At 34.7% G+C, this 60,787-nt stretch overlaps 1 protein-coding gene and 1 pseudogene across 1 annotated transcript; both read left to right on the top strand.

Annotated features, from left to right (window-relative positions):
• Positions 1–19,167: 19,167 nt before the first annotated feature.
• Positions 19,168–19,738, top strand: LOC149033525 (uncharacterized). The gene is given in 2 exon segments (XM_089177119.1): positions 19,168–19,593; positions 19,595–19,738. Coding segments are annotated over 2 exon segments (570 nt in total).
• A 918-nt stretch (positions 19,739–20,656) lies between these two features.
• LOC107073657 (acyl-CoA Delta-9 desaturase-like) lies at positions 20,657–45,588 on the top strand (annotated as a pseudogene).
• Positions 45,589–60,787: the final 15,199 nt, after the last annotated feature.

Genomic DNA, 60,787 nt, shown 5'->3' with positions numbered 1-60,787 from the left:
ATTTTTTTTCTTTTTTTTTTTTTCGTCAGGAAATGCATTTACGCACGAACAGGCTAGACTTCTTTTCTAGCCTGAACAGTTTGGGACTCTTTGTTTGTAATACTCACTAAAACCTGACGTCCACCTATTCTTGGGTGGAATTATCTCTGATTGATGTTGGAGCAGAGAGACTCCTGTTTAGAGAGGAATCCAGACTACGCCTATCCGATCCCGCGCCGCTATCCCACTGCTGATGATGTTATTGAGTGGAAGGTCTAATAACACGAGAGTCCTCCGATTAACACTCGAGTGGAGATGATCTTGTGTTCTTATCATTTTCCACTCTAACAGTTCTTTTAAGGACTGTTGCGACCATATTTCCTTCCAAGAAAGGGTAACTGATCCGAAGTTGACAGTTTTCGCTCCGGTAAGATTGCTTATTTCCTGATGAAGGTCTCTGCACTTCCTTTTCTTGTCCTTATGGGCACGCTCGAGGTAGTATTGTTCGCTGATTATCTGCTAGTCGATAACATATGCTACCTCTTCCTTCCATGCTACCAAGTCAGGCTTCCTGAGGCCCTGGGTTAAGTTGAAGTGTGGCTCCTTATATACTTGGTATCCTGTATTGACGAGCCTCTTGGCAACATAGTTGGAGACGGCATCGTTTCTTTTAATACGCCCCGCATGTGTCCTGTGACAGATCTGTTGAATATGATTCATAGTCTCGATAGCACTGCATCCTGCTCTGCAGTAACGATCCTTGGTCGGTCTGCCTCTTGCGCACCTTGATCTTGTTGGTAAAGCATTAATTCGGAGCTTGCATAGATTTAGGTAGTCCTTACCACTCAGAAAATGTGTCCCCTGTGTGACCCATTGATGTTGTTGTGGGACTTTCGAGGAGTGGAGAAGCGAAGCCCCATCTATGCTTTGGTGTAGAAGTTTGGCCCATCTTTCCCTGATGGCAAGGACAGAGTCCAAGCAGACGCCGTGATCATTCAGACGCTGCCTACATTTATCTATTTCCTGTAAGACTAGGATGCTAATATTAGTTGATATATCAGCTAAGGATTCGAGCCTCCGTTCAATTCGCCTCCGGGAATGGTCCATCGCAAGGATGGGATGCTTAATCCACCATCCTTAGCATCTGCATGAATGTAGGCAGACGGGCAGTCCGCTGGTAGCGCCAGCCATTTTCTTACAGATCGTCTGACATTGGCGTCGATCTTCCTTAAGTATCCAATGTCAGTTCTTCCAGGAGTTAGCGTTTGTAGGATACTTGGAATTATAATGGTTCGCAGAGCAAACAGCCTTTGCTGTGGCTTTAACGAAGCCTTGGAGATAATATCCAGATATTTATTTATTCTCGGGAGGGCCTGCCCGGTCGTTCTACCTTCAGGTGTAAATGTTACACCGAGATATTTCCATTCTGTCGTTCTGGAAAGGGCAGGCATCTCATAGCCACCACATTTAAATTTTATCTCTGCGTTAACTACGCATTTTTTTGCCCTTGGAATAGTTGTAAGAGCTATAGTACTGCTTTTTGCAGGGTTAATCTTTAGCCCCATAGCACTTAGCTCAACGTACGCTATGTCAATCAAGGATTGTAGCCCACCCTGGGGCGACGCTAGGAAGACCATGTCATCCGCGATTGCCGCAGCATTTATTCTAAAGTCGCCAATCATAGCCCCGATTTCATTGGGCAATTTTAGGAGCAACCTGTCGATGATCATGTTAAATAAAATAGGAGACAGCGGATCTCCCTGCTTAACCCCAATGGATGGGCGGATACATTCTGATTCCCAGCCATCGCAGACGAGATTGGTCGTACTATATTTATATAGGTTTTCGACGTAGCTAACTAATTGGTTCGGAAACCCATAATGGATCATTGTATCCCTAATGGCCTGATGTGTGACCGAGTCAAAGGCCTTTGACAAGTCTATTGACGCCATGTACAGGCTTTTGTAATTTTGCAGATGGTACCGCAAAGCAAGGTCCACAAGATATATATTCCTTGAACCTCCGTCAATGGGCCTGAATGCTCTCTGCTGTTCATCGAGTTTTATTGCTCGTTCTATTCTCTTAGAGAGCACCTTATGCAGACACCTTATCAATACCGACGATATCGTTATGGGTCGGTAGTCTCCTGGGCCAGTAGCATCAGTCTTTTTAGGGATTAAGACCGTCCTTGATTTAAGCAGGCACTCTGGCGGATGGTAACAGAGTAATATTAGATTAAGGATCACAACAAGGTCTTTGTCCGGCAAAGATTTAATTGCCTCGCTCGTGATGCAATCTGGGCCAGGGGCCGTCCTGCGTGGTGGATAGCAGGTTCTCACCTCATCTTCCATGATTGGATCCCACAGATGGTGTTGTACTGTGGCTGATCCATATCCAGGTGCTGCATCATTTTCCTGGGTCATGATTCTGGTCCAGTAGGGAACCATAATCTCCTTAGGAGGAGCATTACTAGCGGCTTTCCTATCGCCAATAATAAATTTAATGCATCTTGATGAATTTTTCCTCCACATTTTCTGGATTCTCTTATATATAATTCTCCTTTTTTTCCGATTACTCAAACCTTCGATGTTAATGATATGAGGTTTCTTCCTAGATAATGGCTTATCATAGGAGAAATAGTTTAGAATGAAACTAGCCAACATATATCTAAGCTCACTACCTGAGAGATTACGGATTTTCCTGCAAATGTCTAGCAGAATTTCATTCACTTGGTTGTCGGTTGTGAATATTTCAAGGAACTCCACAATCTCCTAGCCTGTCTCTGGGGTAGCCTCCGGAGTCGAGTCCGACCCGTCCCCAGAAGGTGCGCGTGTGTCACCTGGAAGGGACGGCTGGTGTTGTTCTTCCATGTCAGATAGGCCCTTCTCATGTTCATGTCCCATAGCCTGCAGCTGTTGGAGATACTCCTGCACCTGTTTTTTATAATCCAGGTTTCGCCTTTGACCCTTGATTGATTCAAGGGTCCGTTCAGAGAATTGGAGCAGTGCTGAGTTTATGAACCTAGTGCCCTGAAGCATTAGCTCAGCCTCTTTCCTAGCCATAATTGCCAACTCCTCAGGCGTCCATCGTAGCTTCTTGTTTGCATTTTCGGCAATCTGCCGAGAGTCGTACCAATCTTTATGAATTTTCTGCTGATGTGATCAAAGTTCTATTTTAGTGCCAAACTGTCGACCACAGTCCGGATATTTGCAGCTGTGTAAGGCAGCAACAAGAGCCCGACGAGCACAGCCCTGTTCCTCTGTTCCTGGGTTAGTGGATCCAGAGGGTCCACTATTATTAACATTTCTTTTCCTTGTCGTACCAGTAGAGTTTTTAGCCTAGCAAGGAGGTAACCTGAAAGGCTATTAGCGCAGAGGTGGTTTTGGCTTCCCGAATCAAAGCACAGTTTCAATTCGGTACTGGTGGCGGGACCCACGCAAAGGGAACCAATTGCTAACTATGATCTCGTAAGGGACTAGTCTCGGATACTAGTACCAGCGACCTGGCCCGACACCTCAAGCGACTGCCCTTAAGAGAGTCATAGTTACTCCCGCCGTTTATCCGCGTTTGCTTGAATTTCTTGAGGCTCTTTACCTTGGAGACATGCTGCGGACATGAGTATGAACCGGCGCGACATCTCTACGTGGCCCTCTCCTGGATTTTCAAGGTCCGAGGGGAAGGTCCGGACACCGCCGCAACTGCGGTGCTCTTCGCGTTCCAAACCCTATCTCCCTGCTATAGGTTTCCAGGAAACTCGAATGCTTATAAAGAAAAGACAACTCTTCCCGGATCTCCCGACGGCGTCTCCAGGTCATTTTGGGTTTACCCCGACTGTTGAGGAAATGAGTAGGTTAAATGAGAAGAACGCCGAGCATTTGCTGTGAGTGGTCAGATTTATTTAAAAACGTAAGCGTACACCGCATGTCGGTTGAGATTCAAATGAGAAGCCTTTGAGCGAATTACGTTCCGAGTTTTACAGAGAAAATATTATAATGAGCAGACTAGAGCCGGCGTGATTATATTAATCAGATAAGAGCTGAACGATGAAGATTATATTAATCCCACCGAACTTGTACTTTTATGAGAAGACGTATAGCAGAATTGAGTAGACACGTGTAGTTCAAACGAGATAGAGAGTACTAAAAGATGACATTTTATAATATAGTGAGAAGACACGTGTTGTATATGTGATGGGAAAGAGATGACTAACAGAGAAGCCGTCGTCACGATGATTCTTCAACCGCCGTGATGGGTTATGGCGAGTCCGCACAGAGCGACAACTGTCGCGAGTTTTCGTTGGGCAGATTAAGGGGACCTTCTACTCTGAGCACCTAAAAAAAGGCTATTTTCGCGAATTTTTTCCAAGAAAACTATAAAAGATATCGATATAAAAGGTTTTTTGGGTTTGTTAAATTGAGTCTTAAACTATATAAATGAATTTTTATTTTTTCATTTTAATTAATTTTTTATTGCAAAAACAGTAGTATAAAAAAACACCCTAAAACTTTAGTGCTTTAGTAGCTCCATCAGAACTTGAGAATGGCTTACCTGAAAAATAAAAGTAAAATGGTTTTATATTTTGTATGACTTCAGCTACAAAGCGACAGTAATATATAAAAATTTTATCAATAAATAAAAAAATGGTGGACAAATTACAAAAAAAAACGTAAATTTGACCTTTTTTTTTTCATTGTTTTTGACTAAAAATAAATAGTAAAAATTAAAATATAAGAAAAAACTCTCTGTCACATTGTTACAGCTCATGTGTAGAATATGTGGATTAAATTTTATAAGAATCGGTTTACTGGTTCGTGAGATACGATGGAGCTAGTATTTCAAAACATAGTTTCGAGATAAACGCGTTTAAAGTTTTTTTTTACTCAAAATCGTTAAAAATTCTTACCTAAACTTAATCTGCGATGCCTGGACCGTACAATAGACCTTCTTCTTGTTCATATTCTTCAATTTCTTCCAGTCTTGCCTTCTTCCACTTTGATCTAGCATTTTTTGAGCACTCAGAGCTTCGACGGTTCGCAGATTCGATACGTCGGTCGTCGCGTCTTTTAGCAAAGTCGATCGCTCCTGGCCCAATTTTCATGCCCATCGTTTCCTTCATCTTCATCACTGTTCGGAATCCTTCGTTGAAGATACATGCCGAAACTTTGCACGCAATTTCAACAACTTTTTTGCCGTTAAACATGTGTTTAGGTGCCATGTGCCTTAGATTTGAGGTACTTTCACCAGTCGATGGAACACTTAGAATGCTTCGGCTTGGCATCAGTCGAAATTTTGTGGTAGTATCCTGCCCAAATCTCGTTACGCAAATCCTATGAAGAATTCAAATTTCTTCTGACTGCTAAACCGTAGATCTGTTAGAGTTCTTTCATCAATCTGATTGCAAATTTTTAGTTTTTACTTCAGGAGCTTTTTTCACAACAGTCGTTTTTCTCTTCACTACTTTTTTTGCTACGGTTCTTATTTTTTTTGGCGGTTAGGCGTTTTTCTTTTAAATTTTCTTCTTTTGTATGAGAGCTTTTCTTGCCTTATTAACGCGCTTAAAAATACGTTTTGCCACATGCAAAATACACTTCAACTTTTTAACAATGAAATCTTTACCGTACGAATGATAATAAAGCAGCATTTTAAAAGTCTTGGAGTCTCTGTAGCCGATATAAGAACCGTGCGCGCCGAACGCTCAGGAGAGCGGTCCGAGATAGTAACGTTCAGACAGCAAAAAAATGTAGTTAGAGACATCGGATCTTTTTGAAATTTTAACACAATATTTCTACATATATATACATTCGAAAAATGTAAAAAAAAAAAATTAAATTTTTTAAAAATTGCAGAGTAGAAGGTCCCCTTAAATCCCAAACAATATGTAATTAATGATTTTGTAAATTAATAATATTTGAAAACTTTATACTATTAATTACAATTAATAAGCAAATATATTTTACATAATTATAGATTTTTTTGAAGTTTAACATTGTTCATCATTACTGTCTGAATCACCTTGATTGAGAGTGGCCATAATAAAAAGAGATCATTGTTATAGTTTTACCTAGGCCTATGTCATCAGCTGAATATTTTTAAATAAAAATGTATTAGTATAGAATACAAAATGTAAATTAAAAGTTATAATTATAATCAACAATAATGTATGATTAATACCTAATAGACCAAAGGGTGGTTGTTTTTCTCTCTCCCCATAAGCCATGCAAATGCATACGGTTGATATGGCATTAGTTAAACTTTTAAACCAGATGTATCTTCCGCTCTTGTATCTTCTGAAGGTTGATATACAAAAGATTTATGTAAATCTTCTAACTTATCCGCTGTTAAGTTGAATTCATTATCTAATGTTTTTTGTGGTTTTTTCCCAATTTCTTTAATATGTCTGTTGTTTTTGCAGATCCTATGTAATTAGATTTTGATGTTTTAATAAACTGATGAAAAACTACTTTTTCTTTTTCTCTTTCTTCTTATTTTTTATTAGACATAATTTATTATTTTCCTTGTTTAATAGGTTCTAATAAAGATTCTCTTTCTAAATTTGCTTTATTTTTTCCATATTTTTTATTTGTAGTATAATATGTTCTTGCCCTTTTTTTCTTTATCTGATAATAAATCTCGATTTTCAAAATTGGCGTGTAACTAAAAGTAAAACATTTTTTAAATTAGTATAAAATATTACAAATGCATAAAATATATTTTCTTACCTTTTAATCATGTGTTTTGTTTTGTACTTTACAAGTAAAGAGAGCTGAGTCTTCAGCTTCTAGTGGATTTATATTACAAACTCCAATTTCCTGTTTCGAAAATGACATTGCTAATGCGTTTTCTCCTTCGCTACTCCTTCTATTTGGTAAATATGTACTCTAAAATTTAATTTAACAATTTATATTATTATATCTTTCTTTACTTTTATTTTTCTATAGGTGTTTGTATTTAATCTATGAAAATCTAAAGTTGTTATTAATATAATAATATTGCATAAAGAGTTGTATAATATCTAAATTTGAATATCTGAATCACTATCGGAATGAGTTAAATCCACAATAGATAGATTCTTGTCTTCTGAATTACTACTCATTTTTTCTTTTATATTAACCAACTTTTGTTCTGAATGCTTTTATTCATTAGTATCAATTATGTCAGCATTTGTAGAAGAACTCGGCTTGAAATTATCTGGTAAATTAAATCAAATTATTAGATTCTTTAAAGCTTCAATTTGTAATCATTAATAGATATTTGTATACTGTATGTTTTGTTATTGGTAGTACAAACGAATAAGGGATGATTCTATCTATAAAACTAAATTAATTACATAGAATAAAATTTTGTTCAAATAATACTTCGTTTAAAAAAAAAAATAAATTTAAAAATTTGTCGAGCTTGAGTTCATATTCTATAAATATTGTACATAAAATATACCATGTGAAGTAGCTTCGTATTTGGAAGTAGATAAATACTCATCAGTTGAACAAGATAAAAGGTGTTTCTTAAGGCTTTTTCCTTTTCCCTTGACATTAGTGGGCGTAGAATGTAGGCCTATAGATTTCCTTTGAACATGAAAATAGATTATAACTATAAAAAATATTGTACTAATTACTATATTAATTAACACTAGAGCTATTAATAGTTGTTATATATCTATTTCTACCAAAAACCGGTCATTTGGACCGGTACAATTTAGTTCACAAAATATAAAGGTTCAAAGAAAAGTTTTAAAGAAAATGAAATATATTTTATTTTAATATTGCATTTACGTAATGCATACATCTCTGTACATAAAAGGTAGTAAAGACATTTTTTTCAATGTACATTTACCACAAACATGTTTCTTATAGACAGCACATATATTCATAGTTTTATTTTCATTACAAAAACCTATTTGGCAAGTTTTTCGTATATTAGAACTCTCGAGACTCTTCAAGATGCCATTCAAGTTTTCCAGTTCAGATGGATCTTTTTACTCTGCGCTAAGTTCTTCTGCTAATTAAAAAAAAAATACTTTTTCTTGATATATTTTCAGCAGTTGTTTCTTTGTATAAAACCAAGGCATTTATTGCTGCTAAATCGAAAATGCTAAAAAATACTTGAAGAAGCCACCTTCGAGACAGTGACTTCACATTATACTTTTTTGCCATCTGATCCGTCATGTTTACCCCGAATTTACGTACGTCTCGGCATTATTAGGATATTGTTACAAAACTAGATAAACAATTGTAGACTAATTATGCACGCCTGCCCGCTGTACCCTTATATAATATATAGGACAATAATTCGTTATATTTGCCCTCTCTATTCTGCTATCACGGTATAACCGTCTCTCTTTTTAAAACCTTCCATTTATTCTGATTTCTTTATGTATTTATCTCGGTATAACCGTCTTTCTTTTCGAACCTTCTAGTTATTATTATGTATTTGTTATCACATCTAAATTAAAGAAAATATATTTTGTGACAGTTGTAGTGGCGGATTGACGTAGGTTCTAAGTAATTTTTAAATTAGAAACATTAAAAATGACGACCGGTCGAAAAGACCGGGTCATTAGGTCATAGTATATCAAATATAAGTATATCAGAAAAAAAGGAAGTAAAAAATAAAAATAATTTAGAATATTATTAAATACATGAATTTAGAAAAAGTCATAACATAACTATAAAATATTAAATAAAATTTATAGACAAATCTTGTAAACAAATTATACAACTGGCCATTTTGACCGGTCGGTGGTTCTAGTGTTAAAGACATGTAATATAATATAAGGGACAATTAATAAAACACAAAAGACATAATCATAATTTTTTAATGCATACAAAGCAGATAATACTATTTATTCATGCAAATCTTATTTTTTCTACAATTTACTTTTTACAATGATTTTATAATTAAATTATTATTATTACTTTTATACTCACTTTTCTACTGAAATAAATTTCTCCTCTTTACTACTTGAAATTAAAATAGTTTTCCTTCTACGCCTAGACGTCATATTAGTGTCATTATTTGATTTTTTAGATGAATCATCTTTATTCATACTGGTGGAAGTATTATTCGACATTTTCAATAAATTATTATAATTCATTATTTAAAAGTAATATAAATTCTAATCAGAGAATCGCTTATAATCGCGGTAGAATTAAAATAGAAAAGGTATACGTTTAGAATAGTCATCTTTTTTTATTCTTTTTAATTATCGATTTGCATTTATTACGAAGAAAGCATTTTAAAGAGGAAGATATCAGATTCAATTCAGATTCAATCTAAGTAATTTGTCAGACTTTCGAATCTGTATATAATTATTAACTTTGGCTAAAACGCATTTAGGTATTAGTTCATTTAAGTTTCGTTGGAAGATTTTTTTTTCTTTTTAAATACTTGATCACTTACGATAATAACGGGAATTAGATATGACATGATACAAGATCGAACTTTTTTATTCTTTAAATTTCTTCTCATCCAATTTTGTTTTATTTTTCATAAAATTTTCTCATTTTTACACGCACAGGCAGACGTTTTCAAAAGCACGAAAAAAAAAAAAAATAGAAAAATTCATCTTCATTTAACCTGCATACAACAACCGACGTTCAAATATTGCTCTTAGTGAATATAATTAAAAAAAATTATTATGACGATACATATTCTCTACCTAGACGCTAAAACATACTGTAAAGTTTAAAATGTTATTATATTTACGAGAATTCTACAGAAAAATGTTGTCGGTTTTATCTGATTTTATGTGGTATTTTTTATTTCCTGTTCTTTTATTATTATTTTCGTAATCTCAAGTCGATTACACTAGTTTAATTGTTAAATCTTAAATGCCTAATATATTGAAGATAATATGTTTTATTTGCTTAACAATTTTTTGGAACAATTTTAAAGATGGAATAATTGCGTTATATTAAACCTCGATCGAGATTTACAATGATTTTTATTTTCTAGTTTTTAATAATATGATATTTATGTATCAGCTGTTGAACTCCGGAACAATTGTGTTGAAAACCGTTTTACATATTTTCATGTTTTTTGTTAAATTATTAAAAGACAAAAGAAAACATGAAAAAACTCAAAATCCGTGTTTTGTAAATAATTGGAATGTGAACATTATTCAGATGAAATATTCAACAAAAAGAATTTAATTCAAAATTTCCTTACGTTATTACGTGTAAAATTAAAGGAACAAAAAAAAACCCTAAAAAAATAAAAGTCTTTCGTAATAATTAATAAAAAATAGAAAAAAGAGAAGATCATTAAGATAGTTATCATATATTATTATTAAATAAAAAATTAGGATATTTTTTGTAACTCCTGCTTTCAAAGTTCAATTTTGGAGCCTTGTTTATCAACCGTAAAGTCGCATATTCCCGTGATGGTAATAACTATGTAGTAACTATGGTTGTTACAATAGTAGCGTGCGGGAAAGTAGTACTTTCCAACCGATTGATCGTGTGGGAATGAAAAATTATCTATCACTTTAAATAAAATTAAAAAAAAATCATGTGTGCAGATCACACGTGTTAGAAGTGAAACCTTCAAAAATCTAAGTTTCGAGAGAATGAGACGAATGGACAGTTTTAAGAGTAAGTTAATTGTAGGATTTATTTATTATAATATTATTACTATAAATAATAAAGGTCACCGGTATGGTCTCTGGGTGAAATAGCTGATAAAAAGTACACTTTTCACAATTCAAGCAATAAAAGTGGAATGCTGGATGCGATAGCCATAGATAGAAACAAAAATGGTAGGATGTTGATCGAGGAAAATATAATGCGTCGTAAACTAAGTAAATATAGAATATCCTTTTTGTGAAACTCAGATATAAAATGTTATTTGTTAGGATGGTTTTCAATTTCTCGTTTTCATCTATATTTTTGCGCTGTCTAACAAACATTTTAGGAATGACGAAATAAAGATGTTACGAAAAACATATGGAAAATACTGCTGGACTGAACAAAAGATCTGGTACAGATGTAATGAGAGATTTAATAATAGAGATTTTTGGGAGAAATGCTTTTCCATCTTAATAGCCTATCACCCTTCGAGACCTTTTATTATTTATAACGTGTCTTGTCTGTATTCTTTAACCACAAACTTATCTTTCTAAATATTCTCGTCTAAACAAAGATCTGATTGAATCGTATCGCTCTCTTTTTTTTTTTTTTTTTGAAAAAGTTTATTTGCTTTATTAAAAAATACAATCTTATTTACAGGTGTAACATTTATAACTAGGCAGCAAATAATACTTAAAACCGGCCTTTAATATCACATGTTTTCATTCCTTAATGTTTGTCTCCACGCTTGGAGCTACTTACATTGATGCTATCTCTATCTGTACTAATATTGCAGAATTTTATCACTAAGGCACTCGATTTGGTTAGGGTTTAACTAATGTTTAAATTAATTCTATAGTTGAAACTTAAACTAGTGATGAAAAAGTAGTATAACAAAAGAAAAAACATCACTTTGTCTCTGGTAACGTTATAAATAGAAAAAAAGAAAAAAAAAAAAAAAAAAAGTACATTATGTATTATGTCGTATCAAAGTATATCATGTGTTAAGTCTTATCTTCTCCATATTAGCCTATGTAATACTGATATGTTTCGTTATAGTCTTTTCAGTCTTATATTTCATACCAGCCCCTCTTTCTTCTGTCTATGAGTTCTTTTCTATGAGCTGGTTCTCCCCTTAGCCACCAGTACTTGTTACTTAGCCTTCTGAAGTCCATTTTGTCGCAATCTGGGATTGTCATTGAGTAGACCCAGTCCGTGTTCGGCGACAAGATGTCTTCTGGCCTTAACTCAATTTTCTTGTTGGCTTGGTGTCGGCGCCAATGGTATATGATCGGCCTGTTATTGGCGTCTTGGATCACTCCAATTTTATCAAAGTACGTGAACGCCTGCGGTGGGATACACGCCGAGTTTTGGTTCCTTGTTATCGCCTTCGTGTCGTCGATTAACGCCAGTCGTTTTATTTCGTTATTAGCACTGGTTGGCATTTTGTTTAAGTAATCTCTTGTTAGTTTTATGATGAAGTTGACTATTCGTGGAATCCCCGCCAGGTTGTAGAGTATCCTATTACTGATGATTTTTTTGTAGTTTGATTCTCTTGATTGGTATACTCCAAGGCATGCTTTTAAGCATTTCCTTTCGAAGATTCTTAGTTTTTCCATTTAAGATGCGCTGGCGTTCCACCATATGGGCGCCGCGTAGGTAAGTATCGGTCTTATTAGCAGTTGGTAGCAAATCACCTTGGCCTTTCCATTTAGCCCTCTTGCGTGGAAAAGTCTGCTATTTGCCTTGAAAGCCATTCGTGCTTTATTCAATTGTGTCTCGAGATGTCCGTTGAGCTTGGCGAGATGTTCAATGTGCATCCCTAGATATTTTACTGTAGTTTTTCTTGGTATTTGTACTATTTCTCCTGTATTTGGGTCCGTCGCCCTTATTTCGAAATCATTTCTGTTTCTTTTTTGATGTCTGCTCATGTGTTCACTAGTTCTTCTGAACAGGATAGTCTCGCATTTTTGATGATTTACCCTCAGATTCCACACTCTGTAGAACCGATTGATTTTATCAAGTAGATCTTGGAGCTGTTCCTTGATCTTGTCTGGTGTTTTTTCAGACACGCAAACAATCACGTCATCTGCGAATGCAATAGCACGCTTGTTCTCTTTGTTCAGATTGAACATTTTTAGTAGTGATACTGTGAAGATGACAAAAAGTATTGGGGATGAAACCGTGCCCTGTTACAGCCCTTCTTCAATGTTAAAAATTCTGCTCGAGGTATTGTTACCGTCCCAGGTTATAAATCTTTTGTTGTGCACCATGTCCCATGTAATGAGAGTTAGCCACGACGGGAACCCTAGTTTTATTAATTTGTATATTAATCCATTTAGCCACACCGAATCAAAGGCCTTTTCCAGGTCAATCAGTACAGCCCCTATCATTCAGTTATAGTGAAGTTCTTCTGCTAGGAAGTCCAGTAAGTAGTGGATAGCATGAATTGTGGAATTCTTATGTCTGAACCCAAATTGTTGGTTTGGGATTATAGAATTATCTTGGCAGAATTTATTTATCTGTGCTGTAATGATTGACTCATAGACCTTACTGAGTGCAGGCGTTAAGCTTATCGGTCTGTAGCTCGATGGCTCTCCTGGGTCCTTATTTTTTTTGAGTATTGGTAATACTTTGGCTTTTTTCCATATTTTTGGATAGTAAGAGTGGTTTAGAGCGTTGTTGAAAATGAATACGAGGTTGCTCACTACATTTGCTGGCAGATGTTTTAGCACTGTGGGGGGTATCCCGTCCAGCCCACTGGAGGTTTTGTTGGGTAGATGCTTAAGTATTTTGTCTAAGCTGTTATAGTTGCAGTAGTAGGCGTTGGCTGCCTCGTAATTCGGACGAGTTGTTCTGTTGATATCACTGAAGTTTAGGTGTGTGCGTTTTGTTCTCCTGTTTTGTTCGAGTTCTTGTTTGATTTTTTTTGCCTTAGTTTCTACAATTTCCTTTAGCCTTGTGCCGTTGTTAAGGTGTCTTGTGGAATTGATGGATTCTAAGTAGTTGCCAATCACATTTAGTTTAGTTGTTGGGTCGGTGATAATTATTTTACCTTCGGTGTTTATGTTATCGGTGTTAATGTTTAGTTTATTAATGATTGGGTCGTTGGGATCGACCACCTGATCGCCAATCTTAAACCATTCTTTGCTTGTTAGCAGTCTGTTAATCTTAGGGAAGAAGGTAGACGCATCTTGGTGGTTTATCTGTTTTAGCTGCCCTTCGTAATAGCTGGCCGTCGCCCTAGCAAATTCTTTTCTTAATTGCTCTTTAATGCATTTTATGATTACCTTGGTTATTATTATTTCGCTTCTCCATCTGCTTGGGTTGTTCCTTTGCATTTTGTGAAGTGTTTGGATGTACCATGTTTTGCTCTTTTTGCAGTATTTTTATTTTGGCATTGAGGTATTTGTGAATATATCGTATCGCTCTCTCAGCTTATCGAACTGTGTACACTACGAATTTCAAATTTTAGCCCCTTAGTAAGCTCCACCGATTCACGCTGGGCGTTCAACATCTTAAAAATGTTTTTATTTTATTGAAAAATTAGTATAAGTTTCTTAAATACGCAAATATGACAATAAATAATATAATTTTCTTATATGCGACTTAAAATGTGACAGTAATTTACTTACTTTTGAATGGAATTATTTGTCAGCTGCTCCTAATGAATTTTACAGTGTTCTCTAATTCGTTTTCTCTAATGTATCTGATAATCATTTTTTTTTTTTTTGTAAAATATTGCAGAAAATACAATTATTATATTCTATATATTTCATAATTGTTAATTATAATATTTGCGAACAAAATAAATAATTTAAAAATATTAATTTTTCAATAAAATAGAAACATTTTTAAATAGAAAAGAAATGACACGTTTGGTAAAATAAAAACAGACCACGCAACTTCTTTCTTTATTTCGACCGTCGGTTGGTTTAGACCTCATACTTTTGTCGCATACCTACGTGCTTATCTCTGTTTATTCCCTCTACTCTTCTTCTATTGCTCCGATCTACAAACATTTCGAGTATCGAAAGAATACGTGTCCACGCTTTGTAGTATGCAGTCACACACAAACGCACACATATACAACCAGGAGCGATAACTACGAAGCATAGCATAAAGAGGAGACCGAGAATAAGAAAAACTGTATAGCCATATTCCGTCTCTCTCTCGCAGGCTTAATCCTATATGTTTGTCTCTTTCTCTCTCGTTATTTAGTACAGCAGCCATTACATAGCTGCGTTTCCGTTTATTGAAGTGAAAACTTCTTTAGAATGGAGTGATCTGAAAAGTAAGTAGACACGCGTACTGATATATCGGATTTAGAAAAACACGTATACCTTCGCGACTTCCTTCGCGGCGAAGCCCTTCAAACGATCGAACATTATCAATTAACTGGGGAAAAATATAAGGACGCGTGGGGAGCTTTACTGAAGGCGTTCGATGTACCATGGATACTATTAGCTCGGGTAATCGACGCGTTAATCGACATATCCCGACCGAAGGCCGGATCAGCAAAGGACGTAACTGCATTCTTGAACGAACTGCGTTCTTACATCTCCACACTCGAGACATTTAATGTAAGTTCGGTGGTCTGGCCAGTACGCCTCGCTGAACGCGCGTTACCCCCCGAAATGCTACAAGAATGGAATAAACAGATAGATTCCGACGAATATCCGACTAGTGAGCAATTCTTTAATTTTTTAACCCGATATGCGCGTGCGTGTGCTCCGCTGGAAACGTCATCAACATCCGCGAACCATGAGCCCCACGCGAAACGTGGATATCCCGAGAAGATGAATTTACGACCACGAAAACGACAGGATACACGTCCGACACGCACATTTCTTACTCGTACCATGATGAAGTGTATTCTTTGTAGACGAGCTGACCACCCTTTATATTGCTGCCCTCGATACAATAATATGATGGAACAAAATAGACTGACGGTGGTCAAACGTCATAGATTATGTCAGAATTGCTTACGGACGCATCGAGGTCCATGCAACGCTTCCCATTGCCAAATCTGTAAACGACCCCTTCATACATCACTACATTAAATTGATTTGGAACATTTAGATTTGCATTAGAAAGACATTCGATTATTATGTCTGTTATGTATTGGTTGCCCACACACATGCACACACTCACACAAAGTTGATATCTTTCATAATATGATGTATTAAAACAAGGTAGATAAAATAAGCACATGAAATATGTTAACACATTGATCTCCGGTCATATTTTTTTGTAGGATTCTGTTTTTTACTATTGTTATGCCTCTGTAGATTCTTCTTATTCTTTCATATTTTGTTTATCATTTTTGTGTGTGTTTTAATTTCTACCAAATATGTTAAGAGTATATGTATGTGTGAAGAGAAATGAACCAGATACCAGAAACAGAAATTATCGAAAATTTGGAAAAGATAAAAATAAAAGAAATCAAAGAAGACTTACCAGTGCTAGATGAAAGTGAACTTGAAAAACCTGTAGTAACTACAGCAGTATTTTCAGGAGAAATATAAACCCTGGTGTAAATAGCACCTAGAGAAAAATCAAAGAAAAAGAGATTAAAAAGGACGAAATAATGATGATACACGAAGAAAAGATAATCGAAGAATTAGATAAGGGAAGAATAGATATGAAGTGATTCGTGTGGGTGAAGGTGAAGGACCATAGATTACCATAACGGTAATGAAACCGTTTGAAGAGTTTTCTTCGTGGACCGAAGAAATAGCATAATGGCCGAGTGTGGGGTGTGAGAGTGTAAAAAGTGCTAGAAGTGTGAGTGAGAACACGTAGGCATGAGTGAGCCAAAGAGTATCGTGTGCAATCAGACAAAAGATGAACAAATGCGAAATAAACAGTTGAATAGCGTTAGCGAGAGCGTCGTCCAAAAAAGGAAATCAAAGAAAAGCGAGCGAGATTTGGTCGTCGTTTAGCGGCCAAAGAGAAAAGACGTTTTATTATACCATTAATTATTTCGTATACTTATTTCTTTATATTAAATATTGCATATTCGCGAAGAGAGTTTTTTTTTCTTTCTATGTCAACCTTTGACAACATCGCGAAATTCTTTCCTTTTCTTTGATTAAATATCCGTTCTGAAGACTAACAGGAGAAGGGGAATCCCACTTGTATATATAGTTTTTACTTACCCATTGCGCGTATCCTCTATACGATTACAAAGTTGTAATAATTATAAAATTTTTTTTTATTATAATAAAATAGATCTATTTAAAGAGAGAAAAATAAAACAATTAGATACTCGTTACACGAGAGAGTAAAATATACTGAAAGAGAAACTGGTGAAAAGGGCGCTTATATGGGTCTCGGTATATGATAAGAAAAGGGCAAAGGTACGAACTTATGATTCAAAGTAAATTGTTTCGTCTTTTAATTGTTTATAAACTTAAAAATTACATATAGCCCAAATGACTAATAAAAGTTTCTGAAAGTTAGCTTTATTAATTTATATAGATAACTAACGAACAAAGGTTAAAAGGGTCAGAGTACAATACTGTAGAAAATTCTATCTATAGATATAGAATCATTGGTGACTCATGAATTACAACCCCGAAGATTCTTTCACCTTTGAAATAGATGTATTCATTTTAAATAAAATGTATACGCAAGATTGCATTTCTATAATAATAATTATCTTAATTCTAAAATTATTTTAATAATCGATTAAAAACATCAGTATCTGTTTTTTTCGTAAGAGACAAACAATATGAGCAGTGCCGGCGTTCAATGCGTTCATATTTTTTTAAAACAATATTAAAGTGATTTTTAGTTTCTAAAAAATATGTTAAGAGTATATGTATATATAGTTTTTACTTATCTATTAGGAATTTTCTATACGAATTTGAAATTGACATAATTTTAATATTATTGTATATTATAAAAATAGATCTATTCAGAGAAAAAAATACAACAATTTGTTAATTAATAAAAAATAAAGAATAAAAAATTATTCTCAAATAAATATAATTACATTGCTAAAATAGTGCATGATCTAGGATTTAGTCCATCCCATTTTGAAGGAATAGTATGTAATGATCCAGATAGTTTTGCATTAACTTCTGTTAACATGGCAATGTTAAATAATTTTCAAGAAATGTTAGAAAGACAATTAAATAGCGTAAAAGAGGCAATTGAGAATAAAAAAGAAGAATTATTAGCCCTGTGCGGAAGTCATGAAAAACCTAAAGATTTCTGTCGTGCATTTTTCGACAACCATCCAGGATATAGTAAAGCTACTTTAAAAGCACTAAATGCAGAAATCGGCTGATGTAAAGAAAGAGCACATATTGCAAAATATGTGAATAAAGTACGCACAGAATTAGTTAGCATGTGGGAAGTACGTAAATACGGTTAATCTCAACGAAAGAAATTTACTGCATTTTATTCTCGTACGTATGTACACAAATAATTTATTAACTTTGCACGAATTCGAAGTTGATAAAGTTTGAAAGTATTATGAAACGAATAAAGAAATTTTTAACTTATTGGAAGAGAGAGAGAAGCTCTGGACTAAAGTGAGAGAATTAGAACATCGTGCCAATAACCCAGATCGATTAAGGGGACACGTTAACACTATTCCTACCAGGACCGGTCAAATGACCGTTTTTAAATTTTTAATTGGATTTTCCTACATTCAACGTAAGTGAATCACCTTTAAACTTTACGACTTTTCCTCATATATATGTTTGATACATTTTTCAATATTCAATTATTTTTTTTATTGTTTATTTTCTGAGAAAAATTTGTGGTCTGTCTTATCTACCACGACCGGTCATTCGACCGGTAGTACGATTTATACATTTTTGTAATAGTTTCTCTCTAAGACTCAATGCCAAAACTATAAAGTCGTTACAAAGGAAAGGTAATGTAGTTGTGGTACGATTTCATTCGAGAAGTGCCTTCCAGAAAATGATTTACGGCACTTCAAAGTGTCTACAGTTCTCGCTCGACTATCGGGTTAGCAGTGTTTTTTTGCAATTCTGTATGCACGCGGCGCATATGAGGCTAAGAATATATATATAGCACTTCTATGGAATCAAAAGTAGGGCCCGCCTTTTTTCTCAAATACTATAAGTAGACATGACTTTACGGAGATTATGAGATTTATTCGATTTGACGACAGAAACCAACGAAGCCAACGGTTACAAACCGATAAATTTGCTATGATTTCCGAAGTTTGGTACAAGTTTATTGACAACAGTCAAAATTGTTATAAACCAGGACCATATATTACTATGGACGAACAATTGTTTCCAACGAAAGCAAGGTGTAGATTCACTCAATACATGTTCAATAAACCGGACAAATTTGGTATAAAATTTTGGTTAGCATCCCATGTACGTAGCAAATATATAATAAACGGCTTTCCATATTTGGGAAAAGATAAAAGTAGAGAACCCTTAGTTCCTCTTGAAGAGTTTTTCACTATGAAATTAGCAGAATCGTATGTAGGATGTGGAAGAGATATAACCACGGACAACTTTTTTACAAGCCTATCTTTAGCAACAAAAATTTTAGCAAAAAAAAAACTACGATTGTTGGGACAATTAGAGCAAAAAGAATAGAGCTACCAAGACTGGCAAAACTGAAAAAAGACATGGCACTTTTCTCAACCAAACTCTATCGCTCAAATAATTGTATGTTGACAATTCAGAAAGCCAAACCAAGAAAGAAAGTTCTAATTCTCAGTTCAATGCACAACTCCGTACAAGTTGAAGAAAATGACACCCGAACACCGGAGACAATTCAATTGTATAATAGCACCAAATTTGGCGTAGATGTGACCGATCAAATGGCCAGAAATTATTCGGTAAAATCTAAATCTCGGAGATGGCCTGTGCCAGTATTTTTTAATATCTTGGATTTAGCCGGGATAAATGCATGGGTGTTATATAAAGAAACTACGGGAGGAGAAATTACAAGACAGGAATTTCTATTCCAATTGGCAGAAGAACTTGCCATCGAATACCAACAAGAGCTCTGCAAAGAAAATCAACCAATACCTATCGCAAGTACAAGTACAGTTTTCTCGTGAACGGATAACATGCCAGATAAGGTATTGTAAAGATAATAAGACGAACAAAATCTGTCTAAAATATAAAAAGTACGTATGCGGAAAATGTACAGTTGAGAAGCTCATTTGTAAAAAATGCGGCGAAAAAAAATAAAATGTAGATTATGTACACTTGAATAAAAGAAAATATATTTTTATACTTGCAAGGTGGCTATTGGTCTGCATTCAATACTGAAAAATATAAGTTGTAAAAGACCAGTCATTTGACCGCCCGCGGTAGGAATAGGTATACGTGAAGTGTCGGTAGGAATAGTGTTAACAAAAAAATCGATTTTTTTTTTCGATTTTCTAAAAGAATATTATTTCAAAAATATTTCTTCGAATTTTGGTAGAGATCCGCCCATTGTTTACGAAACTGTAGTAGTTTAAACGGAGCGCGCCGTAGCGATCCAAGTAAGTGTCCAAAACTTTAAACGTTAATTTCTCCTATTCGCGTTTTTAAAACGGTTGCCCTCGCTGCGTCCAGACCATTTATCCGATTCTTACGAAATTTTGTACAGTAATAATAGATACACGTATCTAGGGAATGAACGAAAGGATTTTTCGAAAAATTGCCAATTTTTTTTCTTTTCTTAAAAACTCGGCGATTTTTCTGCAAAAATGTCAATTTTTTCGTAAAAAGTCGACTATTTAAAAAAAATTAAAAAATCAAAATTTCCTTTCGTTCATTCCCTGCGCCAACATTTCTACTAAAGGATAACACTCGGTTTTGATGTTTCTGATGAACCAATTTTTGCCAGTGAGGGCAACCGAAAATCACCTTTTTTTTTTGGACTCTTAGAAAAGTGGCCACAGACAACACAATTTAAAATATTTTTACACAAAAAAAATTGTGAATATAGTTCAGATATATAACTTACATATACCAAAAATTTGTATTGATATTAATAAAACTGGCTGCAAAAAAAAATCACAAAAAGCCACTTTTTTTTTGCACTCGAAGGTGACGTGTCCCCTTAAATAATCGAGGTGGACAACAATTTTTCTAAGAGGAGATGATACCTCATTCAAGATGAAATTATTATTTGGTTCTCTTGCTCTTTCGGTTAAAGCCTGGGCTACCTGGATGGCGGTAGTGGTTGCGTTTAATAGTGCGCATCCTACCTGTACAGGTAATAATCCTAGATTTTAAAAAAATTTTAAGGAGCCTTATTTTCTATTTATTTACTTCAGATAGGTTTACCAGACATAAACTTTTCATTACCAGAAACTTTTTTCATTGTTAATTATCTGCCATACGCGATTTTTTTCATTTTTCCCTATGCAAAAAACGCATCTCATTTTATCACTAGACATTGTAACAAAATTTAAAAATAAACAGTAAAAAAAAAACGAACACAAACATGTGACTTTAGACTGACGCAATCTTGTAAACTTGCAAGTGTCGCCAAAAAACATGTTTTTTTACTATATAATGTACAAATTTACAAACATAACCTACAAAACAATTCACTACTTATCTACATTCTGTGTGTGTCAAAGGAATTGGAAAAAATCATAATGTTCTGGTGGTATATATCGAAATAGGTAGATAATGTTTTTGAATTTTGCTGTTTTAATTTGACTGATATTTTTATATAGTGGTGTCAGTACAATATTTTCGAACTTTCTTGGTCTATTTCGACGTTGTAATAAATTCATGATTTTAAAATTTTTATTTTCATTCATTGATGTCTTATAGAAAATTTGATATTGTACATTTGTGACAATACGCGTCCAACAAATTTTTAACAAGTTTATAGATTCTTCATCAGAACTCTTCACCCTTTTAAAAATTGGGTCTTCTAATTATTTTGTTACTACATAATCTTATTGTCTCATTTTATTTACAATCAAGTATTATCATATTTACTCGGAATATAAGTTATCTCAAATGCTTTATTGATACATAACATGAAGTTATACAATAACCACGTGAAATCGGAAAAAAATAATTGAAAAATAAAATTGAGCTACTTTTAAAATAAACTTTTTCATCATTCCATTAATCAGAAAATTTTTTGTTACTAAATCTTAATGCTTATAAATATATTAGTAACGAATTGCTTCAAAATGAAAAAATCATATAAAAATTTTACTTCTACGGTAGCTAATTGGATTGTAGTAGTTAGGTTTCCGAAATCCTTTCCTTAATTTGATTGACCCATAGTAGCAGGGTTTATTTCTATCGTCTCATGTTATGGAATTCATTAAATGCTTTTTATCCCTACTTTCAAAACATTTTAACCCGTGGGAAACATATTAGTCCCCACCACTGAATTTTACGTATGGTTGGGATGCGGCGGGCATATAAAGATCCTGCGTTCTCAATCTCCGTCTCAGATTTATTTCTACTTTCATGTTAATTTAACGCTAGTGAGTTTTATAATTTCTTGAAGTCGTTTCTTTTACGGATATTTCAACATTCAATATTTTATACGGAAATCGAACCTTTTTCGACTAAGTGTGTTCTTAGTTTTTAGGTATATTTTTGATATTTATTTATTATTATTATTATTGTTAATTAGCATTAGGAATTCAAAAGTTTATTGTCGCAAATATCAAATGGTTCCCGTCCCTGAGCGCGACCCCTAAATCCGCGGTCTTCGTAGCTTATTTCTTTAACATCGCTTCTGACATAGATATAAATTATTCTAATATTATTTGTTGTTTTTAAATATTTAAGTGATTGCTATTTTTTATTATATTTGCAATATTCTTGTTATTCATTATTATTCATATTTTTCGTTAATTCAGTATGAATACGATTAATGAAAAAGCATTAATCTTGACCACATATTTCTACAATTTCTTCGTAAATAATGGTGTTTATGTGATATGAACGTTAAATAGAAATAGAAAATTGTTTTAGACAAAAAAGTGATTTTATTATCGCTTCATTGTTGATCAGTAGAAAAATTTTCGGCAAGTAGGCTTCCGAATAAAAAAATTCTAAATTATAAGAAAACTATTAGGTTTTTTTTAATTCTTTTTATAAAAATAATAAATAAAATTCCATTAATATGTTATTTATTATTTATTTTAGAAGAATTTAAAAACTTACTGAAGAATAAATATGCAGGCGTCAGAAGAATTGAAAACCTATTATAAGGGAACATTATACGGAAAAATTTAATAATTCTTCTGTATCTCCATATAGGCTGCATATATGAATTATTTTTAAGTGTAACCGCACTAAATTTCTATACTATAATATTCAGTAAGTTATCACAATTATCGATTGAAATTACCAATCGCACAATGTCATGTTTACCTAATAGTTTTATTCTATTATCATTGGCAGCGATTTATTGCAATTTTCATTTATAGTAACAAAACGGTAAATAAATTATATTTTATTGAAAACAATAAATAATAAACTCCTTTCAATTTTACAGTAATACTAACAATACCGATAACATTCATCGGTATTACTGCAGGTGCTCATAGATTATGGTCACATAAAGCATACAAAGCTAAATGGCCGATGAGACTAATACTGATGATTTGCCAAACAATGGCGTTTTAAGTAAGTTCATTCACTTTTTTTATATTTTTATATATAAATACAAATACTCGCATAAAACTTTGTTCCATTTTATCCCGGTTAATCAATAAACTTATTATTTGTGACAAAAAAGCGCTTTACATAACAATAAATATTATATAACGATATTAAATATAAATATAAACTATAAATTATATATAATAAGTAATAAGAATCTAATCTAAATCAATTATTTCATTTGATAGAAAACAAACTCTTAAGAGAAACACGTTAAATTATTCTTTATGAGATGCAAATCAATAAAAAGAAATGGCACATATATGAAGAATCGTAAATTGTGCAATAGTGCAAACAAGTTAATAAAATGGTTTATATTACAGAATAGCATTTATGATTGGGTAAGAGATCACCGGGTCCATCACAAGTTCACCTATACTGATGCCGATCCTCATAACGTGAAAAAAGGATTTTTCTTCTCTCATATTGGTTGTCTTATGCTAAAAAAGCATCCTGATGTTAAAATAAAAGGTGCTACTATAGATATGAGCGATCTCAAGAAAGATTCGTTGGTCGTATGGCGACACAGGTAAATATCAATTACTTTAGAATATTTTCTAATCATTTTTTTGTCTTTATATTGAGTAATTGATATTATTTGCTTGCTTTATTTTTTTACTAGACATTATAGAATTCCTATGCCACTGATTTGTTTCATCATTCCTACGTTAATACCTATATATTTGTGGGGAAAGGGTTTGGAGGACGCTTGATATGCCACTGTTACCAGGTACGTCCTATCCTTAAACATTACCTGACTAGTAAATTCTGTCGCACATATTTGGAGCGCAAAACCATATGATAGGTATGTAAACGTTTTCTTATTCTTTAACCAAATTAAATAAACTTCTTGCACTTGTGATAATATATTACCTATAAGATTTTATATATACATATGTAATGTGATAAACTATAAAATAGAATTGTCTCCTATATATATATGTAAAGAAAGTGTACTTTCTTCCGTTGTGATTACGCGCGCTTTCATGGGTAAGAAGATAGTAGGAAAGGCGTTATGTGTATAACCTGATGGGATATACGAACAAGAGAGACAAAGGAAAGACGTAACGTATATGGATCAGACGGGATATATAAATAAGAGAGAAAAGACGTTACGTATACAAATCAGATTAAATATTTAAAAAAGATAGATAGATTTAACGGACTATGAAAGTGAGTGCTAAAAGTGAAGAATAGACAGAATTGTCGTTTTTCGTTTCATGTAATATTATGTTGTTCATTTTGTAAATATTGTATATTGAAAAATAAGGTTGACAAAAAAATAAACTCGATTCAGAACAACACTTTGTGCTATTCTTGATCGTTTTGTTTGAACCACTTCTATTCTGGTCTTATATATATATATGTGTAAGCTTTGTTTATTTATTATATTATTATTTATATGAGTGGTTTGAAAGGAGAGAGTAGAAGATTAGGACAGTAGAGATAGATAAACTAGAGAGATAGAAGGGTTTAGTGCTAGCAGCTGATTGCGGTACACCTTTTTAAAGAGAATTTAAAAAATAATATAAAATGATAATTATATATATATAGAGAGAATAGATATAGAGATAGAGAAGCATAAACATTAAATTGTTGATTCTCTATATTTTAGGTAAGTAGGACACATACGTTAGGGTAAGTAAGTTTGTTACGTTGTTAATAATAAAATAATAAAACTCTATATTTTAGACGAATCAATCTTGTGTTTCTGCTTCAATTTAACCTGTCCACACATTATAAATCAACAATTTCCTTGTTTGTGGAAGAAAATACTAACTTTGGAGTAATAGGCAGACAACATGTCAAGAATAAAATTTAAATTTAAAGTAGTGGCGGCGGATGACCTTAAAACAAGTATTATTGTTATCACGTCTGTAACTAACGAGAAGGAACAACAATTTGAAATACCCAGAAATTTAGGTCTTTTGAAATTTCATGGAAGTTTAACCGCCTTGCCAGAATTCAAGAAAGTTGCGGCCACACTAAAAAAGCGTGGACAGGTTCGCAATACATGGTTTAAATTAACGGATGAAATTCGAAATGAATACGTTGATGAAAGTGGAAACATGGCATTGGGGGATTACCTTTTAGAGGAAATACAACAACAACAACAACAAAAAGGACTGCAAGAGACAAGATTAGATGAAAAATTGGGAAAGAGCACAAATTTAAATAAAATTTCGGAGAAATTCGTGACTGAAAAATTTTCTGGTAAAAATGCCAGAGCAATTCAATGGCTAACAACATATGAGAGTGAGTGTAAAAGATTTGATGTAACAGAAGATATATAAAAAATTGAAATTTTAAGATTATTTTGGGGGGAAAACTGCAACGATTGGTACACTTCTATGAGGATAAAAAATTCATTAAATTCAGAGTGGAAAATTTGAAAAGAAAATTTTTTAAGAACGTTTGCGGATAAAGGGTGGTCACCAATCATGCAGGCCATAAATTATAGATTTTTAAACGGCTTTCTTTTGGATTATGCATTAAAAAAGAACTTTTAATATAGCAGACAAACGAGGACATAGATATGATTACTGTGATAAATTTAATAGCTGCAGGGTTACCACAATTTGTTAGAGAAAGCATAGACAGAGAAAATTTAAAAGATGCAAAGGACCTATTTAATGAACTAAGGAGATATGAAAAATTACCGAACAAGAAAGATATAGACGATTACAAAACTATAAAGAGATTGACAACTACAAGACTAGATGGAACAAAAAGTATTGAGGAGAAAAAACCATGCAAAATATGTGAAAAAAAAGGTAAGCCAAACCGATATCATCCAGAAAATTTATGTTGGTACAAAACAGGAAAAAATAATGTAGAATATCAAAACCTCTCTACAAATTTAATATTAGAAGTTGAACTTAACAAGGATCTAAAAAAACTAGAATTCTTACCATTAATCAAAATTGACGTACTACTAAATAACTTTCTAGAAGTTACAGCAATTTATGATCCTGGATCGCAGGTTACAGTGATAAACTCAAAATTAATAAAATTAAAATACGACGATAAATATTAACCAAGTGGTACCTTAAAATCGATTAATGGTAAAAGAAAAACAAATGGACTGATAACTTTAAAGGCTAGAATACTAAACGAAGAGAAAAACATAAACGCATTTATAATAGAAAGTGATGATTTTGATCAGGATCTTATATTGGGTCTAGATACTATAAAAAATTGTAGGTTGACTCATGATCACGATTTAAGAATAATAAAATTAGAAGAATACAAAAAAGACAATAAAAAAGAACAAGATGAAAATGAACGAATTATGGAAGAACCTAATCAAGAAATTGTAAACATTGATAAAATGTTACCAAAGAATTCACTCGAATATATTTTACGTGTACCTGAAAATCTTTAACGAGAAATAGTCGACGTTGTTTTTGATGATGTACAACAACCAATCCAATTACCTGAACATGACAAAAAAATTGGACAATTTTGATCAAACTAGATTGGAAAATCGAATTGGTTCGAAGAAATTAAATGAGAAACAATACGAGGATATCGACAACGTGTACGACGAATTAAAGAAATTATACGATTGGGAGAATAACGAAAATAAAAATGGTCCTCGTCCTAAAGGTGACCAACGAATGCATCCCGATGCATCTGAAGATGAACTAGAAATCAAGGCTAACGATAACAACAATAATAACAATAATAGTAACAACACATCGGAAAGTAATTATTTAGCATTGGAAAAAACGGATGATTAGTTTAAAAGGTGGTTTAGAACAAAGTGATATTTTTGAAAAAAGATTATCTAACAGAAGTAAAAAAACTCGATTAGGAAAAGGTTTGAAAACTATCGATGATAATTATTTAAAAAATAATACTATCAACAATTATACAAATAAAATTCAATCAATTGACGAAGAACCCTTTACTGCAACTATGAAAACTACAAACATTTCTACGAAATATGAAATAATTCTTCATTCATCGTCACCTTCATCTTCATCGTCATTGGATAATTCAAACGTGACTGTTAAAAATGAAATGAATTCAATGAAGTATCAAAATAATGAAAATAATTCGAATGTAAATAATATCATAGATAATAATTCGAATAGATTTAATGTGACGATGATATCACAAATATTGGCCAATAGAAATGCATCGAGAGTTAAACGTGATGGAAATTTTTATTCTCTAAATTACAATAATCATGGAAAAAATCCTTACGAAAGTTATTATTATAATAGACGTTCGAAAGATTTAACGAATGATATTTATACGATTGATACATACAAATATAATAATAACAATGATATTGATTTAAAATACAACAACGATATTAATAATATTTATAATAATGAAAACAAAGTTGATATTTTTAAGGATAAAAATATTCATAATTTTAATAATTAAAAGAAGAGAAAGAAAAAGAAAAAGATGAAATAAATCAAAAGAAGAACAACAATAAGAAAAAAATGAAAAAAAAGAAAAATAGTAATTTAAAGATAACGAAAAAAACGTGCGAGAAATTTGAACAACAAGTTGAACGATCTATACGATGATTCGTTAAAAATTTAGAAAAAACGTTAAAAAAATAATCCTATTGCAAATTATCGTAATAATAATTGGAAGGATAGAGTTAAAAAATGGCAACAACAGGAGAAAAGGAGACGGAAGAATAAGATGAAAATGAATAAAAAAAAGAAGGAAAAGAAAAAAAGTCTCAGATTCGATTTATAAAATAGATACAGGATATAAAAACAGATCACTGGGTTTGTATCATGTCACAAAGCTTGTTCCTATGAGTGAGGATATATGATAAGATGCTTAATTTATCTCCTTCAAATTAAGCATCTCTCCGATGGCGGAAATGTAAGCTTTGTTTATTTATTGTACGATGTTATTAATTGTACGTTGATATCTACGGTTATACTTGAGAGGTCGACTTAACGGATGAGTGGTTTGAAAGGAGAGAGTAGAAGATTAGAACAGAAGAGATAGATAGACTAGAGAGATAGAAGGGTTTATAGACTAAAGGCCCGACATAAAGAATCGATGAGTCATACGATCCCGCAGGAAACCTGTATTGGACGAGAGAAGGGCATAAAATAATAATTTTTAGCAATATGCTGTGACTTGTAAGCTGTCCAACTGAGTGAAGATGAGAATTGAAAGCACAAAACACCCAGGTGCTTTTTTATCAAATGATTTTTTAAAGCATTCTTACCACCTATAGATCCACCGAAAATAATGAGAAAACACGTAGTGCCGTTAAAAAATAGTCAGCAACAAAGTCGGAAAAAAATTTTGATTTTCTGACAAAACCCGGGGTCTATTACATCAATTGATTATTTACGGCGTTTGTTTCATACAATTGAAATACCTATTCTAATTGATTATTCCGCAACGCGGTGAAAAAGTCATGCAACAAGGGAGAAAAAATCCAGGGTTAAAATCCACCTTTTTCCACGTGTCTGGGGGATGATCTGAAAATCAACGGCATTAGTTTCAGTTTATTATTTAGCATTTAGAAGTACTAATTAAAATAATGCTGTTTAAAAATTGTGTTTTTTTTGAATGTATATCTGTATAGTACTTAGGGCTGAGAAAATGTAAAAATTAGAATAGAAGGTGAATTCGGTTCGAAGGACCACAAAATGTTGGATAGTACGTCTAATAGCTCGGCAATACAAGAGGCGACTGCTGAGTTAATGACGTTCGGTAGTACGTCTAGTAGATCGGCAATACAAGAGGCGACTGACGGCGCGACGCACATAGCGCGATGAGCACGCTAGCCCAAGATTCGCGCATTAATACATACATTACACGCACCAAGTAGTCCGCGACAATACCGCGGATGACGCAACACAGACACACCTGACTAACAAACGCGCTGTAGTGACAATACCACTACAGACACACTCACACTTGTTACAAGGCCCAAAAAAGGGGGGTTGCTTAATAATATATGCCAATCCTGAACATACTCCCCGGTTGATGCATCAGCGGAGCGTCGGGTGCATCAATGTAAAACAAAATGAAAAGTCAGAATTCTAATGTGTCATCTTACATTAGTTAGAAAACGAAGAGAAAAAAAAAAAAAGAAAACAGTATCATTAAATATGATATCTTTGAACTTAAATCATCATCAATTTTTTAAGTGCTATCATCGCAAATAAAATAAGGAAAATTAACTTATTAAATTGACAAAAAAAAAACTGAAAGATTATTTAATTTTGACATATGACGATTTTCCTTTTCTAAGGTAAACATTTTACAATAATCGGTTTACTAAATTTTTACTTAATATTAATATTAGACTCACGTTTCAACGCATCATCAAAATTATTAATTAAATCACCATTATGCAAAAGCAATACTAACTTTGTAATTGGTCTATCTAATTCTGAAGTTGCCGTTTTCACTCTCACAACTCGCACAAGTCCATCTGTACCAGTCCATACTTTTATGATGCGACCTAATGGCCAATAGCCAGGAGGATAGTTTTGATTTCTAATAAGTACAAGATCACCTTCTTGCATAGATCTAGTCCTTAAAGCCCATTTGTAACGAGATTGTAAGGAATTTAAATATTCAGAAGACCATTGTTTCCAAAAATGTTGTAAGCTAAAAGTTATAAACTTCCACCTTCTAAGAGGGGAGAGAGAGTCTTTACTTACAGAAATCTCAGCTATAATACGAGAGGGTTTCATTTTTTATGAAATGAGAGGGTGTCAGTACTAGAAGGTCAGAAGGATCATCTGATAAAGGTACCAGTGGGCGCGAATTGAGGCACGCTTCTATCTGACAAAGTAAGGTTGACATTTCGATGAAGGTTAGAATCTGATCTTTAATCACTCTTTTTAAATGATATTTCAAGGACTTTACCCCTGCCTCCCAGAGTCCTCGAAAATGAGGAGCAGCTGGGGGGTTAAAGTGCCAATTTACACTCAAGTTTAGTAATTTGTTATGGAGGCTGTCAGAGGCAAGAAACTCCTTCAGCTTAAGTTTAAACTCAGTATCAGCGCCAATAAAATTAGTGCCTTGATCACTATAAAGGTCGGTACATGGCCCTCGACGTGCGTCAAACCGTTGAAATGCAGCAATAAAAGCAGAAGCAGAATAATCTTCTGCAACTTCCAGATGAACTGCTTTTGTTACCATACAGGTGAAAACTACAACATAACCCTTTTGCGTACCCTTTCCTCTACTTTTGGATAAGCGGATAGAAAATGGACCTGCTAAATCCACACCTGTCTTTGTGAATGCAGGTTCAATTTGAACACGAACTGATGGTAAGTCGCCCATTAACTGATGCTGAGGAACTGCTGCATACCTCCTACATCTTAAACACTTATGTGTTATACTTCTAACAACCTGTCGGCCTCTGATAATCCAATAGTGTTGTCTAAGTGCTGAAAGTGTTAATTGAACACCAGCATGTAATAATAAATTATGGTAATACCTGACAATGATATTAGTCAAATGATCATTGGGACAGAGTATCAAAGGATGTTTAGAATCATCGATCAGTTCAGCTTAGCCTATTCTTCCGCCAACTCTAAGAATATCATTTTTCAAGAAGGGGTTGAGTTTAACTAGATTGCTGTTTCTACTAACAGATTCTGATTTCTTGAGAGCCTTTACCTCATTTTCAAAATGCAGGTTTTGATGAGTAAAAATCCAGTAATTTCTGGCATTGTTTATTTCACTCATTGTCAAATGCTTATGATTAGCATTGATGGTATCTGTAAAGTCAAAGAATTGAAGGTTATTGATAACATAACCTGGTTGCAATCTTTGTGATTTTTGCATAAGTTTGACAACAAAGCGAATGCAGTAAGCTGTAACTTTTAGCAGTTTATTCCAATCAGAATACCGATAATATAGTTCCCACGAAGCTTTAACTGGTTCAGCTTGAGTAGTATGAATAACTGAGGGTTGGAGATCCTCAAGCGACTTCTCCATTAAATCTATACTAAGAGTAGGATATTTACAAGTATTTTGTTTAATTATATTGGGTCCATTAAACCAAAGACTAGACTCTAATAACTGAGATGGATAAATTCCACGTGACGCAATATCAGCTGGATTATCCTTAGAAGATATATGATGCCATGAGGCTTCAGGAACTGATGTTAAAATATGGGAACACCTATTAGCAATAAATGTTGGCCACTTTGAAGGCAAGTCATTGAGCCAATGTAGTACTATCTTTGAATCAGTCCACAAATGAATCTTCAATTTGTCATTAGCGGTCAAAGATGTGTAATGCTTAACTAGCTTTGCTAGAAGACTAGCAGCACACAGTTCTAAGCGAGGGATACTGAGTATCTTGATTGGTGCCACTTTTGTTTTTGAAGTTAACAATTGAGTGTGGACTTGGTTTTTAACAACTATGCGCAAGTATAGAACTGCAGCATAAACTTCCTTGGAAGCATCAGCAAAACCGTGAAGTTCAAGCTGTTCAATGTCAGGACTAAAACGATTCCAACGAGAAATATTAATTTTTTCTAATAATTTCGTCCCATCTAACCACCTAATCCAATCATCGGCTATTTTTGATGGTAATGGGTCGTCCCACGAAATTTTCAAAAGCCAAGTGGCTTGCATCAGAATTTTTGCCTTAATGATTGTAGGGGATAACCAACCTAATGGATCGAAAAACTTTGCAAGTTGAGACAACATAGATCGTTTGGTCCACTTAATATTTTGTGGTGCAGTCTCAATCTTGAAACAGAATGAATCAGTATTAGGCTTCCACACTAAACCTAAAATGGAGGTGTAAGTTTCCGAGGTTAAAAGATTGAGTTGTTCTTCGTTTTTATAGTCTAAAGGAATCTTTTCAAGTAACTCAGAGCAGTTGCTTGTCCATTTACGAAGTTCGAAACAACCTCTTTGAGTGATACCTATCAACTGGTCTATTTTCTGCTTAGCTTCCTTACAAGAGTGTCCTCCTGAGATGAAATCATCCATATAGACTTCATTCTCTAAAATAGAGGCACCTAAAGGAAATTTTGATTTATAATTTTCAGCCAATTGCTTCAGAGTTCTAGATGCTAAGAAAGGGGCACTAACTAGGCCATAGGTGACAGTATTTAGTTCATAAATACTGAAGTCATCTTGAGGATTTTCCCGCCAAAGTATTGATTGATATGGTCTATCTGAAGGCTGAATTAAAATTTGTCGGAACATCTTTTGAATATCAGCAATAAAGACGAATCTATAGTTTCTCCATTTTAAAATTAAATCGAAAATGTTGGGCAGCAGATTCTGTCCTGCATGTAAAACAGCGTTGAGAGATGTGTTTTTGCCAACAGTGGCTGAGCCATTAAAGACTACCTGAAGCTTTGTGGTAGTACTGGCTTCCTTTATAACCCCATGATGTGGTAAGTACCAACGGGGTACTGAAGTATCTGAACTAACTAGACTCATATGATTGAGGTCACGGTACTCTTTCATAAATGAGCTATAAGGAGATTTCAATTTTACATTTGAATTGAAACGAGTCTCCATTCTAAGTAACATATTTTTAGCTAATTGATAGCTTTTCTGCGACTCAGCATGTAGTGAATCAGTTGAAGCTTTAAAAGGTAATTTAACACTGAATCTGCCAGAGTCTGTAATAAGATGAGTGTCTTTAAAGATCTTTTCACACTCCTTTTCCTCATTAGTTAAGTATTCTGAAGGCTTTGGAATTTCCTCAACTTCCCAAAACTGTTTCACTAATTCGGTAAGTGGTACTACTTCAGTAACATGAAGATTTGTTACAGTACCTGTCTTGTTATTATCGTTATTAGAGCTGACAGGCCCAGATAATAACCACCCTAAAGAGGATTTTGAAGCGATAGGCATATTTATGCCTAACGTAAGCACTTGATCTTGTATTATCAAAGCATGAGCCGAAGAACCTAACAATAAGTCAATTTGATCAGATTTGTAAAACTCTGGATCAGCTAGTTGAAGATTATTCAATGTATTGTTGCAAATGTAATGACAATGATCAGGTGGACGATAAGCTGAGATTTTATTTACCATCAGTGCATTAATTTTTAACGAAAAATCTGATTTAAAGTAAGGCTTTAAAGTAAGGTCAACAGCACTAGTCACTTCCGACATAATCTTTTCACCTACACCTGTAAGTTTGATACAGACCTTATTCTGTTTTAATTGAAGCATTTGAGTTAAGGATCTTGAAATTAATGATGTTTGAGAACAAGGGTCTATCAATGCACGAACTATTATTGGCTTACCAGACTTGGTATAAGCCAAAACCCTAGCTGTAGCTAACAAAACTGAGTGACTACTATTGATCTGAGTAATATAAACATTTAAACTTGTGTTATCAATTGGTTGCCTTACTTCAGACGAAATGCATTCAGACTCCTTATTGGAAGTCCTTGTAAGATCCTTATCCCTATGCATAACAGTATGGTGCATCTTTTTACAATTGAAGCAAGTGTATTTAGATTTACAGATCTTGCTTGGATGATTCCCGAGACAATTAATACAAAGCTTGGCTTTCCCTACAAATTTCTTTTTACTAGTCCCACCTAATCTTAAAAAATCCGGACATTTAGAGATAAAATGACTCCCTTTGCAGTATGTACAAGAAATACCGGGTTTTACATTAGTTTGGTGGGCTGATTTGACATTAGCTTCTTTTGTTGATTTCGAAATAGTTTCCTTTACATTCTTATTTTTAATAGGTGGCTTTTGCGTAAAGGATTCTAACGTAATAACTTGAGAGGAAAGAAAACTTCTCAATTGATCCATACTAGGAGCTTCAGTGGAACAGCCTAAATACCTTTGCCATTCTCTAGCTGTGTAAAATTCAAATTTACTAGTTATTAACCCTATGACAACACCTGTATACCCATCTCTCCCCATATTTCTTAAGGTATCGAGGGGGCCAATTGTTTCTTTCATAAGTTTTTTCAAGGATGAAGAAGAACTGTTACTCATTTGCTCAGCAGTGACAATTGTTTTAACATATTCAGTGACCAACCTACGCTTATTATCATAGTAATCTAGAATAGTATTCCATGCTTGTGGGTAACTTTCCCCAGCTAAAGGAATGTTTTTTATGAGATCAGACGCCTCATCTGTCAGATGAGATCTTAGATATTGATGTTTTAACACTGGTAATAAGTCAGCCTTACTATGAATAATAGCCTCGAATATATCTCTAAAGTTAGACCACTCTTCATATTTGCCAGAGAAGGTGGGTATTTCTATTGTAGGTAAACTTTGAAAATTAACAGAATTATTACTATTAAAAGATTGGTTTTGGTGGCTTTCACCGACAGATGTATTTAAAGGGGTTAAAAATTCATTAAACTCACCTAAATTATTATAATAATTCTCTTCTACATTATCGAAGAGGTCATGTTTAAAGTAATCGTGATTAACAGATACATCCTTTAATTCTAATATGTCATTGTGATTTCTCTTGAACTGTTCAAATCTTTCATTCATTTGCTGTAATCTTGCCCTACCATGACAAGCTAGCATTTTAGACTGGCCTAATTTTTTAAAATTGGAAAAGGCATTTGCAATTTGATTTTGCAACCTTTTCTGATTGGAGTACAATACTTCCATTTTTTCTTATTTTGATTACTACCTTGAATTAATAAGTGAATTAGTGAATGAATACCTTGAATTAATAATTAAAATAGTGATTATTTGAATTGATTTTCTATAGAGTAATTTGTCCTACAAGTATACTACAAGAGGACTGTATAGTCGCCTAATAACAATAAGAGACTTCAAAAGTATAGTTAATGGTTTCAAAATGAGAAACGCTTAATTAAATGATGAATTTTCTACTAGTGCAATACTAGAGCTATATCCTAACCACAACAGGGTAATAGGTTACTAAATGCTACCGTTACCGACTGACATGTACGGTTGTGAGAGTGCAACAGTGTATACAATCTTTATACACTTAATTCAATTTTATATCTAAAGTAGTGTTGTGGCCGAAATTCCTCAATTAAGAGTCCTCTGGCAATTTGTTTATGCTCTCGCACTCCGCAAATATAGCGATCACAACCTTAAGGGTTGTGATGTTGAATAGGCTCACTTTCACGAGTCTTGAAGATGAGGATATTCTCTTCGTTGTCCTTTGTAAATTCTTAAGCCTCTATAATCCCTCAAGATGTGTAGTCGTAGGCGTCCGGTGAAGAATAGAAAGAATGCCCCTTTGTACGGTCCCAGCAGGACGTACGTACTAGGGCGATGAGAAGTGGGGATGCGAGAGGTGGGGGTAGCTAGAGCAACGCTTCGATAGTTACTAATAGTTGATCGATGCTCGCAATGAGTATCGATCTAGAATCGCCGCGCGCGAATTTCGAATACCGCTAATCACCGTACGATCCTTTTCGGATCGTACATACTCCCCCCGTTGAGCGTGTAACGATCAATAACATTCGTAATACATGGTTTGTGTTGTGCGCTTATTACAATCGATTTTACGATATTTGTGAAACGAGTCACAATTTATGTATCGCTATAGCATATATCGCTTGCAGCACGAGCTGCTTACCGTCTTCCGTGAATCGCTGTATTATATATCGCTTGCAGCACGAGCTGCTTACCGTCTTCCGTGAATCGCTGGCCAGTCGATTTATCTGTTTTGTACGTACGAGAAAATTAATCATAAGAGATACAACGCACGAGCGTTAATTATAAAAGATACAACGCAAAAAATTAATGATGGTTTAACAATGGACAAATAGTCGTTGCGTTTCGCTTGACAACTCCGTGAACCGTCTTCACGGTGAATACTCGCATTGATAGTGGACAAATAGTTGTCACACTTTTCTTGACGACTCCGTGAATAGTTTTCACGGCTATCTCACGTATAGTTGATTTGTCGATGAGAATGACGGTGGTGTTCCTTTGATTTTATGCTGGGGTTGGGTCCATTTCTAGCTTTTTTTTTTTTTTTGGAATGTGTTTCCATGAAGACAATCGATTAGCTGGTGTCTTAATATAATTTTCCTTCCACAATGTCGTAAACGTTCCTTTAATCTAAAAGAAATGTGCAGGCGTTAGTATGGTTGCATCATTTAAATCTGACGATTACGTTACCCTTAACGGGCGTAAACTTAAAATAGCTTCGATTTCGATAACAAATGTGGTCTACTTCTTCGTATGCGAAACGCAGTTCGCTCACGTTTCGTCTAAAATGATGTTTGAAAGATTTGACTGCAATTTCTCCCAGACCTCCTTACCGTCAAGGAGTCAAAAACGTTGTTGAAGGGCATAGAGGGTAGTCTGTATGCCGGCGTTAAAGTTTTGTTCATGGAGCTTTCGGATGAGATCGGTGACGTGGTGATGTGAGGGCAATAATATCGGACATTTCTCGTGGAAACTTAAATTTGCGTTCCGAAGTCGACCCCCCACTCGAATTAAACCTTTTTCGTCAAGAATCGGAATTAACGCGGCGAGCCTTACGCTCTTGACTCCCCCCGCTGTTTTCAACCTTTCTCTTTCGGCGTGACATTGTAAGTCTTGCACGATTTTAAAAACGCGTCGTTCCGTTTCTGTTATTTCTGCGGTAGACAATTCTCCCTTATATGAGTTAGTTTTAAGCCATCGTCAGCATCGAGTTACAATTTTTAATCATCGCGTGAGTGTCAATGCTCTGCATAATTCTAAACGTGGTACAGTGGTGTCCTTAAGAGGAGCCACGCGACTTTTAGCGCAAAGTAGACGTACGCGTGTGTTACCGAATTTATGTCGCGATCTTACATATAAGCAGCCTCCGTAACCAGATTGACTCGCGTCGCAGAAACCGTGTAATTGGCCGTCGATCGGGTTATCAACGTATAGATCACGGTCTAGTATGTCGGCTCCGAGTGGATAATTCGCGCTTTCATCTTTCGCGAGTTTTTTATGGTTCGTATAGCAAGAAAAGGTGTTAAGGTTATTTCGAGTGTCACCGTGTTAAGTTCGAACTCGCGAATCCGTTCGTTATGTCACTAAAATATCTGTTGATATTGGCGATCGTCTGGATGAACTCATGTATGTCGATACATTTCTCGATATCCGCGTTCAATACGTACTGATACGTTCGGAATCGTAACAAGAGTTTTACTACAGTATCTCGACTTGTAGGTTCTACTAACAAAGTGTTGTTGAGAAATACCTCTGATCATTTTTTCGCGGAAGTGTCGAATACGCCCATACCTTAGTTGTCATGCTGACTGATTTAATGACCGCGTGATGGGGAAGATAACAACCTCCCGTAAGTTCGTCTTTAACATTCGACATATGTCTTAAATCGATATATTCCCGTATGATCCGTTCATATTCCTTCCTGAGTTCGGTATTCGCGTGTAACTTCTTCGAGAGATTGTGGATTCGGCGTGAGGCTATACTACGTAGGTGACTGTGATCATGTCCTTCCTCGCGAGGATATACGCACCATGTATTTTCCCGATTCGTATCGTCTCGCATTTTAGACGTAATGAATTTCGCCTTCTAATTTGTTTACTGAATTCGATCGCGCTATATTAGAGACGATGAGTAGCGAAAAGTTCTGCTTATATTTATTGTTTAGCGATTAAATGATTACCTCGGTGACGATCATCGATCAAGTTCTGATCTAGCGTGAGTGGAAACCTAATATGGTATAATCTGTTAGCGGAACTCTCTCGTGACATTTTCGGCAATGAAGTGTGCGGCGACGCATGTATCTAAGAATACCCGAAATTGTTTAAAGGTCCCGTTTCGTTTTTTCTAACACGGTACTTGGCGCTCATAAGGAATTAATTCGGTATACCGTGCGAATTGACATGAAGGATCGGTGTTAGTCGCGTAGTGATGAGTTCGTTTGAGATGTCGACGCGGTCTCCGTCCTCGCGGGGGTGTGGCTCTCCTGTTTCGTGATCTCATGCTCGTCATTGTCTATATGTATCGACGTATGATGGGATCGGCTGCAGATTTGACAATGTGAACTCTTACATGGGTCTCGATGCTTCCGTAAGCAATTTTTACATAGTCCATAACGTTCGACCATCGCCAGTCTGTCTCGTTTCGTCAGGTCATGGTACCGGGGGCATTGGTATAAAAGATGTTTATCTCGTTTGCAAAGAATGCAATTAGTTAAGGTCCGAGTAAGAAATGTACACGTTATATGTGTCTCCTGTCGCTTTAGTGGCCGTAAAGTCATCGTATCAGTATGTCTACGTTTTGAGTGAGGCTCGTTTCCCGATGTCGATGGAATATTCGACGACGCGACGCTACGGAGTGTGTACTCGTTTACAAAGTCGCAAAGCTGATTCATGGTCGGATAATTATCCGCATCTAACTGTTTGTCCCATTCTTGTCTAAGGTCGCGAGGTAGAGTGCGTTAACCGAGGCGTACCATCAGTGCGTGTGGTACATTGAAAGAAGTAATAGTATCCGAATGGGCCCGCAAGTCACCCGCAAGCCGTGTCATCTCTTCTATTGACATGTTTTTCGGCCGTGGAATGTCTATGAAGGCGTCAATGGCCCGTGCTAGGAGTATGCGTTGCCGATCGAAAGTTTTCAACAACATTTCCCACGCATTCTTATAATTCTGCCCGGTCGATGAATATGTCGCGATCGTCTGAAGCGCTCTACCGGTAAGAGACTCGCGGAGGTATATATGTTTTTCTAAATCCGACATGTCGGTACGCGCGTCCACCAGTGTCATGAAACTCCCCTTGAATTGAATCCACTTTCCGATGTCTCCGTCGAATTTCGGGATCTCGATTCGGCGTAATCGTATTTGCTGATCGCGGGTATTTGTAGCACCGTCGTCTCCATGCGAGCCGTTCGCGTTACTAATCGCGGCCGTATCGCCCGAGTCAATTTTGTCTCCGATCGCGAAATATCTCTCTATGATTGGATTCAAACTATCGACTCCTCCTACTTCGCGGATAGCAGTAGCGCACTTTTCATACAATGTTTCGTATTTCTCTACTAGCTGAGTAAGTCGTTCGTAACGCTTTCTTATTTCCTGTTTACTTAAATTCCCTTCTTGAATTAGATTTTCGACGTGTGTTAAACCCGCTTCTAAAACTAGCCGTTTTTGTTTGAGCTGTTCGAGCTGTTTTTGCAATGCCATTACGAACCGTTATTAATTGTTCCACTTTTCGAAATCCACTCAGATTAATTTACGGTAATATATAAAAATCCCCTTTATATGAATGAATGACCGCGCGTTGGGTTCTCGATCGCGTGGTACGGCCCTGAGGCTAGATCGTTGGAGGGGGTATACCTATGTATAGTATAAGAGGCCGTAGGAGGGGGTATACGTATGTATAGTATAAGAGGCCGTAGGAGGGGGTATACGTATGTATAGTATAAGAGGCCGATGGAGGGGATATACGATTGTCGCTAGCTATATGCCGATAGATGGAATGTCCGGCGATGACGTCACGGCGTCTTCGTTCTAGTCGACCGTTCAAATAAAGGAAGGTGGCGCGGCGGTGAAGCCGCCGAAAATCTTATCGTTCTTTGTACGAGAATAAAGCGTTTTCCGAGATGGAGAATAACATTCGATTATATATAATGTATCCGTTCAAATTTAGAAATTAAGTTCTATAAGTCTTTTCGATATTGAGATGTAAATTTTACAGAAAAAATGAGCGTAATGCATAGATATATAAGAAATTGCGAACTTCTACGGGGTTCGAAGACGCAATTTCCCTTGAGATATATATTATTAAATGAAGGTGTGTACGCATAGGCGTACGCACGGGTAATTAAAACTACTTATCTCGCTTCTAAATCCTTTGTGGTACTGTCTCCGCTGAACGGTGTAGATGTTCACAAGATGGCGGACTCCCTCCACTTCGTTGTTCTCTAATCGGTTTGCTCGGTGTAGTGATAGTCTACTCGCTGCTTCGTAAATCAGAAGTCGGGAATTCGCACCTTACAGGATTGCACCAAAATGTTGTGGCCGAAATTCCTCAATTAAGAGTCCTCTGGCAATTTGTTTATGCTCTCGCACTCCGCAAATATAGCGATCACAACCTTAAGGGTTGTGATGTTGAATAGGCTCACTTTTACGAGTCTTGAAGATGAGGATATTCTCTTCGTTGTCCTTTGTAAATTCTTAAGCCTCTATAATCCCTCAAGATGTGTAGTCGTAGGCGTCCGGTGAAGAATAGAAAGAATGCCCCTTTGTACGGTCCCAGCAGGACGTACGTACTAGGGCGATGAGAAGTGGGGATGCGAGAGGTGGGGGTAGCTAGAGCAACGCTTCGATAGTTACTAATAGTTGATCGATGCTCGCAATGAGTATCGATCTAGAATCGCGCGCGAATTTCGAATACCGCTAATCACCGTACGATCCTTTTCGGATCGTACAAGTAGTGTATATATATATATATATATATAAATTTTCTCAAATTACCAATATGTAAATTATTAATAATAATGTATGATTATAATTAATATAATGTGATTATCAACGATTATAGATGAAAGTTGAGTCTGTATATGGTTGACCCTTAGCTTGGTCTCGCTTAATGCTCACACGATTGATGTAAACAAATAATATATCAAAAGAAATTATTAGCTCTAACGAATATTATTCAAAATTACTTGTAAAAATATTAGAAATATTTAATTTAAACAATTTAATAATTAATAAATTTAAATTTAAGACTACGCGTATTTACGATTTAAAATATTATTTGTAAATCTATTGTTTTATTAAATTATTATTTCTAAAGAAATTTTACTTTATTGGCTTCAAATATAGAATTATTTTCGCTAGCTAAATGAATAGTTTATCATCAAGGGTGTATAGCATTATTCTAAATATAAGATGTATACAGAAAGTTGCTTCATGTAGCAGAACGCAAACGAGTAAACAAACCCAATACGACATTCAATATTATCAGTTAAATTTTTTCCATATTACTTTTGGTTATAATATCTATTTTCAAGAGGAAAATAAAAGCTTATTTATAAACTATGTAACCTTTGACTAAAGGAAATAATATTTCATTTCGCAATCCAACTGAAAATAACCTGGCATATTAAGCTAATGCTAACATACAATTTATTTTTGAAAATAATATTCTCTCTCGGAAGAGAATGTTTGCGTGACTTTTAGTTTATACTCACTGATATTCTCTTGCTTCGTTAGATCTAACAAGGAATGAGTCATTGAAGGCCAAAGTTGTTTACCTCGCGAAATGGCGTGCTGTTCGAAGTCGTCTTTGTCGTACTGCTGCTGCTTGTGCTGACCTTGATGCTTAAAACTCCCGGCTGCCTGCGTCCTTTTAATGTCCAGCCTTCCGAAATGCTGCGATATTCGAAGTCTTTTTCGTACTGCTACTGCTAGAGTTGACCTTGATGCTTGAAACTCTCGGCTGCCTGCGTCTTTTTAATGTCTAACTAAAATTTACATGACGCATTGGAACTTTAGTATGTTATAATCTTACAAGGCTTTTTTAATGAGATGATTGGAGATGCGCGGACTCAACTCTCGATAAATGATGAGTGATGATTTGCTCACGTAAGACGTGAGACTTAAAAAGATCTCTATTTAATGAGAGAAATTTGAGAAATGAATTAGTATGTCAAATAAAAATTTGACAAAATTAATGAGTGCTCTAAACTACTCAGCACACTGACAAAACACAGGTGCTTTTACTGAAATCTTGTGGGAGAACTCCCTGAGTCGCCTCGTGCCGATATTTAAAAATTTACACAATCACTTGTATTGGCAATATTTGAACTAAAAGAGTTAACAAATGTTAGTGCAAAAAATGTAGAAGTAAAATAAGAGTGTATCCGGCTCGAAGGACCAAAAAATGTATAGTATTTAGGGCTGAGAAAATGTAAAATTAGAATAGAAAGTGAATTCAGTTCGAAGGACCACAAAATGTTAGATAGTACGTCTAATAGCTCGGCAATACAAGAGGCGACTGCTGAGTTAATGACGTTCGGTAGTACGTCTAGTAGATCGGCAATACAAGAGGCGACTGCCGGCGCCACGCACATAGCGCGATGAGCACGCTAGCCCAAGATTCGCGCATTAATACATACATTACACGCACCAAGTAGTCCGCGACAATACCGCGGATGACGCAACACAGACACACCTGACTAACAAACGCGCTGTAGTGACAATACCACTACAGACACACTCACACTTGTTACAAGGCCCAAAAAGAGGGGTTGCTTAACAATATATGCCAATCCTGAACAATATCAATTATTAACTTAATTTAATCGTATATTTGATTTTTAAAGCTGTAAAATCATTTGAGTCTGTACGGCAACTTGTTTTTAAGCATGATATTGCTAAGTACAATTGTTCTGTATTATTGCCGATAAAAAAAACTGATCTAAAAAAAAAATATAAAGAAAACAAAAAATGAAATTTTTTAAATTTTCGTAAAAGTTTAAGTTGTCGTACATTATAACATAAAGCAATTTCTTAAATGTTATTGTTGTTTTAAATAGTATAAGGGTCAATGAATTAGGAAAAAATCATGCCGTTGATTTTAATGCTGACCATATTTTCTGGCAGATAAAAAAACCACTACTGTTTTAGGGGGTACTTTATGGTCGTCTAATACTGTACGGCATAAACATATTTTAAAAGGAAACAATAGATTATATGTAAAAATCATTATGCCGTATATTTAAAGTAAAACAGTGTGAATATTATATCCTAAAAATAAAAACTATCATACTCAGTATTAACATTTTTCTATAATTTTTGATGAAATATACTTGAAACATTGTTGTAATTTGTTTATATAGAAAATATTAAATAAAAATAAAAAGTACTAAAATTTTATTGAATAATTTCACATATGTTTTATGAGTAAACAATAAAATTGCTGATAGCTGACTTAAACTAATCAATATTTATGTGAAAATATATATATTTTTAATTTTATGACTTGCTTATTTATTATTGAAAGTACAATTGAAAATAACTAGTATTGTTAAACTAAAAAGTTTTTATAAAGAATATATTTTTGTTACGGAATTCCCAGCAAGAATACGTAGAAGATCAATTAAATTAGTGACAGTTAATGATATTGCAATACTGCAACAACATATTTACAAATACCAGTTAAACCAGCCTTGTATGAACAACTTATTCCAAATATTTGACCATTTCTTAATATTCCACTAGTTATTTCATGTGGATTTTCTTTAATATGTGAAGTTTGTAAACACAAAAGCTAAAATACTTATAATATTACAATCACGACTTGGTACTTGCCCGCACATAATCACATGTCCAGCATTTAATACACTTTCATTACCAACAAAATTTTTATTGCTTGGTTTTGCAATATGTTTATGTAATATACACATACACATACATATACAATATGCGTATATATTATATTGTATGTATACTTCGCGTTCATACTACCCTCCTGAAAACTATATGTACGTATTAAAAATGTAAATTAAAAAATAGACAAGTATTTTATTAAAAAAAAACATTCATTTAATATATAATATTTATTATTTGATTAATATTATTTTAAAGAAGAGTTCATTTTACGAAGAAAACAACATAAAATGAAAATTATATATATTTATTATTTTTATTACTTTTTTATGAATATGAACTATCAGATTTGTACGGCATTGATTTTTTATAAAAAAACTGAATTAAAAAAAATAAACTATCTAAATGCCGTACAAAAAAATGTCGTACTAAATATCACCCAAAATTAGATTTTTTTACATGGATTTTTCTGAAGTTTTTTTCCTGCTACAGACCTGTTATGACCAAAAGATTCTTCAATAAAAAGTCCTCTGATCATTAGTTGTATGCTATGAAGTAGAGAATAAAGGATTAGGTTAAGGTGTAAAATAAAACACGTGATTGAGCCAAACAAAGAAACAATGCCTTTTTTTATTGGCTCGTCAGGGAAAAAGCCTTGCGGCATAAAAACCCTGGATGTGATTTAATTATAACAATGAGAGTCCACCACGTGGTATTACCACGCGGGAAATTCCGTCAATATACAATGGAAAGATCTCACCTCTCCGCTCGCCTCGCTTACGTTCCTTAACTAGTTTAACTTAACTCCTTTGATTTCGATATATATTCATAGGTGTCCGATAATGGAATGAATGAATGTCCTTTTGTACTGGCCCAGCAGGGCGTACGCACTAGGAGTGAGAAGTGGGGATGCGAGAGGTAGGGGTAACTAGAGGGGCGCTGCGATAGTTACTGGTAGTTGATCGATGCTCACAATGAGTATCGATCTAGAATCCTAATCTATGGAGGCGGACGCGCGCGAAGTTTCGAATACCGCTAATTACCGTATGATCCTTTTGGATTGTACAAGACCCTTGGACCAAAAAAAAAATTTACTGCATGTTAAAAAATGTTATCTCTGCATAAAATAGTTTCAAAATAAATTAATTTCATGTAGTATCAGATCTTCCGTCAGAACCGTGGAAAAAGGTGGATATTAACCCTGGAATTTTCTCCCTTGTTGCATGATTTTTTCACGGCGTTGCGGAATAATCAATTAGAATAGGTATTTCAATTGTATGATACAAACACCGTAAATAATCAAATGATGTAATAGACCCGGGGTTTTGTCAGAAAATCAAAAATTTTTTCCGACTTTGTGGCTTACTATTTTTTAACGGCACTACGTGTTTTCTCATTATTTTCGATGGATCTATAGGTGGTAAGAATGCCGTAAAAAATCATTTGATAAAAAAGCACTCGGTTATTTTGTGCTTTTTAATTCTCACCTGCACTCAGTTGGACAGCTCACAAGTCACGGCATAGTGCTAAAAATTATTATTTTATGCCCTTCTATCGTCAAATACAGGTTTCCTGCGGGATCATATGGCTCGTCGATTTTTTAGGTCGGGCCTGTAGTTTATTAGTGCCAGCAGCTGATTGCGGTACACCTTTTTTAAAGAGAATTTAAGAAATAATATAAAACGATAATTATATATATAGAGAATAGATATAGAGATAGAGAAGCATAAACATTAAAATGTTGATTCTCTATATTTTAGGTAAGTAGGACACATACGTTAGGGTAAGTAAGTTTGTTACGTTGTTAATAATGAAATAATAAAACTCTATGTTTTAGACGAATCAATCTTGTGTTTCTGCTTCAATTTGACCTTTCGACACATTATATATATATGTAAACACTTTGAATATAAAAATATTTATCAATATTTTCTCTTTTCGCAGTGTTATTTCTCTGACAGAAATCCCTGTTGTTTCATTTCTTGCTGTCGATAAAGGTTGGCATAATTATCATCACATTTTTCCTTGGGATTACAAAGCTGCTGAGTTGGGAAACTACAAAATAAACTTAACAACGGCAATTATCCATGGTTTCGCTAAAATCGGTTGGGCTTATGGTCTTAAGACAGTCTCACAAGAATTGATTGAAATATATATATAAGACAAAGGCCTTTGTCTTACGAAATTTGGAAACAACGTCACAAATTAATTGTACTGCGGTTGATGCTAGTAATAACTGAAATATATTTACACTATATACATATACAAAAACGATTAGAATAATTTATAATACAAGATATTACGCAGGGTTACCTGAATCAACAACAAGTACAGCTTTACTAGATTATAATTATTAATATATAAATATTAACTAATTATAAAAATTACAATTACTATAAATTGAAATTTATAATATCGTTTGGCGGTAGACACCATGAGTCTCCCACGTAACTCAACGTGGTTTCTGCTCTTATCACGCAGTTACGACTGACGAGTGCGAACGGCCGCGTATCTCGCCTGGCATGAGTGTCGAGCAGGCACGACCTCTGACGTGTCGCGTTATAGTTTGGCCTAGCCCAAACTTACATATATATATATATATATTATGTAAATTGATATATTATAAGAACAATTATATTTCCTGTCAACTTCGAGAATCAAAGTTTCTTTGATAAAAAAAATAATCTTTTAAGCAATTTAAATATTGGTAAAACAGACAAATTTGATTGTCCCAACGTAATTTTTATTTTTTTATTATAGAAAAAATTTAATATCAACATATATAAAGAGTATATTTTTAATAAAGTATAAAATTAAATAAATATTTAAATTTTTAAGTATAAATAATTCTTCTAATATATATTATTTTAAAAGTTTCGTTTGTTTCTGGGCGAAACGTATTATTGTAAATAGAAATTTCGAGAGTACATAAAAATGGGTCATTCCACGTCAATTCGACCAATATTTGGAATCGACCCCCTTCCAGTTGGACAAAATTTGGTCAAAAGTTTTCTTTTATCCTATTACGAAGTTTTGCCGAAGGAAAATAATTTAACAAATTTTTTGCCAAAAGTTATGCAAAATTCAAAATTTCACTACTTTTCTTGCTTTTTAAACTTATGTTTTAAATATCTCGAAGTATATTGAAATTAAAAAAAAAAACTTATAGCTTGTTTTAAGGAGGATACTTGTGGCTATAAAGAAAAAAAATTTTCGACAAAAAATTTTGAAAAATCTTGAATTAATGAAATTTGGAATTTTTTAAAGTTTTTTAAAACTGATGATCAACAATAAATTTTTAGCTTAAATTATTTTCTACACTAACTTGTATTAATCTTAAGAGATCCTGAAATTTTTGAAACTGTGTTTTTTGCCTTTTAAAAAATATAAACTTTTGAATTTTATTAAAAAAAATTTTTTTCTTACAAAAATCATAACATTTTATTTTGTTACATAATGTTAAGCAATAATATCCTCGATGATTTTCTAATTAATCGAAATCAGACAGGTAAAGTTTGCTTCGTTCATAGGTTTATACGTTGATCAACAGATGTCACCACTTTTAATTACTACTTTTAACATCAGATGATAATATAGGTGTCACAGTCATCTTCTTTATGAATTTAATTTTGAAATTGATCCCAAAAAATGTCATCATAGATCTTATTGCTTAACATTATGCTATCAAATAAAATGTTAACTGTTCAAAATTCTCTTCCTAAAAAACTCTGGTTTATATATTACAAATATAATGTCGTCCAAGCAAAAATAGGACACGTAGCTTACCTTACTTTTACTTCGCCTGCATGCAAATGCAACGACGAAGTCTTATTTTTAATAAATATAAATGATAGTGCGCGGTACTTAGCTTTCTTTGCCGAATTTCGTAAACTCTTAGTCACTTGTTATGTTATTTCTTCACAGATTGTCTAAGATGTATCGTACTTATTCTACTTTTTTTTCTTAAAATGTATAACTTCATATTAACATCAGATAGTGATATAGGTAAGAACAAATAGTAAATCAATAATATTTTATGATAATTGAAAATATTTATTTTATTTAATTTTAAATAAATTCACACAGAAATAAGGCCCATGAATATAAACAGAAGAATAATCTAAGATTCTTTTTCATTTAATAATGATGTAATATATTCAGTATTGTTTTCAAATTTTCTTCAACACATGTGTTCACAATTATAAAAGTGCTTTAAGTCATGTATCTTTTGTTTCGAGATACTTGAAGATTTCTATTTGAACATTATATGAATTCTATGTAATATTAAAAAAACAAACATTATCTAATTATTCATTTTTGACAATATCGTGAAAATCACATTGAATTTATTTAGTTTAAAATAACGTGGTGTGTAATAACTAATCAACTCATTTATTTTAAATTTTGACGTAGACCACTTTCATAATTATGGGCACTATCATCCATCACGTTACAAAGTGTAAATGTTTCAACGATATTATTAATATTTTATGAACAATTTTTAACAACTTTGTTTATGATGCATACAAACATTTTTTTTCTTTTTTTTTTCTATTATTTAAATCAAACATTTCGAAATAAATATTTATTTATATATTTTTTTTAAGTATTTCCGTAGCCATAGTTATTTGTTTTTATTAGTTTTGAAATTATTATGTTTATAATTATTCTATATCATTATGTTAACCATTTATCGTTTATGTCAATTTTAGTTGATAGATTTTTATATTCTGGTACCATATATTTTATATCAACCCGAAATAAAATATTCAGATATTTGAAATTGTAAGAGACCAATGTTATTATTGATTTTAAATATATGTAAAAAGTTCCTAAATCGTTTATATATATAAAATATATAAAAATAATATTTTCATAAGTTTGATATTTTTAATGTGAAATAATTTATTCAATGTATCTGAACGCATAGGAACAAAATTTTGCTTGAATCATGTTACTTTCGTGACATTACAATATTTTGTTAATGTAACATTTTTACATTTACGAATTAATAAATAAAAAATTGTATTGCTCATCGACCATGAAAAAAATGTTAAATTCAAGAATAAAAAATATCTATGAAAAAAAAAATTATATATATATAGGTAGAGGGAAAGAGCGTGAAAGTGAGCGGAGGAGAAATAGGGTGGAAGTGAGTGAATAGAGCAGTGGAGGAGATAGGGAAGGTCAGAGCAGGTAGAAGGAAAGTCAAAGGGAGCAGGAGGCAGAGTGAGATAGGGGGAATTTGTGAGAGAGAAGAAGAAAAAGGTGAGAAAGGGAAGCAGGTGGAAGCGAGGTTAGGAGGTTGTGGCGACGACAGCGACATCGGTGAAAGAGAGTGGAATCAGGTTGAAGGAAAGATACGGTGAGGCAGGAAACAGGCAAGCGGATAAGTGAAGAGAAGGGGTTAGGAGGTGAGAAGAAGAGAGGGAGGAAGACAAACGCGGAAAGGATGGTTAGAACGAGAAGTGAGAGCCGGGGGAGAACTGCGGGAGTGAAGGAAATGTGGATGAGAAAGAGAGAGATGGAGGATGAAGAGCAAGAGAGAGCGTTTAGGAGAAGCCAGAAGATAACTAGGTCGCCGGGGAGGGATGAGGAAGGAAGAGGTGGCGAGCAAGAGAAAAGGGAGGTGGAAAATGGGCAAGAGGAGCGGATAAGGGAGATGGGAAGAAGGGAAGTAAGAGTGGAGCTGGACAAAGAGTGGATGGAGGAGGTGAAGAATATAGTAAAGAAAGAGATTAGTGGGGTGGAAGAGGAGCTAGAAAGAGTGAGAGGGGAGATAGTGGAGAAGGAAGCGAAATGGAGGGAGGAGATGAAAGAGAAAAGATAACGAAATGGAGGGAGGAGATGGAAGAGAAAGAAGCGAAATGGAGAGAAGAAAAAGAGAAACTGGAGAGAAGGATTGAAGATTTGGAGGGGAAGCAGGGGAAGGGGGTTGGGGAAGAGGGTGGCAAGGTTGGGGTAGAAGCGGAAAAGAGGGTGGCAGGGGGAGCAGTGGATATTGGGGCGAAGAAGGATGAGGGGGAAGGGATAAGATGGAAAGTGGATATTGGAAAATTCTATCCAATGATTTCCAACACTCTTGGTTAAGATACTGAACAACTATATTTCAGATATAATAATATGCATTACATAAAGGAACAAAAGAAAAACTAAGAATAAGAAACGCTACGTCCACGCATTTCGGTTGACGTCCTATAACTAACAACGCACGCACTTCGAGACGTACAGCACACAAAAAAAAACAACGGAAGAACAATGTAGCGTCTACGAGTCCACCGTCACGACGCCACGCGGCACTCTCAATACCACATGAGCCTAAATATTCTTCCAATAGTGGAAGAAATGGAGAAGAGGATGGAGATGAAAGATAGGGAGGATAGGAGAAGAAATTTGATTATTAGGAGAGTGATAAGGAGAGGTTCTGCGAAAGAAACGGCGGAGAGGTTGCTGGATAGAATAGGGGCAGGAGTGAAGGTAGAGGAGGTGGAGGGAGATAGGAAGGAGGAGGAGGGAAGGGGAAGAGACAGTTCTGAAGGTGAAGTTAAGGAATGTGGAGGAGAAAAGGGAATGATGTGGAAAAAGAGCAAGCTCCAAGGGAGGAGTGAGCTATTAGAGGATGATTTGACGTGGAAAGAGAGGAAGATGCAATGGAATCTTAGGGAGGTGGAGAGCAGGGATGCAAGGAAAGGGAGGAGGGTAAGAGTGAGGTATGGGAAGATATTCATAGATGGAAAGATATGGGTATGGGACGGAGAAAAAGAGGAGTTGAAAACTGGTAGGGTGGGGGGGGGTATGAGGGAATAGAATGAGAGAGGGAGGAAAAGCAGGAAGAAGAGAAAGATGGGGAACGAAAGATGGGAAAAAACTAATCGAAGGGGGGAGGAAGGTGGACAGAAGGAGGGAATTGGAAGATAGGGTTCTGCAATGTAGCAGGATTAATAAATAAGGATAAGGATTTTGGAGGGTAATAGAAAAGTGGGAAGTAATTGTTTTAATCGAGACATAGATGAAGGAAAAAAAGCTGGGAGAAAGGTAAGGAGAAGATTGCCAGGGGGATATGTGTGGTCGGTGCAGGGGGCGAAGAGGAGATATAAGAGGGGAAGAGGGATAGGGGGAATGGTCGTGGGGGTGAGGAAGGAGATGGCGGAGGAGGGGGAGGGTGACAAGGAGGAAGAAGAGGAGGGAATCATGGTGAAGACAGGGGGAAAGGTTTGGACGGTGATAGCTGTATATGTGAATGGAGATATGGAAAGGAAGTTGGAGAAGATAAGGGGTTGGATGGAGTTGCAGGGGCAGGAGGGGAAGGTAATTATAGGAGGTGATTTCAATGCGAGGACAGGTGAGACAGGAGGGAGAGAGGGAGGAGAGGAAGGAGAAGAGGGGAGAGGTAAAAGGTCCAAGGATAAAGGTGATAAATAGGGAGGGGCGGTTGTTAACGAGTATGATGGGAGAGGTTGGTTGGGAGATTTTGAATAGAGGTATTGAGGGGGATGAGGAGGGAGAGTTTACATATACAGGGGGGGGGAACGGGCACGGTGATTGACTACGTGTTAGGGGATGAAAGTACGAGGAGTGGGATAGAGAGGGTAGTAGTGGGTGATAGGATAGACTCGGATCATCATCCGTTGATAGTGACCATGAAGAAAGGAAGGAGGGGCAGTAGAATGAAGAAGAGTGGAGGAAAGGGAGGGAAACGAGGCAAATGGTCGGAGGAGATGAAGAAAGAGTATCAAAAGGGGAATAAGTAAAGTAAGAATAGATAAGGTCGGAGTGAAGGAGATAGTGAAGGAGATGACAGAGAAGGTGAAAAGAGAAATGGTGAGGAGTGAGGGAGAAAGGAGGGAGAATGGGAGGGAGAAGGAAGGAGGGATGGTGGGACGATGAGTGCAAGGGGATAAAAAGCGAAACGAGGAGGGTATTAAGGAAGTGGAGGAGAGGGAGAGGATCAAGAGAAGAGTACGGGAGAAGGAAGGCAGAGTACAAGCAGCTGTGTGAAAGAAAAAAGGAGGAGGAGAGAGAACAGGGTGATGAGAGAGATAGGGGAGGCGAGGACGGAACAAAAAGTTTGGGAGATAGTGAACAGAGGAAGAGTTAGGAGGAAGAAGGTGAGTGAGAACATAGGGAAAGGGGAGTGGAGAGAGCACTTCATGAGGTTGCTGGGTGGGACGGAGGAAAAAGTCGTAATAGATACAGGGAGGGGGAGGGGAGAAGATGGAGAAGAGAAGATAAGTATGGAAGAGATGGAAAGGGTAGTAGGGAAGCTGAAGGAAGAAAAAGCGGCGGGAATAGATGCAATTCCTAACGAGGCCTGGAAGTTTGGAGGAAGAAAGGGGCTGGAGATGATTAGGGCGGTCTGCAATAAGGTGTGGAGAGGGGAAGGCTGGCCGGAGGAGTGGAAGGAGGGGCTAATAATACCGATAGTGAAGAGAGGAGAAGGGGAGAAGGTGACGGACTATAGAGGCACAACACTCATGCCGTCTCTGTACAAAGTGTACGCAGCATTTCTGGCGGGCAGGATAGAGGAGGAGGTGGAGAGTAAGGAGCTGGTGCCGCAGAACCAGATAGGGTTTAGGAGAGGTCTAGGAACGATAGACAATACATATGTTTTGAATTATCTGGTGGGAAGACAAGGAAGGAGAGAGAGGGGGAAGCTGGTGGCGGCGTTCCTGGACTTCAAGGCGGCTTTTTGATTCGGTGGATCGGGAGGTGCTGCTGCGTGGGATGGAGAAGAGAGGGATAAGAGAAGGGCTCAGGAGAAAGGGTGAAGGAGGTGGGAGAATGAGACGGCGAGTAGGGTGAAAGAAGGGGGAGAAGAGTGATAGATTCTGGACTGCAAGAGGGGTCAGGCAGGGATGTCCAATGAGCCCGGATGCTCTTTTAACCTCCTGATTGCAGACTTGGAGGAGGAGCTGTTGAAAGGAAGATGGGGAGGGGTTAAGGTGAGAGGGAGAAGGATTTGCTTACTGGCGTATGCAGACGATGTAGTGTTGTTGGCGGAAAGGGAGGAGGAGATGGAGAGCATGCTGAGGCGAATGGAGGAATACTGTGATAAGAAGAAAGAGGTGGAGGTCAGTGTGGAGAAAACAAAGATTGTGAGATTTAGGAGAGGAGGAGGAAGAAATAGAGAGATTGATTGGAACTGGAAGGGGAAGAGAATAGAGGAGGTGAAGGAATTTAGATATCTGGGCTATGTGTTCAGAAAGAATGGAGGTCAAGAGGCACATGTGAAGGAGAGGGTGAAGAAGGCAGGGGTGGCTATGAGGCAGATTTGGAGATTGGGGGAAGAGGATGTTCGGCAAGGATTTAGTGAGGAGGCTGTGGCTTTTTGACAAGCTAGTGTGGACAGTGTTGAGTTATGGAACGGAAATATGGGGGTGGGAGGAGAGGGAGTGGAGATTGAGGGGGTGCAGGAAAGATTTTTGAGGTGGACTATGGGGGTGGACTGGAGAACACCAGGGTATATGGTAAGAGAGGAAGGGAAGAGAGACAAATTGAAAATAAAGGCGGCGAAGAGAGCATGGAAGTATGAGGAGAAGTTAAGGAGAGGAGAGGGAAGTGAGCTGGCGAGAGAGTGTTGGAAGGAGGCGCAGGAGAGAGAAAGGGAGGAGGAAGTACAGAAGTCAAAGTGGGAAGTAGAGAGGATAAAGTTTAGAGAGAGGGATAGCGCAGGATGGTGTGGAGGTGGTGGAAAGGTGGGAGGAGAGATTAAGAGGAAGGAAAGAAGGCGACAGGAAGCTGAGAGATGGGGAGAAGATACCGGATCCCAGATACAACATGTGGTACAAGACGGTGGTAGCGAAGTAATAGGTTTGCCAGGATATTGGGTAGGAAAGTGGAGTGAAGAGAGAAAAGAAGAGTGAGCGAGATTTAGATTGGGGAATGAGATGAGGAAAGGGAGATACTGGGAGAGAGGAGAAAGAAGAAAAAAATGTAGGTTTTGTGTGGTTGGGAGAGAGAGACATGGGAGCATGTGTTGGAGGGGCTGCAGTAGAGACCCGGTCGGGGAGGAGGACGGGAGAGGAGTGGAAGAGAGGATCAAGGAAATTTTGGATGAGAGTTGGAGTGGGGGAGGAGGGGATGAAGAGGATTGGGAGGATGGGAGAGGAGGAAGAAGGAGAGGCAAGGAGGGAGGAAGAAGGGGAGGGAAGAGGAAGTGAGGAGAGAGGGTAGTGATAAGTTAGGTTAAGGAGATAATTGTTAAAAAGGAGTGTAACCCTTCGGGGATGCAGTAAATATTATCTATCTATCTATCTATATATTATCAGAATTATTGAGAACTTATTTTTCGATAGATCATTTTTTTGTTACATTTAATAAATTATTTTAATAATGGTGTTATCTAAATGCAATATAAAAATATTTTTGATAAGACTAAAACGATGAATCAACGATTCATCCTAATTTTTAAAATTCCTACTTTCAAATATAAGAAACATATATAAATATACTATATACTATACTATAATATAATAAACTATATTCTATATATATAATTTTATAGTATTATTTATAGTATAGTATATAGTATATTTATATATGTTTCTTATATTTTTATAGTATATCCCACATAACATAAAAACTTTCTAAAACATTTCTTGAAAAGTTTTAAACCTTTCAAAAAGGTTTCTAAAAAATCTTTCTGTAGGGTGAAAGTGTCTGCGTCCATAAACTTGCAAAAGATTTCGAAAAAGATTTTTGGAAGATTTTTTAAAACATTATTACCATATGTTACGAAAGGTTTCTAGAAAAAAAAATTTGGAGATGTTTTCAAAAAAAAATAATTGAGCTATCTAGTTCCTACCGACCAATCCTTCTCACGATGCCCGGATAAGTTTGGAATGGAGGCGGTCGTCTCACAAAAGGTTTTTGGAAGATTTTCTGAAATCTTATCGTCATGTTTTATTAAAGGTTTCTAGAAATATGTTTGAAATGTTTTTGAAATATTTTTTATTATGTTCTTACAAATTTTTTGAAATATTGTGTGAAATCTTTGCAAAAGGTTTCTGCAAGGTTTCATAGAAATATTTTTAAACATTTTAATTACTGTATCAGTAAAATATTTTAGAAATGTTTTAAAAATATTTTTGTAAAATCTTTTATGAATCTTTTTCAAAAATTTTTAAAATGATGCGTGCAAGGTTTCTGAAATATTTTTTGAAATATTTTTACGAAAACTTACTCTGAAAGATTTCAAAACCTTTCGTGTTATGTGGGATATAATAGCATATAGTACATTAATTATATTTATTATAATATTTTATAATATGTATATAAATGCAGATTTCACTTATGCCTAGTTGATAATTTTCAAATATACTTTGTCGATTGTCAAAAAAAATATTTTTAAAAATATATAAAAATTATTTAAACATGCATAATTCTGAACATTATTTTTTAACATAGAATTAAAATTGATTTTTTCGTCAAATTCATTTGTACAATATATCAAAATCTCACGTATTTTCTTATCTTTATTTAAAATTTTCTCAATGATACAACGAATTTATAAATTATCACTTTTTCTACAAGAAACTTTGCTTAAACGTTAATCTGATTAATTAATGATAGGTGAAATTTATTTTAGTTTGAAAATAAAAAGATTAGGACAAAAATAATCAAATTTAAACCTCACATATGAATACGAATCATGAGCAAAGAATCCGGTAATAAATTACGTTTGAGTAGACATTTTATAAACATGTTGCGTTATTATATGACGAAAAGAGGTAGTTTAGTGGTCTTTAAATCTATTCCTCTTTTAGTTACACTGTAACTAACTCTACAGAACACGTAGAAGCTTCTCAAGTAGTAGTAGTAGCATCTATAGCTATATATATAAAGACAGGAATCTCTTTTTAATAATAAATAAACATTTTTCTTCTTCTTTCTTCAAAAATAGGCACAATTGCCTGTTTCTCATTGCGACTCGCCAGGTGAGTAATCGGAATTCTTTAAGTCTGTTCTAGGTTTTTACATTAGGCAGGAGACTAACATAGCCATTCTCAACCCTCCTCCTTATTTGAGCTTGGGACCGACAACATAACGAAACTGAGCTACTCTGATCAACCCAGTGATTATGCAGACGGATTAAGGTGTTAACAGCACACGGTGTTCCCAAACGGGGTCACCACTCATCCAAGTACCCCAACCGTGCCCAATGCTGCTTAACATTAATGATCGAACGAGATCTTGTGCTGTTAGCACGGCTATAGCCTAAATAAACATATACTTAATATTTTTCCAATATTTGTGCTACTAAGAAACCTTCAAAAGATACGTGTGATAAATTTCCAAGCTGTTGAATAGTTGGTTCGTGAGATGTACCATTTTGAATAAAACAGTTTCCTTTTTTATTTTTAGAAAGATGAATAAGGAAGACATTCAAAATCTGACAAAAAAATTTTTGTTACAAAATAAAAGTGGTACTGAAACCAAAGCTTGGTGTGATGAACATTATCAAAACTCTGCACCAGGAAAATCAACCGTTCAGAGGTGGTTTACTAAGTTTAAACGAAGCGATATAAGCGTCGAACATGAACCACATTGGAGAAGACCAAAAAAAGCTTTAACAGAAGAAACCATCAGAAAAGTCCAAAAAATAATTTTGAATGACCCAAAAGTAAATGTGTATGTGATAGCTAAAAATTTAGAGATATCAAAAGACCGTGTAGGTCATATAATACACGAATCGTTGGGCATGAAAAAGCTAAATGAAAAGTGGGTGAAGAACGATTCAACAACAGAAACAGAACAAAGTGGTAATGATGAATCATTAATATAGTATGTAGTAGATAGTAGTAGTTGTTCAAGTTTGACTACAACAGAGAATAGTATTGTATCGACTTCTAAAGAACAGCCATCTAACGAACCTGCACTACCTAGTACATCAGCATCATCTAAATTGTGCAGTGCAAACACTACAGAAACAGGAAAAAAGTAGCAGAGATGACTCTGAAAACTCATCAATAAACTCTGATAGTAATAATGGTTCAAGTATGACTTCAACAGAGAAGAATATTGTATCGACTTCTAAACAACAGCCACGTAGCAAACTCTGCACATCCTACTATAATAGATGTAGTAAGATCAGCTATAAGTGATTTGAATAAAAAAGATGGATCATCATTTCAAGAAATTAAAAAGTACATATCGACAAATTATTTAATCGACATAAAAAAGTATGAACCGTTTATAAAAGAATATTTGGAGAATGAAGTAGAGTCCAGTGTTATAGAAGCTAGAACCGAAGTTTTCGTTAAATTAGGATCATTGAAAGAGAATGAAACTAAATCTCCAGAACATATTACTGAAAATCAACCAGCATGCTCTGCAAGATCATCTTATAAGAAGAAAAAATAAAAATACCGAACAAGGTGCGTTCCAATATTGAGAATATATCGAGCTGTCCATCCCCAAAATCATCTAAATAAAAATAACCTATTAAGAAATCAGCGACCGTAAGTCTGGTCAATATGAAAAGTAAAACTACGAAAAGTCGGCTGCAAAACCATCGAAAACTAGGAAAAATGAAGTTACCAAAGCGTCGGCAGAAAAATAAACAACAAAAGAACCTTATAACGAGAAAATTTACGGCGAAGAAGGTAATTAAAAAAATACCTTCCTAGTTAGAAACTCACTTTTTTTAATGTAATTAGAAACTCATTTTTTTATAAGAAAAAGTAGGTAAGGATATCCGTTATAAAGAGACATGATTAACACGTTGAGCGCCACTTGATTTCTTAGGAATATTCCAGTGAGGCCACAGGCGTTATTTTTATTTAAAAATATAGATGAACGTCAATCACCCGTGACGGAAGTATTTTCTCGAAAACAAAACCTGAAACAAAAAAATGTTATTCTATATTTTCGATTAATTTTTTCATGTAGAATCACCCCCTTTTCGCTTGTACCACCAGTTACCGAAAAACCCTGTAGGTTGAATGAGCGTTTAACAAAAATATTTTTTCTAAATCTAAAATAAATATTTGATACATAGTTAATAGGTATTTAATGAGCTTACTCAATTATCTAAGGAGTTAACTATCTTCTTCTTCATAACTTTCTTTGGTATTGCAGGTTATTTTGTAGTTTATTTTTCGGCCGACACATTGGTAACTTCATTTTCCTTAGTTTTCGATGGTTTTGCGGCCGGACTTTTCGCAGTTTTACTTTTCATATTGACCAGACTTACGGTCGCTGAGTTTCGTAATAGGTAATTTCTATTCTAGATGATTTTTGTAGGGATGCCAAATGACAGCTCGATATATTCTCAATATTGGAAACACTTTTGTTCGGTATTTTTTATTTTTCTTCTTATAAGATGATCTTGTGAAACATGCTGGTTGATTTTCAGTAATATGTTCTGGAGATTTAGTTTCATTCTCTTTCAATGATCCTAATTTAAGGGCCCCTTCGGTTCTAGCTCCAATAACACAGGACTCTACTTCATTCTCCAAATATTCTTTTATAAACGGTTCATACTTTTTTATGTCGATTAAATAATTTGTCGATATGTACTTTTGAATTTCTTGAAATGATGATCCATCTTTTTTATTCAAATCAAATATAGCTGATCTTACCCCATCTGTGCTAGTAGGATGTGCAGGTTTGCTACGTGGCTGTTGTTTAGAAGTCGATACAATATTCTTCTCTGTTGAAGTCATACTTGAACCATTATTACTTATCGAAGTTTATTGATGAGTTTTTCAGAGTCATCTCTGCTACTTTTTCCAGTTTCTGTAGTGTCTGCACTGCACCACAATTTAGATGATGCTGATGTACTAAAATGGTATTGCAGGTTCGTTAGATGGCTTTCTGTTCTTTAGAAGTCGATACAATACTATTCTCTGTTGTAGTCAAACTTGAACAACTACTACTATCTACTACATACTATATTAATGATTCATCATTACTTTGTTGTTCTGTTTCTGTTTGTTGAATCGTTCTTCACCCACTTTACATTTAGCTTTTTCATGCCCAACGATTCGTGTAGTACCTTATGACCTACACGGTCTTTTGATATCTCTAAATTTTTAGCTATCACAAACACCTTTACTTTTGGGTCATTCAAAATTATTTTGTGGACTTTTCTGATGGTTTCTTCTGTTAAAGCTTTTTTAGTTCTTCTCCAATGTGGTTCATGTTCGACGCTTATATCGCTTCCGTTTAAACTTATTAAACCACCTCTGAACGGTTGATTATCCTGGTGCAGAGTTTGGATAATGTTCATCAAACGCAAGCTTTGGTTTCGATGCCACTTTCATTTTGTAACAAAAATTTTTTTGTCAGATTTTGAATAATGTCTTCCTTATTCTCATCTTTCCCACAATAAAAAAAGAAACTGTTTTATTCAAAATGGTACATTTCTAGAACTAACTACTTGACAGCTTGGAAACACATACACATATCTTTTGAAAGTTCCCTGATAGCACAAAATATTGAATACATGTAAATTTATTATTAAAATAAAAGACATTTATATTAATACTTATTATTATAAAAGACTTTAAATCTCTTTTTTAATATTTAGGTGAATAAAATTTGTTTTCTGATCACGAACGGAATTAGGCCGCTTTCAACAAAATATTGTTCATTTTTCTGTGAATCAAGCAAATATTTATGTTACATGGTCTACCTATTTTAAATATATTATTAACAAATTGCTTTAGAATGAAAAGATCATATACAAATGTAACTATAACGGTGACTAACTCAATTTTTTTGGAAAATGGAGTTAAGCTACTTTCAAAATTAGCGGCCTATTTTCTTTTTGATATTAGAAATTTTTTTTTTCAAATGACATTTTTGGAGTAGCATCGATTTGTCGTGTCGTCTGAAAATTGCATTATATTCAGAACAAAACGAGACATATCAATGCAGTTATCGAAAAATATTGATAAAACTTTTAATCAATGTTTTTTGGGTAACTCTAGAGACATTGAAAACGGAACAGTTCTCAATAATTGGTGGATACAAGCTCAATCTGAAGACAACACTTATCGAGTGAACATCTTGAATCAGTGTTCTGCTTATAGTGTGTGTTACGTTTGTTAATTACTTTTCTTGCCGTGTGTTACAAATACGATGTAACAACTCAAAAAAAAGTAAATATTTTTTTATGTAATAACATTTACATATTGTAATATTGTCTCACACATATTGTGTCTTATACATTATAGACCGAAAAATGTCCCAGGAACGTTAAAAAGAATATAAATTTATAAAGAAACAGATTATTTTGTCGTCTATTCAGAATCGATGTATCGACATAATTATTGAGGAATCAAAAATTTCGTCAATTATTTCTGAAATAAATACTACTTCTGTTTCCGATAATAATAAACGTAATTTACTTTATTTTAAAACTAATAGAGATAAACAAATAGATAATTCATAAACAAATAATATTATTACAAATAACAAAGATACTGATTTTGCAAATTTAGGATTATTCAACTTTTTAAAAAGTATGGTTCTTAGAAAACAATATTAATCTTACCCAATTAGGTAATTTATTAAAAGGTTTGAAGGACATTTATCCGGAATATAAAATTCCCAGTGATGTTTGTACTTTATTAAAACTGGCCGATCGTCAAATATTGCATCTACTTTAAATGAAAAGAAAAACAAGAAGAATAGGCTGTTCGGAAAGTAATTTAGTTTTTCCCCGACAAAGGATTCAATTGTATTTTTTTGCACCCAACTTCACACTTCCCACCTAACACGAAAGGTTTTGAAATCTTTCAGCGAAAGTTTTCATAAAAATACTTCAAAAATCTTTCAAGAACACATGGAGACATCACTCTAAAATATTTTGAAAAAGATTCATAAAAGATTTTACAAAAATATTTTAAAAACATTTCTAAAATGTTTAGCTGATAGAGTAATTAAAATGTTTAAAAATATTTCTGTGAAACCTTGTAGAAACCTTGTAAAAAGATTTTATAAAAATATTTCAAAAAAGTTTGTAAGAATATTATTAAAAATATTTCATTAAATGTTGCAGAAAGGTTGTTAAAATTTTTTCTAGTATTCATTTTTTTCAAAACGTCTTATTAAACTTGTAAAGACCTTGCAAATAATATTTCTCAAAAGATTTTTGAAAACTTTCTTAGAAATCTTTTGCGATATGTTCTGAAAATATTTCCAAAATTTAAAAAAAAAAAAAATCATGTGTGCAGATCACACGTGTTAGAAGTGAAACCTTCAAAAATCTAAGTTTTGAGAGAATGAGACGAATGGACAGTTTTAAGAGTAAGATAATTGTAAGATTTATTTTTTATAATATTATTACTATATATAATAAGGGTCACCGGTATGGACTCTGGGTAGAATAGCTGATAAAAAGTGCACTTTTC

The sequence above is a fragment of the Polistes dominula genome, unplaced genomic scaffold, assembly GCF_049000335.1.
Source record: "Polistes dominula isolate Pdom_NZ unplaced genomic scaffold, Pdom_raw_medaka contig_507, whole genome shotgun sequence".
In the NCBI taxonomy this organism is placed as follows: Eukaryota; Metazoa; Arthropoda; class Insecta; order Hymenoptera; family Vespidae; genus Polistes; species Polistes dominula.
This window is presented reverse-complemented; position numbering and strand designations above follow the sequence as displayed.